Here is a 72,089-nt window from a genome sequence, read left to right as displayed (position 1 = left end):
CATGCAGAGAGGTGAGGTTCATTTCCCGCTCATCTTAATCTTCATCATGTAGGCGGTACTTAAGAGGATACCTGACTGGGCCCAGATGCATGCTGTGCAGCACATTTAGACAGTGCTGTCCCCTCCCCAATGCCTCAGAGAAAGGTAGAAACGATGTCCCAGAATGCACCTGTCTCTATGGAAATGCAGTCCAATGGGGTTGTTTTTCTGCTCAATGTACCTATAGAATTTTTTTTTAACCAGAATCAAATGTCACCAATATTTTTACATTGGTCTGATATATAACAACTCAGTGACAGTCAATTGCACAGATTTATCCTGAATTCCAAAATTGATATGCTGGTAAGTTTTTGTATTTGATTGCATCTTTTCAATCCTGCCTATTGACACATTGTATTGACTTTCCTCCCGTCTTGGCTTAGTATTTTCTGTTTGAAAATGTATTTGGAGCATAATTATGTTCTGCTTCTGACTGCAAACTGACAATGAGGAACTATAGGAAGGCTCTCTTTTTAAAAATATATATTTTTTAGGGAGCATTTACAGTCAAAGTAATCCTGTCTTTGCTGAATCAATATCATTTGGTTTTAAAGGCTCCATGTTGTTTTCCTTAATCTCTCAGCAGTAAGTAGTGTATCTGAAGTGTATCTCAGGACCAGGTTAGTAAATGCAGCAAGTTTATTTTTAAACAAAACATCTGATGATATTTTGGAATGTGTTTTAATATTGCATTGAATTTAAAAAGAATGTGCAACCTTATTAAAAGGTTTTCATATTAAAGAGAACAAAACATGCTGTACAGTATATCATATCTCTAATCAATATCAAACAAAAAAAGCAATACTTTATATATTAAAGACAAGATAAATAACTAACATAATTCAAGTCGTACCACGCTGTTTCTTGTAATTTTTGCTCAGCGTTCTTCATTGTACATTAACACTGAATGTATAGATAGATATAGAGAAACAACACTTGTGTGTCTTGTGTGTCATGTTTTGCTTTATGTCTTTTTGTTTATGTATGTCTGTAAATTGTTGCTATCGTCGGGACCCCCTTGAAAACGAGATGGTGCATCTCAAGGGGTTTATCCCAAAAAATACACAAATCAAACATATTTCATTAGACCAGGGGTTCCCAAACTTTTTCAGCATGAGACCCAAAATAGAAATTTTGTGGTCCTAAGGGACCCAAGCTCAAAAAATGTCATGATTTTCCATAATATCTACAGTTATAAACAAAGAATGCAACACACCATGAATTTAAAATGTAAATGAAAATATTTATTTAATTATAAAAGTGCATCGCATTAATTAGGTTTCTTACCATAACAACCTTCCCTTTGAGCTTATCCAGAAAAAAATAAGGATCAAAGCAGAAAGACGAAACATGGGACGAGCAGTCAAGTATATACAGTACACATTTCAATTATCAAAAGTGCAATATTAAGTTTGTCGCTCGCTCAAAAACTATGTACACACCATTTTAAACTATTTTAAATGAACAAAGAACAAACATGTTGTAAACAGAAAGGGACAAAACACTAACTGAAGTACAGTGAAGTGTATTCAGTTAATCACAGGTGAAACCAAATTTAAATTATCAGAAGTGCAACATTAAGTTTGTCACTAGATCAAAAACTATGTACACACATTTTTTAAACACTTTTAAATGAACAGAGCTGTTTTAAAACACTGAGAGGAAAAGAAACTCCAACACTTGGCAACTGATTAACTTTTTTTTTGTGGAGGCTGACTTGATAGGATGCCCTCAGTACCCCTCTGTTCCCTTTGAATGCCTGAAAATAACAGAGAGGATATTATCATTAACATTGCTGGGTTATTGGGTGATTTTTAATACCAGCCGGCGTACGCTATATACCCAATGTGGACCTTGCAACCGCATCTATAGCGCATTACATTACATGTTAGACGCTTTTATCCAAAACTACTACATACTCAATACTGTGGGGAATCCACACGGAGGGATTTTGACAGGGTTGTTGCACAAAAGACCCAAGCGCGCACAGAAGAAATCTGAGAGCAGACATTTCACGAGCGCACAGAAACAGCCTGAGTGCAAGGAGAAGGTTTTAAACTGGAACACAGGAAACCTGTAAGCGCAGCAATTAGGCATGGGCGGTATCATTTTTTTCATACCGTCATACCTTGCTGACATCATACCGTGGTATACGGTATATGACGGTATCAGTCCCAATTTAAGGGGTAATTTCTCCCCAAAAAAATGGTTTTACTCACTATATCAACAGCCCCACCAAAAATATTTTCCACCAGCCGCCACTGACGGTATGACTTGGGTCGACTTGAGTGAGGTGGCGTTCGGCGGCAAATAGATGTTTCGAACGGTATATTATATGTTCGGTGTAAAATGCAGCCCGAGCCGGTAGACGCTCGCAAAGTGCCGCGACGTGTGCGCAAGTGCAAAACAAGGACTGCATACATGACACATTGTGCAAATGGCACATTTTGAGATCGGATACAGGACGCGTTTGTAGATGTCCGACGTTGTTTCCATAGTGAGCTAAGTTAACAATATATCATCATACATAAACATTTTCCGGGAGTAAATACTTGACTTATTGAATAAAGTTTGCTATATTCACAAACTAGTTTGGCAATATTATTCCGTGCATGTGCTAAAAACCTTATTTCCATTTGATTCATTGGATTACTCGCGTGAATGTTTAGCACGTAAATGCTTTCGTTTTTAAAACCGTCCGACCTCGACTACAAAACCATCAACCAGTTACATAGGATTAAAAAATGTCAACACTCACTCACCCCGTCTTAAACATTCCCAAAGAAGTGCCTCTGTCTCTCGTTGTGCTGGATGAAGTCACTGGCGACGAGTAAACCCAAAATAGTCCCAAACAGGCGCAGAGGCATTTTTCTTTTTTACTAGTTGTCCGAGTTCGGGGCCGGCGAATGCTGCCGCCATCTTGCTCAGCTCAGCTCTGTGCTGAGCTCTGAGAGCGGGAAAGACGGACTGCCCTCCCCTGCCCTCTGCTGGCGCGTGCTGTGCATTACAACCAATGTTTGCCCTGTCAAAACTCTGTGTCAGTGTAATAGAATGAAACGCATCTGTGATTTGGCGCACAGTCTGTGACGTCACGGTATTGGAAATCATACCGACGGTATTTCGAAATACCCTGGTATACCGTAATACCGTCATACCGCCCAAGCCTAGCAGCAATATATCTGAGCGCAAGCGTACAGTTTGAGCAGAAGCAGAGCAAATCTAAGCGCAAGCAGACACTATTTGAGTGTGAGGACAGGGTTTGAGGGAAAGAAATACATATTCTGAACGTGAAATCAATAAAGTATGCTCTCAAATTTAAAGACCACGCTCTTGAATAAAGTTAGGGAATAACCCCCATATGTATTCCTATGTGCATCACACTGCAGCAGTCACGTCCGTGCGGCTGATACTTTCTCTCGCTTTCCTTCTCATACTGCCTGTCATTTTCCCTCTAATCTTCCTGTGATTATTGTTTTTGAAACACCGCTCTGTGCCGCTGCAGAATGTAGTGGACTCGCGGGAGCGAGTAGAGGACGCGCGAGAGCGCGCAGCTGGCGGTCCGCTCCGGGGCTCAGTCTGCATTTGATCCAACTTTGCATTAACGAAACCATTTCACAACAGACCCTGACAAACTCACTAAAAAACAAAACAAATGATTAAAATGAGTGACTTACTTTTCCGCCGTCAAAACACTGCTTCTTGAAAGACTCTTCTTTGCAGATGAAAAAATCCTTCGATTTGTCCCTGCAGAGGATGTTTTGTTTGGAGATGCCGGTCCAATTTATTCATTTTCAAGCTTTCGTTACTGAGCACCTCTCTACATAAAACACACTGAGGCCGCTCCTCTCCATTTCTAACAGCTTTTGTGAAGCCAACGTTTAAAAACTCCTCTTTGTATCATCTTTTTGCCATCATGTACGATCGGGATTAATCAACAGACAATAAACGGACAGCGCGAAAACTTTCGCGGGGGACGCGTCAGAGCTGATACAAATACAATCTTTTATTTTTAGTTTATTTGTATTTAGAAAATTAAATCATTCAATATACAATGCTATATTGCATAATTTCATTTTCAAAATAAAAAATAAAATACAAAAATTATTTTTAAAAAATCTTTGCAACGCAGCCATCAGCTCTGACGCTGCGTGTGTGTAGGAATGCATTTAACTGGCGACCTAATCAAAAGGGGTCCGCATTAGACTATGAAAGAAGTAAATTCAGAACATAATTTTTTTTCTTTTAATCAGTTTTGCTCTGGAGGTCAAATTAACTGTGAGACCTATTAATTACATCTTAAAAGTCTACAATTAAAGCTTTGTAAGGGTAGTTGTTATTGCACGACTATCATATCAAAGTATCATATGATTTGTATAGCTTACTGGTATGTGTTGTATATCCAGTTAAGGTTCAGTTGCTCTTTATAAAGCCATTTACTATACCTCAAGGATAATGCATAACACCCATAAAGGAAAGGTTTTTAATTATGAGACCAAAAGGATGCATTTCATTTAATTGACTATTCCCTAATTGTGTGAAAAACTGTTATATGACGTTCCCCCATTCAGAAAAAAATTGCCTCCCTAATCAGCAGTGACACTCAGGCACATGCTGGGGTTTTCTCTATGATCTAAGCATCTCATTCCGTTACCTGGCATGGCCCTCAGAGAAATAATCTTCTTTGGCGAGAGCGAACACCACAGATGACTCTTTTTTAAATTCATTTTTACAGCAAATGATACATTACAAGAGCAAATATGCAGATTATTGAAGTTGCTGTCCCTCAAAATGCAATTTCTCACTTATCATTTACACAATGGGAAGGATATCTCTGTTAATGCATCACAAGGTATAACTGCTTAACTGGTTAAGTTCAGCAGTGTGAGTGATGGTAGCGGAAAGCCAAGACAGAGAGAACACAGCAGATGTGCATGAAGCACAGGGACCCATTTTAGATTGGATTCTTCTTGTTCTTCTCCAGCCAGTCACATTTACTTTGTGCCCTTGTCACTTAAGTCTAATTGAAGCTCAAAAGTGAGCGGGAAGAGATTGAATTGCAGATTGAATTGCATCCCAAGGTCATTTGAGTATCGGAGAGATATACAACAGCAATAGAATGGCTGCCTATGGCACTGTAGGCTCTAACTCTGCTCTCAAAAGCAATTACAAAATCCACTAATGCAATTTCAACTATTTCTCTGTGTATTTGGCTGTTTTATTGTCCATGTGTTATTCAAATGCTATGATGATTATATTTGTCAAAGCTTTGTTACAATGGTGAATCATGATATGACATTCTATTTTTGGTCCTCAAAGACCTTCACAAAAACTTAATATATGGGTTATCACATAAAAAAAACAATAGTGGTTTTAAATCCACTATAACGGCCCGTCCACACGGCGGTGTGCGTTGAAGCTTCAACGCTTCTGCCTATTCACCTCGCTTCAAAAGTAGAGCAATGTTCTACTTTTGAAGCTTTCACAGAAGCGTCAGCCAATCGAATCATAAGCCAGTACAAGCTCTAGCCCAGGGCTTCTCAAACTCCAGACCAAGGTCAGGATCCGGAACGAACTGCAAATCAATCCGGACCGAACCCTGTGTCCCATTATTAAAAAAGAAAAAAAAAAAAGAATTTCTGATTCTGATGAAAATTAAAGTGGACCTATTATGCTATATTGGAAAAATATATTGAAGGCCATACCTATACAAAACATGTCTTTGAAGTTTTGTGCTTGAAATACCAAACAGTTCACCCATTGTAGCCATAGCTCATACTGCTCAAACCCCTCTTTTGCAGCCCTGTTAGAGAAACGCAGATTTTGGGTCTTTAGCTTGAAAAATATTATAAATAATGCCTGATCAGAATTCTTCCGGAGATAAAGTTAAATTCTGCTGTGATAAAACGCCATCCTGTTCTAAACCACATCAAAGATTATTTCTGAAACAGTATGGAGCTCAAATGCTTTTTCTCTTGCAGGTTTATCACAAGGTGAGGAAAAGAGAGAGGGTTTTATTTTCTGACGCTGCGAGAGTTCCCTGATGTACCGGGGACACATATTTATTTATAAAAGACATCACCAAGTGCATTTTGCATGATAGATCCCCTTTAATGTATATTTTCTTGTGCCTGAAGCATTGTGAGAATGAACGTGCATATATATATTTACTTGTGTGCGCGAGCGTGACACGCATTGCAGACCGCAAGTTACAGATGTAGCGTTTCATTTCAGACGCCTACTCGTGCGGGTCGTGATCTGCACGGGGTGGGCCCCTGCTGAAAAGGAAAACCCCCACGTAGGACTTGATACGCCCCCTTGATAAATAAAGGTAATTTTAATGAAACCAGCTGCAATGGATCATGGATCCACCAGGGGGAGCCGTGAAAAGCTGCCACACTGGAACTCATGTGAAATAAACAGCTGATAGATCTACAGGTATCTGATATAGCAGATATTTGTTAAGATCCATATGTCACGGATAGGATCATATTCTGTGCTAAATAAGAGACATGTATTCATCTACAAAACATCACCATGTTTTTATTTAACAAAATAATGTTGTTTAATTCACGTAGGTGTAAGTACAAAACCATCGCTATGTTTTTTCATCAGGAAATGCAGCCCGGCTCAAACAAACGATTTTCAATCATCATCCTCACGATCATTTAATGTATCATATGTTTGCGAATTGAAATGAATGCACTAATACATGTAGTTTAATCCACGTGAGTTTACAACAACAAAAATAATCGCTTTGTTTTTATATCACATAAAATGCAAAATGCAGCACGGCTCTCACTACCGATAATCCTAATCCCACGGGCAAACAATAATATGTACAGTGTTAATAGTTTAATGTATTATTAGTGTCTAATATTACTGCTATAACAATCACACATTGAGTTGTTAAAATCAGACCGTTGTTTTTTTTTTAAACAGTCTAAATGAAACGGCAGCTCTCAGGTGATCAGGTGTGTCTTTACCAGTGTTGGGACTAACGTGTTACAAACTAACGCACACAACTACCTTTTGCGCTAACTAATAACGTTACTAGTTAACTATTCCCATTCAGTAACGCCGTTAAGTTACTGTGATTTAAATGGGTTCGTTACTGCGTTACATTATGTGATCCAACTGAACCGAATCTCCCTGCGGATGTAATTTACAGGCGAATACAGCGATGTCCTCTCACAGTACCATTTCAGGGTAAGCCAATCAGAGACAGAGTTGGGCGGGTCTTGCCTTATGGGGAAAATACACAGACACACAAACACTTGCTAAGGCTAACACACACACATACACGGCAACGCCCGCCACCAGCACACACTCACTATGGCAGATGCAAGTATCAGCAAGAGCAGCAGCGCATTTACAACTTGGAGATATAACCACTATTTTCAATTTGTGGGGATAAATGACGCACAAAATATTGCGGTCAAATGTAAACTGTGTGCAGGACAGAAAGCATTGTCGAAATCGAATAACAGCAATGCCGATCTCCTGAAGTCGCCAAAGACCCCACCGTCTCAACCACCGGCAGTGACCCAGATGGAGCAACACCATCTAAACAGCCAAAAAACATTTTTTTTAAATCGCCACATGTCACCCAGAGTCAACTAAACAGATTGATTGCTGAAAATAGTTTGTCTGTCTTCAGTGTCAGTCTGACCGTTTATTATTTATCTAATTGTTACTGCCAAAAGAGTGTAGTTCTTGTTTAATTGTTACACTGCCAAAATAGTGCAGTTTTTGTTAATGTGTACACTGTGGTGATTGACATTATTCACCCACGGATCTATGGGTTGGGGTATTGTTCATTTTAGTGAACCGGACTTCCTGTTTCCGCCGGTCTTCGCTTCCCGGGCAAGAAGTTGTTTACAATGGTTTTCAGATGCTAAATAAAAGTCTAGCTTGTACCTTTGATACCCCGCCTCCGACTCCCATCTCTCGGCACCACAACACTGCCAAAAGAGTGTAGTTGTTTTTATTTCATATTGCACTACTTAGAACTAGATTGTTGAGGCCACAATAAAGATGCCTGCTTTATTGTTATTGCACAGATTACAGGTACTGAGACAACGAAATGCAGTTTAGCTTCCAACGGTTTCAACAAGCAATAAAGTGAAAAGTCATGTACACAATCTACAGAATAAAAATATATAATTAATTGAATGAAGAATAAACAGTGAGGGGTATGAATACACTAGATATACACAGCAGCCTGTGAGTAGTATTAACAGTGTGTTTGAATATGCTAATATATATAAAGTATGAAAACGTTAAGCAGTGCAAGTATAGCATACATGCCAACCTTTCCAAATCCAAAAGAGGTAGGTTTGCGCGTGGCAAATGTGCACGCCCAAATTAGGTAATCAGAAGAAATGGAATCACATGTATAAACCATGTATTTAAAATATATTGCATAATTTTATGCATTTTTCAGAAAAAGTGGTAGTTTGGTAAACAGTGACATCAACGACATGTCTGGTCTGTAAAATGCCCGAAAAGTAAAAGAATGGGAGATAAATATCCTAAAGTCTCCACATTTTATTATATTTTTTATGTGTTTCTGGTCCTCTTTCAGTTGAGACAGTGTAGATGAAGGATGTGTCAGGATATAGAACTCTTGTGTGAACATTGGATAAAGCCAGGGTTCATATTCTTGTTTCATGTTGTTGACATATTAGAGTCAAAGGTTTGCACAGAGCGAAATATCTTTGAGTTGCGCCATAAGTTCAGAAAATACTGCATTAAAAAAGTCATTTCCTGCATTTTTATACTGATAAAGTGTGATATAAATAATGTACAGGCTTTCAGATAGCTGTAGTTCACTAAACACATTAACGACATGTTGGGTGTTGAAAATGTCAGAAAAAGAGAAAGAATGGGAGATAAATATCCCCAAATCTCAAAATTGCATTATATTTTGTGTGTGTTTGTGTCCTCTTTCAGTTGAGACACTGTAGGATGCTTCCGGAAAAGACCAAACAATGGATGTCTTTCATTCGCCAACATGTGCTTTCGAGACACTGATATTAACGGGGAAATCCTGCAGGACTCAAATGCCTCGTCGGGGGTAACGCTGCCTTTCCCGCAGCGTTACCCCCGGTCTGCACGTTGTTTCTCTTTCAGAAACACAGAGGACTACTGTTTGTATGATGCGATCACGCTGCAAACGATGTCCACCAAAAGTCGAGTCCAGTGTCTATGGAGTGTCATTTTTATTTGTTATAGTTTGTGAAGATTGAAAATCGGTAGGGAAAGCCAGCTAAGTCGGTAGGTGGTAGAAACATGTCAAAAGCGGCAGACTACCGCCCAAATCGGTAGGGTTGGCATGTAGTATAGTATAAAATATATGGATATTAATTTCATGATAAACATTTTGGAACAATTATGAAAAATGTGAATGGAAGTGGCGACGTAAAACTGACACAAAACAACAACAAACTTTTGCCGAGCCAATGGAGAGTTTCATCAGCAGCTGGTACAAACCACCAATGAGCGCTCAGCTCGAGATACCAGCGAGACGAGAGAGTGAATTATATCTGCATTTTCTCTATTGAGAAGCCCCCATCCCCCATGTTGCAAACTCTTTGTTTAAAGCTAATTGGCCATCGGAATGTGTGGAGTAAGTCTCCCAAGGGGGATGCTCACATTCCACAGCTCCCCCCCCCCCTCCCTCCTGTGATCTCCCAACCCCCAGTCTGTAGGTTTGTGTTCGCTGCAGCATGTCTGTTAGGCCCCGCACACGGAGAGACACAGGGAGATCGCTCTTCTTGAGTGAAGAGAGCGGAAATAATGATATTGCAAGTTAGAAACGTAAGATGCATTTTGACAGACAAGATGGCCAGTCCGCCACTGCACCCAGCCCAGCCCACGTAAACTGTCAATGGGGGGAGCCTCGCTGCTGGGGGAACGGTGGACCTAGTGTCCAGACCGGAGTGTGAATAATAATAATAATAATAATCCATGCATTTTATCCATTAATTTCCCCAACATTGTGGTAAAAAAACCACACGTTTAATCCATGTTGGTGTACTACAACTACAAAAAGCATCGGTTTGTTTTCTGATCGGGAAATGCAGACCGACTCAAACAAACGATTTTTAAATCATCTTCCTCACGATCATTTAATGTATCATATGTTCGCCGAATTGACATGAAAGCACTAATAAATGTAGTTTCATCCACTTGAGTTTACAACTACAAAAATAATCGATTTGTTTTTATATCACATCCTACGGGAGGAAATTCAGCAGCTCTCACTACCGATTTTTAATCCTAATTTAATCATCATCTTCACCACGATCATTTGTTTATTTTCCCCGAATTGACATGAAAGCACTGACAAATATGAATATACTGTAGTCAACTTCATTAAAATGTTATTAACGTGCCTAAACTCAGTAATTCACCATTTCTACGCATGACAACCAACTTTGTCCGTGTTTGGTTCTCTCGCCGCACAGTGAAGCCTTCCCGCATTGACGTCACTTCCGGCTTCCCCCAAAACTTCAAAATGAGTCGAAGGAATTTCCCCGCAATGTTCGAAATTATTGATATTTATCGGAACGGTATCGCACCTTCTTTTTTAAACTGACGGTTCGAGATGACTAGTAGCCCAATATTTCATTGCACAACAGTTGTTGGGATGCTGTCACAGGCTCTTTAAGCTGTCGCACTTTCTGTTGTTTCTATCGCGCATTGCCGGTATGAAAGGGTCTGTCCCGGAAATATCAAACATTTAATAAAAGTAAAAAACAATGAACAAGACTTAACGTATTAATAATAATTAATTATATTTATTCCGTTTGGATGTAGGATTTTTGACTTTGTTTAGAGCAGCAGTGATCTTCAGCAGAGAGCTAAACGCTGTCAGACCGGACCTAACCCTGAGAAGTATTATCATCTGAAATTAATCATTATGTTATTCATATTAAATACATATTGTATTTTTACAACTTGTATTTAGAAATACTCTGTTGTAATTATTGATGCATAAATGTGTTCATCCGTTCAATGTGGCATCTGCTATAATGGGGTTAATGTATGATATTACTTAATAATACAATACATTATAATATATGATATGATAATTATATTTTAGTTTTATTCATTTCTTATTTTATAGTTTGTCATTATTTTTATTTTTATCGCTCATTTTATTTTTGATTTTATTAATCTGTGTGAATCTGTGCTATCCTGTTTTTCACTCTTACCCTGTTACTGTTTGAACTACTGAATTTCCCCACGGGGATAAATAAAGGTCCATCTTATCTTATCTTAATGTATAAATTGATTTACTTCAATCTACTGTACTGTTTAAAAATACACCAACAATATTACAAAAAATATACTGCATAAAGCAAACTATATACTTTATTTGATCTAAAATATTGATGTTTTTTCATTATAGTAGCCTGTGAAAACCATAACAAATAAGTGATTTAATGCTACAGTATTCAGCAAACACAACTGCAGAGCTGCAAACATTGCAAACAGACTAAGTTTGACAACACCCAGTTGTCTTTGTGTATTTGTGAATGAAGCGCCATCTCATGGTTAAATCCTGTAATTGAACAAATGGGGAAATTCGGCAACGCCCTCTAGCAATTTGGCAACACCCCCAGCCACTGGGATCCGCTGGGCTTTTGACTGGGACACACCCATGTGAGTCCTATCTGGAGTGCTACATCTGTAACCGCAAGTTTACCTCGACTTTCTAATGCTTCTAATGCCATTTTTGCCGAGGTTCAAGGCATTGGCTACAGACAAACAGTGCCATTGTTCCCACTAGTTCAAGCCATCATACTGTATGTATGTATTGAATGTGTGTGTGTATACAGGGGCGCCGTTTACCGACAGGCAAGTGCTTGGACCAGAAGGGGGCCCCCAAAAGACATTAATTCAACATTGGATTTTGGTTAAATTGGTTATTTTTGGTTGAGGTTGAAAAATCAATGTTGATTCGATGTGTTATTACAGATACCATTTCAACGTTTGAAAAAATGTTGTTGAATCAATTAAATATAGATGCCGGTTTTTCAACGTTGAAATTCCCTACATTGAATTTAGATTGTTTCAACGTTAGACCAACTCTCCCCTCCCCTATACAGCTGTATTTAAAGCATAGCATAACAAGGATTTTTGAGTTAACCGTTAATACGTTGCAGTCACATTTTCCTCCATGGAAACCCAGACGACTGCGCGCATGCGCATTGCTTTCGTCTATGGGGTTTCCGCAGGGTCTGAGCAGGGTCCCGTCACTGTCTATGAGCGGGCGAGCAAATTTGTCTGACATTTTGCGGACAGAAACATCGACATGTGGCCGAATTTGGATGTGAAGTTGAGGATTCTTGGGACATTTGTCTGCCTTGTTTGCATAATGAGGTAAGTGTGTGTTTTACCCAACAAGGAATGTTAACAGTAAAGTGCACTGTACTATTTAAACCAAAAGATAGATACAATGAGTTCAACTACCCACCACAGTCAGCTTTGCTAGCTTAACTACAGATGGCGTCAAATTTATCTTCAAGGCGTTTATAATGTATTTTGATGCTGAGACGACCGGTGTTATATTAAACCGAGCCAGAGGTATAACTTTACACACAGCATTGATTGGGATATGACAACGTTGCTGCTGTGTTGAAACTGAACCTTGACTTGTATTTTTACAGGCCAGCCTTGTCCGATATTGGGTTGAATACGGTTTCCCCGTTGAAACATGGCGGCGACGTAAAAGCGCATGTAGACCATGGCGGAAATGTATGTGTTATACATTTTCGCTGTGAGCCATGTTCGTACGTTTTATAAAGAACTTGTGTGTATGTGTGACGATACACGGAATGGGGGGAATTGTTGTTAAGCGGTAACGTCTGTTTATTAGGGTAGCCGGCCGCCGGTGACTCTGACATTGTTGTGTTACAGGTCTTGTTGTTTGGTTGAGGGTAAAAAACATCTTAAACTTGAGAGAAAAAATATATACTTTGCCGCCACACCCCGTTGCCAAGCAACACTTATTGTTTAGGTCACGCAGCTCCGTGATCACCTGAAGCTCAGCCGCTGTAACGGACCGGTGAGCGGAGCAAAACACACGTTTCAAGTTAGACCAAACACACTTAGCTATTTTATCTACCTCTGGAACTAGCTAAACTAGTTATACATATGTTTATTCTTTACTGTCGGGTCACTCATTACTGGAGTAGCGAGCTGCATGAGATACTGACGGGCTGTCAGGAGAGGGAGAGAGAGGAAAAGAGAGCGCTCTTTTTATTATACCGGCAGGGCCGTGGGAAGTAGGGGTGCTGAGGGTGCTGCAGCACCCCCCGGCGGAGGACAGGGAATCTGCACTTCCACAAGATTAAATAAAAAATTATAAAAATATAATAATAATACAAAAACAGTTTCATTCAATTGTGTTGGTTATGTTCATATACTGACAATATTTAAATTATAGGATGTGGTTTAAAAAACGAAGATCTTATTTTACACATTTTGAGTCTGGTCGGAAATGACGTCCAGCACATACAGACAAGTTAAGTACAGTACAAGTACAGTAACAGGACGGACATACTATAATGGCGGCACAAAAGCGAATATTAGATTTATTTTCAAATCCTTCAAAAAGATGTAAAATGGATTGCAACACAACCTTGGACAGCATGCCAAGCAATAGCTCAAGCCCAAGTACCTCGGGAAACTCTTTGCCAAGAGAGAACGTCCTTAACACTGTTGAAGTCGTTGACAGCTGCCAAAAAGAGGATGAAGCTAGCGCTAGCGCTAGCACTAGCGCTAGCAGCCAAGTGCGAAGAGGAGAGGGGGGAGCTAATGCCAACGGCTCCAAACCAAGTGAGGCTGCTGCAACTTTAACGCATCCGTGCCAGCCTCGTAACCACGTTTTCCCTGGTAGGCATTTCGGAAAGGAAAACTTTTCCCGTTCTTTTCAACCCAGCTGGTTTGATAAGTGGAGATGGCTTACCTACAGTATAGAGACTGATAGCGTTTTTTGTTTTGCATGCCTCCAGGCTGTGCAGAAAAAACTAATATCTTCAGAGTCAGACCATGGTGATAAGTTTTTTGTGGGGAGGGGATTTTCCAACTAGCAAAAAGCAACTGTTAAATTCAGTTTGCACAAGAAATCGCCTATACACACAGAGGCAATCAGGAAACTTTCTGGATTACAGCAAACTCCAATAACTGCACTCCTTTCAGATGGTGTAGTTAAAAGACAACAGACGGCAAGAAATGTCCTGGAGATTTTGTTCCGTTCGATTTCCTTTCTTGGAAGAAAGGGATTGCCATTTAGAGGAGACACAATGCGCGATGGCATTCTGTACGAGTTGATGTTGGAAAGGACATATAATTTACCCAAGGAAAGAGAATGCGTTATGAGGCAAGACAACTGGGTCAGCAACACCATACAAAATGAGATTATCTCCCAATTTGCGCATTCTGTTCAAAGGACAATAGTTTCCCGTGCGTCTGGCAGTGAATTTTACGGACTAACAGCTGATGGTACAACCGATATCAGCACTGACGAGCAGTTTTCCTGCTGCCGTATGTGGACAAGGATCTGGAGACGCACTGTGACTTTTTAGGATTTTACAACTGCCCAGACACTACAGCAGAGACACTTTTTACCTGTTTGAAAGACATTCTACTGAGACTGAACATTCCTATTGCTCATCTACAGGGGTATTGCTTTGATGGTGCCAATATGTCAGGCCGTTTGTCCGGTGTTCAGGCCCGGCTGAAAGAAGCGAGCCCACACTCACTGTATTTACACTGTTGCAATCACGCCCTGGATCTTGTACTCCAGGAAGTCGCACGTGAGGTAAACCTGATTGCAGAAGGACTCGATTTTGTGCAGAGTGTTGCTGTGATGATCAAAGAGTCGGCGAAACGCAAGCAATTGTTTGAATCACTATTTGGCTGTGAAGACGTCATTGTTAACATTCTGGGTTTATGCCCAACACGATGGTGTGTGCGCACCAAAGCAATTCAACGCTGTTGCGCATCATACTCTGTCTTACTGGAAACACTGGAGAGTTTGAAGGAGGACAGAAGTGTGAGAGGGGATACCAGGGCCAAAGTTGTCGGGCTTCACAAACAGGCCCTCAAAGGTAAAACTCTTTTCAGCCTCCGCGCATGTGAAGCGCTATTTGGCCCTTGTGAGGCTGTCGCGAAAAGCCTGCAGAGCAAAAAGGCAAGTGCACTCGGTGCCATTGAGTGTGTTAACCTTTTGATGGACCGCGTTAGTGCCCTGCGAGTTGATGGTGTGGCCGGTATGATCAACGAAGTGAAAGAGAGTGCTACCCGGTACAGCCTAAAGATACCTGATGAAAATGAATACAGGGTAAGCAAAACACCTGCCCGGTATCGTCAAACCAGAGAGGCTGAATCTCTGCAACAGGCAACGAATGATGTCAGATGGAGGACTGAATTTTACGAGGCTGTGGATCTGGTTCACTCTGAGCTCAGCAGGAGATTCAATCAGGATGGGATGAGAGTAGCGGCATTCAGGGAGAAGATCGCAATTGACGCAGCAAACGGAAAGCCGGTTGCGGTACGACGCAGAGGCTTTGAAATTACCCACGGGGTTTGACCTAGGCCGACTTCAACTGCAGCTCCAGATGTTGGGAGGTGTCTTTAAAGAGACTGTTCACAAGACAGTACAAGAGGTTGCATCAGGTCTGTCAGAACTTCATCCTCAGACAAGATCTCTTTTTGGAGAAGCAGAGAGGCTAATGAAACTCTGCATGTGCCTTCCTATATCAGTTGCATCTTCGGAGCGAAGTTTCTCCACACTCAGACGCCTTAAAACCTGGCTGAGGAGCAGCATGTCCCAGAAAAGACTTACACACCTTACTCTCATGCATGTGCACGGAGACATCGTTGAACAAATGGATATACAGGACATGATGAAAAGTTTCCTCAGTATGAATTCAGAGCGCAAGAACACCTTCGGAGTATTAGCATAAGGTAAGACATTTTTTTCATGCACGAACGCCATGTACAGTGCCTAGGCCTACTATTGCTATTTTTAGTTTTAAGAAAGATCCGATGCCGTTGTTTTTCCTGTGTCAGTGGTTGTTTTGCAATATGTCAGTTTTGCAATATGTCAGTTTGCAATATGTCAGTGGTCGATGCGTTTATTATTTTTGTGGCATTGTGCTTGCCTGTGCTTGGGAGGGAGTTACAGTTCGTGTATCCAATCATCCTGTGTCTGTGGTCGCTATTTTATCATTACATTTTGGCTTCGGAGGAAGTACCCAGTCGCTGTTGTTGCTCATAATCATTAAATATCTTTTTTTTAAACGAAAAAGAAAAGAAAAAAGAACATACAACCACATTTGCAGCATATACAATTTAGGTATTTTTTCTTACGTGTTAAGAGTGGGATTTATATTGTGTCATCCCCACAGCACCCCCCATTTGAAACATGTTCCCACGGCTATGTATACCGTTGTTATTATCTAAAGTGAATGTTAATTTTGAATAACGTAGTTAATATACTATTAGTGGTTTGTTTAAATGTATTCATTGTTTTGTTTTTTGTTTGTAGAAGAATACCATTTGTTGATATATTGTAAAATGAATCCGAACATTTTGATATGATGATAAACTGAAGCAATTTAAAAATTAACCCCATTAACTGAGTTTTTTTACATGCAGTGGAGATTTTGCAGATTTGCAAGCTCCAATCAAGAGACTCTTCTAAAACATTGTCGCCTTTGTCACGGAAAAGGTGCGAACTGGCCCTGTATTCACACTGACTATGTCAGTCAATTGCAAACTATACTATGCCCTACCACTCCACTATAGGCCCCTCCAACACAATACGCCCCACTCTCCAATCAGTCGCCAACATTTTAATACCAGTTTTTTTTTCAATTAAAAACATCCAAACTATCCCCTTAAGATGGTGCAGACTTTCAACAAGACAGCTACCCAGGAATTTGCTGCACAGAAAAAACATGACATTATGGTTACAATCAAATTACGTTGTTTTGTTATTGTGTTTTTCAGATATCTGAAGAATCTCATTGGATCACCAGCAAAGACCCCCTGGGGACCTTCGGTGCAGCCTTTGACAAACATGTGCCTTGCCTGCTGAAACTACCGGGCTAGGAAGGGAGCTTTTGGACAGAAGATGGAAGACCTCTTGGAAAAACTTGATGAAAAAGTGAGTGAAGTGCCTCAATCTAAGAGCATGCAAAAGTTGAGGGGAAAATGGCCGGAGCCGGGTCCACCAAAGCCCTTTCCCCCGTTTGAAAATATGAAATGCTCCTTCGCCTAACATTTGCAGGAGCAAAAACGCTTTGATGGAAAGGCTTCAGTAAAAATGGATGTTAAAAGTCATTGCTTGGTGTTCTTAGTTGGTGCAATTTGAGAACTATAACAGTATTTTTAATTTGTAAAAGTAGAATTGTCCGCAGGATTGCAGTTTTTCTTTTCTTTTCTTTTGCCAGTCTTTTACTGAAGCATGCTACTGGGATCTGACCTGTTCTTTATCCTCCTCATTACTATACAGAACGTCGGATTTTGTATACATTTACTACGGCACTAAAGTAATTGATATGTTTGTGTGTTTCCACTGGGTACTCCTTAGACATCCGACATTGTGTCTCACCGAAAGACAGCAGCACTGAGAGGCCTGCCGAGATGACACAAGCAAGTTTCTTCTGGAGTGTTTGGTAAGTAATACTAACTGTAGGAAATAAACTTACACAATACAAGTAATATTGCTTAATGTAGCTTAAACATTTTATGACCTCATAGCTTATGCTAATCATTTATGCATAATACAATTTGTGTAAGATTTATTTTGAGCCCAGAGATGTTTTCACCTCATGAACCCGAGCGCGATGAGTTCACCCAACATTTTTAAATAAATATCAGCGCTGTTTGAGCAACAGCCAACCCGATACAGCTGGCCATTGTTGTCTGGTGTTCTTTATCAGAAAATACTTCTTTATAGAACTCGGCACAACAAGGTTGGTGGGTGATAGCCACCGTGCTGTTGAGTTGCAATTATAACTTCCACAAGCTGAATGTTAAGACTCAGTAGCTTGGTGCTAAAGTTAGAATCAGTGGATATGTATTTTGTCGTTTAGTTTTCCATAGCATTCATTCATGCATATTTTACTTTTCCTCAGGACACTGACCATGAAGAACGATTGCTCAGAGGTCTGTCTGTGGCCATCCTCACCGTCATTGAAGATGATGATGCCGCCATATCACCAAATGTGCGAGACGTGGCTGTTGTGTGGGAAGGGACCATTGTACTGCATGACCTACCAGACCTCTCTACTGCCTTCGCATACCTCTTTGGCCTACTTTATGCAATGAACATGCAGTGATGCAAATTAGTCGCTTTTCGGCGCCTCCCGCTTTTTTAACGCTGCTTTGGGTGACTTGTGTAATTCGTGGAGAACCGAAGAGTTTTCGTTTTGGGGGGGGGGGGGGTCCGTCAGTCCGTCCGTCAGTCCGTCCGACTGACGGACAACTTTTCACTTCAAAAAAGAAGAAGAAATCTAGATCGCAAAATAATTAAACAATTGAGTGCCTGTTTTTCCTGGCCAAGGACAGGTTCCTTGAACACAACACGAGCGTAACGTGTCTTCACGTGGTTATGTCTCGTCTGAAAGGAGTGTAGACTAGACTAGAGTGCACCGAAACGCCGCTCCAGCTCTTCAAATATTACAGTACTCATAAGGAGCCGTACACATGCCGCAGTGTTTGCGTGGCTGTGTCTTTAAGCACAGTGGCGATCTATTGTTATTAGCATCTGGTTAGCTACTGTACCTATGCTAACGAATTTAAAGAGCTTTTCTACAACCAGGTGGAAGAGAGCTCTCCTGAGAGGCTCAAATAACCTCAGCTCAGTGAGGTTAAGGCACACCACTTTGAAATAAATAAAACGTATAGCTACACCCAGCGCCATATAGAGAGAAGAGTTACGACATCTCCGTTCACTCCAATGGACCAGTTTTTTTACAGCAATGGCGGATCATGGAGCTCTCAATAGTTCCCCGGAAGTTAGCTTGCCGCTGACTTGCGGGGCTATCTGCGGCTAGCAGCGCAGTAGAGTTGCAGCATAATAGACCGTTCGTGTTGGACTTTTAAAGGTAAGAAGACGTTTAAAGATTTATATTGCAGATATTATCAGCACATCTGAGTCAAATTAACGTATTAAAAAGGATGTTAGTGGATTCCGTGAAGATTATCCCTAAATCAGTAGATTTAGGGAACGTTTACAGATAACAGATTAGGCTAGGATTCTGGATAAAGTTAGCAACACACGTTAACCATGAACAGCCTATTAATCCGTTCTCCTAATGTTATTTCAACCCAACGTTGTGGAATTAGAGAAAAGGGGCTTCTTAACGTGCTTTTATCCGGGGTGGAGGGAGTTAAATATTAGTTAAATATAACATTGGGGCGTGTGATTGTAGTGGGTGGAGATGGTGAAAGGAGATATCCATTTTAGAGTTCAAGCTAGTATAATATAGTTCACGTTACACAATAATAAGGAAGAGAGCTATTTGTGTGATACATCGCTATTGATATGGATTTAGAGTGCATATTTGAGACTTCCAAACAGTAAACAAAAACGTAACTTATGGTTGAGTGTTTTTAGCAGAGCCATATAATGTCCTTGTGATTCTGTTGATTATTGCCCGTCTGTATTGTGTTGCAGCTCAGCTGATTTTGGATTGATGGCAAAGGGAGAGGGACTGAAAACACAAGGTAAGTTTCAAATAGGTCAGCAATTTCCCATCCTATAGTTTGCTAGATGTATCTAACCCTTTCTCCTGTCTCCCTCTCTCAGCACAAGAACCCCAAGGGGATTCAATGGAGCCTGAAGACCTGCAATGAGACCCTCACCCTGAGCCTGAGTCTCACCTCCCAGAGTTTTGCAAGCCTCTCCCTGTTCCTTATTTTTGATTAAACAGACGTTAAGCTTCCCAATGGTATGGTCTTCGTTTTGTGAAAAATATGATTACCTCACATATGTTGTTGCTGTTGTTGTCTTTTGTGATAGTTAAATTGCTCCTGCTGACTTGAGCCAGCCATTCTTTCCTCCTCTCTTTTTCAGTGGGGAAACTTTACATGTGGACTCCTTTTCTGAGCGCTTGGAGCATCCGGAGGCAGCACAACAAACCATGGGGGAGACGATATGCCAGGACAACACAGAGGAAAAGGCACAGACAAACTGCATGATATGCTATTCAATGTTTATTGAATTCCATTTATTTACAATGGATGTTCCTAAAACAACACATTTAACATCAACATCATGCTACTGCTAGTGCTTTGACTCAGTTGACAATCATTGATAGGCACCTGTGGGTCTCCTGTCCTTTCTGAAAGTCATAAAGATTACATTAGTACTTTAGATTACTTGTGTCCTCCATTACCAGGGGATTACTGAAACCACCATGAATTAAAGAAATGGTAAAAATGTATCTAATCTGAATTTTGAAGGATTCCTTCCCATCCCCTTCCTCTAAATATATCAATAAACATTAGGATGTGATAATCCTGACTACTATACAGGTTTAAGAAGATAATATTTGTTTTAAAGAATTCAAAGCAATAAACAACAGGCTCTTTAACCAAGGCAACGTTAGCCTAACAAGAATACGTTAACAGGTAAGATAGCTGTTCACACTATGTATATTTTTCTACTTTTTGTAATGCTATTTTATTTATATTTAAGATGTTTATATTTCCAATTGTTTAATTATAGTCTTTTAACTGTCTAATGTACAATGCCTTGTCTTTTGCTGCTGCAGCGTAAACATTTTCCCTATTGGTATCAATAAAGTACTTCTTTTTTTATCTTAATCTTCAAATATTAGCAAATGTTACTTTAAAAAAAAAAAACATTGATGTAACTGCATACATATATCGATATGTTGTATAAATATTGCAAATCAAAACCTTTATTTATCACTAATTACCAAAAATTGCATTTCTATCCTGGTATTAATGCATTCAAATCGTGATTCAAATGGCCCGCCACGAACTTCCGGGGAACTATTGAGTCTCCTTGAACCACGTGACGATCAAGCATTTTGAACCTCCGTTGTCGCAACTCTTCTCTCTATATGCTGGCTACCCCCCAAAAAGAGTTAAAGGTAGGGTCGGTAAGAATGGAGAAACCAGCTTGAGTGCGCTAGAATTTGAAAATACACAACCGGAAAAAATCTGCCTCTTCCTTCAGACTTCCTCAAAGAGCCCCTCTTCCAAAACACACAAACGCGCACATGCCCAATGAGGGCACGAGATAAGTTTGTGCACAGATGGAAGGCTGACAGGCTGGTAGGCCATCCAGTTATTTTAGCTGGGCCGGCTCAGATGATTGGTCGTGCTTTTTACAGTACTACGGCTTCCACAGATGAAATGTTTTTATGTATTTATTGTCAAAGCATTTGATATATTCATTGCTACGGTGGCCCTGAAGTGCAAGACACCAAAGCATTTCACAAAACACTACAGCATTTCACAAAACACCACAGCATTTTACAAAACACCAACGCATTTCCGAAAACACTACAGCGTTTCACAAAACACAACAGCATTTCACAAAACGCCGCCGCATTTCAGGAAACACCACATTATTTCACATTGGACGGAAAGGGTATTCCTTTAAGGAGAACACTTCTTGTTTGTGATTGGACAGAGCCAGCCAGAGAAGCACTGCTGTGATTGGTTGTTTTTGCTGCCAGTCAAGAAATGACGCTTCGTGATTGGTCAACGCCCGAGCGCAATATGTCCCAACCATGGTCCCAACATATTAGCCGTTAGCACAAACTCAGAGCTCACAGCTCCTCATATCTGTTCAGAAACTGGACAACAGTTAAACATGTACAAACCACAGACTGTCTTTGTCATGGCGAATACAGTCGCTGCTTTATTTATGTCTGTATGACGTTGTTGTGAGTGTGTACGGAGCAGCTACAGGTTAGTTTAGCCTAATGGATCCGATTCCATTCAGAAAACACGCATTTTAAAAGCTTATCGCCTGCCATCTTTTCTGCAGACTTGTCAAAGCGTTAATTCATGGTTTTTACTAACCGTTATCAGTATGTAGTAACTTCGGCATCACTTTGAAACATGTTCTAAAATTACATCACGGTCAAATATGTTCATTTGGTTGTAGTTGGTATCTCCCATAGGATTTACATGGAGATACGCCCCACCCCCTCTCCAGCGCGTCTTGTTTGAATGACAGGAGCAAACACAGCTGACAGCCGCGGTGAAACTCGAGCGATTAGAGCGATGCGAATATTGGGTAGTCTACCATAGTATTTACATGGAGATAAGCCCCTTAAAAACCATGAATTAATAAAGCATTAATTCTGTGTTTACTGCTGTCATTCAAACAAGACGCTGGAGAGGGGTCGGGGCCTATCTCCATGTAAATCCTATCGGGATCGGACCCATCCGGCTAAACTAACCTGTAGCTCAGGGATCACCAACTACATTTGTCCAAGGGCCAAATGTATCCAATAGACACTATTGTGGGCCAGCGATTTTTATATAGTCCACAATGCTAGTGGAGCATGCTCAGGTACTGCGCTTAGCAGACTCTTCACGCTAACGAAGGATCACTTCTAGGCAGGGTTGGGAGGGTTACTTTGTAAATGTAATCAGTTACTGAATACTTAATACATGCTCTGAAAGTAATCAGAATACAGTTAGTTACGTATTCAGATTACTTTTAGAATACTTTTGAAATACTTTATTTTTCCATAACAGATGGGTATATTTTGGTGCACAGGAGACACTTATTTTACTGTTTTAATGGCTTATCAAGAGCACAAACACAACATATTGGTGTCATTCTGGACAGCTCCCTCTCATCTGCACCCCACATAAAAAAAACATCACCGGGACTGCATTCTTTGTACTGTCTTAAAACATTTCCTTGGAATATGTTATGAATTGTAAGGTGTCCTTGGGTGCTTTGAAAGGCACCCCTAAATAGAATGAATTATCATTATTATTATCTGAAACGATGTAATAACTTTTAAAACTTTTTCCAGTCACTTGCCCCATGCATTCAGCAGCAGTAGGCCATTCACTTTGATTTGATCCCGTTATGAAATGTCATCATTTCGACAATAAATAAATGCTACATAAACGTTATCTTGCACATTTTATCTAACCATCTCCGTTTCTAACTTTAAATATATTTTAAGAGATGTCTCTCTCATCTGCGTGCGGGGGCGGGGCCTCACATACACGCTGCATCTCTCTCGCTCAGACATGCTGCAGCGCTGTGCAGTGTGCACACAGTTCTGCCTGTAATGAATATTACATTTTGTGAGGAAAATTTTCCACCAATAATTCCAATAACTATTCCAAAATGTATTCACTTCAGGTTTATGAAAGTAACTGTAATCAGATTACTCGTTTTTGAAATGTAACGCCAGCTGAATACAGTTAGCCTACTTGATTTTTGTATTCTGATTACGTAACTCCTGTACATATATTCCGTTACAACCCAACCCTGCTTCTAGGCTACTGTCCCGCAGCTCCTGCCTCTCTGTTGGACTCTGTCGCAGCGGGGCTGATGCTGTGGAGCGCACAAAGAAGACTGTTGTTCACAACGAAGGATCACTTCTTCTTCAAGGAAGGGAAGGTTTCGCAGTAGGCCGTCTACTGTCCCGCAGCTGCTGCCTCTCTGTTGGACTCTGGTACTGCAACTTACTCACGAGACGTTGTAAAAAAAAAAATGGGCGGGGGGCGAACGCATTAACCACTCCGCCAACGCCACAGTCACCCAAGTCGCGCGGGCCGGATGAGAATGTCTGGCGGGCCGGATGTGGCCCGCGGGCTGCCAGTTGGTGGTCACTGCTGTAGCTGCTCCGTCCACACTCACAACAACGTCATACAGACATAAATAAAGCTGCGACTGTATTCGCCATGACACAGACAGTCTGAGTTTTGTATATGTTTAAGTTTTGTCCAGTTTCTGAACAGATATGAGGAGCTGTGAGCTCTGAGTGTTTGCTAACAGCTAACAGCTGATGTTGCCAAGCGTCATTTCTTGACTGGCAGCAAAAACAACCAATCACAGCAGTGCTTCTCTGGCTGGCTCTGTCCAATCACAAACAATAAGTGTTCTCCCTAAGGCAGAGGTGCCCAGTACGTCGACCGCGGTCGACCGGTCGATCGCGGGGGCAATGCTGGTAGATCGCGAGTCATTCATAAATTTAAAAAAATCCAGCTCCGTTAAAATAGACAAAACAGGTTTTAATCCCTCCTCCCTTGGCCTCCCTGCCACTTAATTCAGGAGTTGACTTGATTGACAGAAAAAGCGACCTATTGCTTTCCAGTCTGTTAACCCAGAATGCAAAGCGATACAAAATCAGTCAAGTGCCGGGAGAGACAAACAACAAAATGAGTGCGGGAACGAGCAAAAAGCTAAAGACATACCACTTCCACCAAGAATGGGAGGGAGAATCTTTTTTTGTGATGTCACATTCAAAGGTTATTTGCCTTATTTGTAAAGCAAGCGTCGCTCTGCCAAAGAAAGGTAACGTGGAGAGGCATTATCGGAGTGTTCACAAGGCATATGACAGCGACTTCCCTCCGAGTAGCGAGTTGAGAAAGAGAAAGGTCATGTATTATTGCTACACAAACATTATCTCTTAGTCTTAGTGTCGCCAACTCGTTTCTAACATGCAAAAAGACAAACAAATGCGTCTATGGTCGGTGTATTTTCTATCTTTCCAATCCAGAAGAGATCTCTCTCTCCCCCGTCTGTTTGCAAGGGGGCGGGGCAGTTTACACACACGCATCTGCTACATGCAGCAACACACGGAGGAGATGGTGGAGAGAAGCGCTCCAAGGTGTGGTTACATGTTACCCGTCTTGAGGTGGACAATGCTCGTCACCAAAAGTGTTTAGCATGTGAGGGCGGTAACACGAGCAATTTGTCTAAACATTTAGCAAAAGTGCACCACATTCAGACGGAGGAATGCACCGGGTTCGACTGTCTTTCGAGTAGCTCTGTAGCCCCATCCACGAGTAACGTTTCCACGTCAGGTGTTATGTATGCTAGCAGCAACACACGGAGTTAACTACATTATACAAACATGGGTTAATGATTAGAGGTAACTGAGTTATTTATTTTGTTAAAGTTTAAGCTATTCTGTTTCCAGTTCTGTCATCAGATTATTTAATAAGATTTGTTAAAACATTGTTGTTTCTTTTGATGTGAAATATTATTTATTTAATTCAAATAAAAAGCAATGTTAATTTTGTTCACAATTTGTTAAGTTAATTTAATAATATATGTATTTTTGAATCAAGTATTCATCTTTATTGTCTTCATTGTTAGTTTCCACATGCCTAAAACAACCTCAAACTAAATCTAAAAGTTGATGGCTAAATAAGAGTGTTTGAGAAATTGTGCAAGCACACAGTAGTAGTCTGAATAGTCGATTAATCGTTTCATTAATCTATAGATTAATCGATAATCAAATTAGTCGTTTGTTGCAGCCCTATTGTAGTTATCCCATGTAAAAATAAAACGTGTTATTCAGCAACCCTTGCAATTTGGGATTTTATTTTTGTTTGGTAGACCTCGGTTAGCTGGTCATTTCAAAAGTAGCTCACCAGCCAAAAAAGTGTGGGCACCCCTGCCCTAAGGAATACCCTTTCCGTCCAATGTGAAATGCTGTGGTGTTTTGTGAAATGCTGTGGCGTTTTCTGAAATGCTGTTGTGTTTTGTGAAATGCTGTGGCGTTTTGTGAAAGGCTTTGGCGTTTTGTGAAATGCTGTGGCGTTTTCTGAAATGCTGTTGTGTTTTGTGAAAGGCTGTGGCGTTTTGTGAAAGGCTGTGGCGTTTTGTGAAAGGCTGTGGCGTTTTCTGAAATGCTGTTGTGTTTTGTGAAATGCTGTGGCGTTTTGTGAAAGGCTGTGGCGTTTTGTGAAAGGCTGTGGTGTTTTGTGAAATGCTGTGGCGTTTTCTGAAATGCTGTGGCATTTTGTGAAATGCTGTGGTGTCTTGAACCGTACATTGCTATCGGGACGTTAAGAGCATTCCATGGAATATAACAAAAAGTATTTTCTGAAATAAATTACATACCCCATTGAATTATGACTGAAGATCGTCAGCTGTCTTCCTCTTTCCTTTCTTCTCCTCGATACGTAAAGGCTGCAGCACCTTTGACGACTTCTCTCTACATATCAAACATACCGGTAAACCAGCATCGTTTGCTGTGAAAGCATATAACTCTTTCCAAGCAGAATTAAATCCTGTGCTCCTCCAGTACTTTTCTTTTCTTTGATTTATCCATAGTTCGCTCATCGAGCCAGGGGTCAGGTTATTCACCTGCAAGAAAGGACCGCAGCAGGATGTGAGGCATATTTTAGTTGACCTAATTAAAACCGTTTTGTTTTTTGTTTATGTGCCACAGTATCACCTCAAAATACAAGATACGAAACATTTTCAACCTTGCAACAAAATATAAATAGTCCTACAAATACTTTTATTTTATTTCCTTCTTATTTTTGTCTAAACTCTAGGGAGCCAGAGCAGAGGGCTTAAATAGCCGCATGCGGCTCGAGAGCCGCGGGTTGCCAACCCCTGGCTTACCCCTAGATTCCACCGGGTCCGTCTGCGGCGGCTCGCAGTTTTTGTTGATTTGGGCATATTTCCTGGACAGGCTACTTTGTACAGACAGAGTAAATAATAATTGTATATCCCAGTTATAAACGACATGAATCAAAGATGTGTTTCTGTATTTTAGTTGTAAAAAAAATGCATTCATCATCATAATTATTCTATATAATTTACACAGTGCCTGTAAACCGGAGGAGAACGCTGGCATTTCTCCTCCTACTTAAAAGACTACGGAGGGATAGGATCTGCAAAATTAGTTTTTGTGTGTGTGTAGGATATATGCTATATATGCTCTGAACGATTCACTTTCTGCCTGCCCGACATTACCTTACGGCTGCGTCGCGTCGAAAAATAAACTTCAATCCTATTTCAAGCGGAGCCCAGCGGTGAGACGCTTCTGAGCCGTAAAACACGGCGCGTCTGGTGGAATAGCACCGATTGACTAGAGTGGCCGCAATCCTTGCAGACGCCGCGGCGTTACCCCTAGTTTCCACCGGGTCCGTCTGCGTCGCGTTACGGCTGGCCGCAGCGTGTATCATTACCTTTCTCTCGTCCGGGCGGTAGAAAGGAGCCCTCAGCCAGAGCAGCAGCAGCCAACCCTGTCAGCGCCCTGGCCTGTATGCATGGGCGCGGGAAGGGGGGTGCTGAGGGCGCTGCAGCACCCCCTAGCGGCAGGCAGGGGGTGCGGAGCTCCCCTGTCTGAATTATTATTTGACGGTTATTGCTGCTCCCGCTGTGCATAATCTGTGTAATATGTAGCCAATAAATTCCACATTGTTGGTAAAATAATATTTTGGCCTGCCCCAAATGTTTTTTCTGTAGCCCCGGACAATTCTACCTCAATAATATAATACATTAACCGTGCTTTACGTGAACCTCATCAAGACACTAGAAAGGACGGCAGGACTGTAATTTCCCGTGTTCAGTGAATGCAACAGAGGCAAGACACCAGACCAATCAGAGAGTTGCATGGAAATAAAAGTGTGCTTGTGTCATTCAAGCTCGCGGCTCTGTGTATTTGCGGAAATAGCGCATTTAGTGTGTGTGAGAGAGGGGGAGAGAGAGAGGGACCGGTGACAGCAGCAGGGACCGTGTTGTTAGCATCTGGTTAGCTAGCTGCACTAACGGACATACGGAGCTGTTTGTTCCACAACAAGCTGGAGGAGAGCTCTCCTCTCAGACTGAGAGGCTCAGGTGAGCTAAAGGACTCTCTGAGTGTTTAGATAGTTAAGTTTAGTCTAAGTTATCTCAGTGGGTCTCAAAAGGTTTGGTCAAAAATTATTCAAAAGATTATTTCCGCGGCACACCTTCATATGATCATTATAGTTATACAAAAAATAAGAGAATAAAGGAAAAACAGTTATGAAATACTATATGGCAGTAAAACAAGAATACAGTTTGAAAGGGGAGTGATTTGTAAAATATCCATAAAGAAAAAGAACATCTGCTTACAGTTGTGTTTCATCTGGGTGTTGAGAGATGTATCCATAGATCTCTTAATGTTGCTCTCAAAGTGCACCAGATTGATGCTTTTAACTTCAATATTTAAAAAAAATCTTCCCGGGGGAGCATCCCCCCCGAACCCCTAGAGGAGGTGAGGTCCACTCCCCACTCATAAAAAATAGCACTTTACCCCTGCCTATATGCCGTGAGCTAATTATCGAGCCTTCATTGTAACAGTCGCGGGGTTTACTGTGTGTTTGCGTGTGGGGAGTTTTTTTGTGCGTGCTCTATAGTGCCCGTAATAGTGTTCACTGGAGTCCAGCACCTCAGCACCCCCACTCGAAATACCTTCCCGCGCCTCTGCCTGTATGTCTGTGAGTTTGGACCTTTTGTCAGAAATTGGGAGAAAATCGGGAGGGTTGGCAAGTATGACACACACACACGCACACGCACACGCACACACACACACACACACACACACACACACACACACACAATGTTCGTATTTAGTCTCCTGATTTTAAATGGGAATTAAATCATTTGAGTCTTCCCAAAGCACCAGTGTTCTGCAGTTTGTGTGGGCCTACTGTGATTCATAGCCAACCACACTGAAGATTATGGATTATCTCATATTTTTAAGCCTCAATTTATTACAATTATTATTAACTTTGCCTGTACAAAGTAGTCTGTCCAGGAAATATGCCCAAATGAACTAAAACTGCGAGCCGGCAGGCAAGACGCTCCGCTTCTGAAATGCGCCCGGTAGGGTATGACGCCGAAGGAGGCCGGACCAAAACCGCGGCGCAGCAGTTACGCGACGCAGACGGACCCGGTGGAAACTAGGGGTTAGTGGAACCAAATCTATGGCATGGCATGGGGTCTTAAAGGGACCCTAATCTGTTCATGTTAATCTTTCATTATTGTATTTTATGCCTCTACTGTTCAAAAGGTGGATAAGTATTCTGGATATAAATTATAGATATGTGCATTGCTCATCTACATAATGAAAACAAAGACACATTTAAGAATGAGTTTTCCTGGTTATTGGAATAATAGAGCACTATCTTGGCAAGTTTGTAATTATTTTAGTTAAAAACAAACAAAAAGGTTGGTCCTATAACATACAAAATTCAGGTAATACCCAAATTGCCCGCTTTTATTTTAAATGTCCTTTCTCCTTGAAATTAACTTTATATAATTGTGATTTGCGAGTTAATACGTTTTGAAAAAAGACAAATGTTGTAACAAATGCATCCCCAAAGTTGCACATTTGGACTCTAAAGATCTCTGCAAAAAGTTCACTGACCACGTATCCTGTATCCTCTAGTTGGGAAATCTTCAATTCAGCGTGCGTTGAAGCTTGCCGGTGGGCGTGTCTGGAGCGCAACCAACAACCAATCACATTAATCTCCCGCCCCGGACACACAAGCACTCGGTTTGATTGGCTATAGCTTGTACTGGCATATGATTTGATTGGCTGGCGCTTCCTTCGAAGCTTGACAAGTTGAACTTTTCTCAACTTTCGAAGCGAGCAACGGAGGCAAAGCGACACGACAGAACAACAATGCAGTTCGTCAAAGCATGACGTCACCCCATTCAAAGTGAATGGGAAGCTGCGTTGTAGCTTCAACGCACGGGCCGATACTCTGCCAAAGTTAGAATTTTTACTTTTTTGTTACTTCACATATATTGTGTCTCTTGTGTGAAATAACTATTAATGTGTTCTTGTTCTGTGCTTTTCTTATTTGTTCATTTATTTATGAAACCCACAATTCAGAAAAATTATAACGTCAACTTGTTGTGCAAACACTGGCAGAATTAGGTTTATCATACACACACAGACACGCAGACACACACACACACACACACACACACACACACAATAATGAACACTGTAAGTTCCAATATGAAAAACTGTACTACGGACTGTCCTTACTGTGACATTTGGAAAAATAAAAGGTTTCCGTGTATCGTCAAACAATCTCACCTTTAAATCGCTTCCTCATAATTAGCTTTAAGTCAATTCTTAGGCTTATTTCAATTTATTTCAAACACATAAGCCCTCATTTATGGAAGTCATTTCACTTTATGAATATTCAGTTTAGGATATAGCCCAGAACAACCTCAGATCTCCAACAAAGCAAAAAACTACACTGCACTGACACATATTTATATTCCTAACACCATTAAATGTAGAGTTTGCTAATCTACCTCAGCTGCCAGCAAGGTGTGCAAATAATTTGCATCATGCTGCCTTTTACATGATGTCAAAACATGGTCTGTGTTCTTGGTGTCATTTGGATCTTAATGATTTGGAAGACCCTAAGTACATACTGAGCTGAAAAGCCTGTAGGTGTGTGCAATAACAAAAACAAGGATACATTCTCACATGAAGAAAAATCCAACCCAACCTAGAAACTGATTCCAGCAAGGTTGAGGTTTGACTTAGCGATATACCGCATGGCACAATTCCCCACCATCACTAATGAGCAATAACAGTGGCTCCTCTCATCGCCTTTAAAAGCAGCAGGCAGCTGCTAATGAGCCGGGGGAGAGAGGACGCGGCTGAGGAGGAAACAGCTTCTGGGAGGCACAAATATACAGTACCCTGATTGCTTTCAAGGGCAGATGATGCTCATTTTTATGCTTTGTTTACAGTCAAAAGGGACACTGGAATTCCTGTCTGGGACTAATGATGTGCAAGTTTATTCGAGAACACAATAATAAAAACTATGTGGTTGAAAGGTCCCAAACAAATAACTTAATCCTGTCCTTGCCAGTTTCAACGAGTACAGAAGGATCAGCCACTCTGGACAGCGCTTTGCGTACAACTAGTGCACCAGGTAATTAGCTTGTACCAGGAGCTTTAATATGATGCTTCCATTTAGATGTGTTTATTAATAAAATAATTAAATTATAAGTCATGACTGTGACTCAGTTAATGCCAAACTCTTGTGTTACCACAGGATGATTGAAAATGTGTTTGGTTTGCAACGGAAACACCCTATTTATTTCCCTTATAAGGTTGTGTTGTAGTAAATGTATCATTAAGTCTCATTTAAGTATATAAACTTCTTTCTTGGGTCTTTCCCATAGTTTCAGATTTATTTAAGCTACGGCTATCACTCCCAAGCTTCTTCCCACCTTCAATACACAGACTGGCTTCCTTTTATTCTCTAGCATTCAACAGACAGAAGGATGCCACTGTGACCATTTTCAGGCGGATTATCATCACTTAACTCCTGTCTAGCCACCAATCTTCAATACCCTGTAATGTAGAATTTCATTGGCTGTTCCCTTTCCCATCTTTTGCTCTCTTCCTTGTATAAAGTAATTGCTTTTCTGTTTAACTTTGTCAGATTTCCTTACCACATCAGTGGAACGTGTTATCTGGCCTTTCCAGCAGGAAATAAGATTGATTCTGTTAAATGCTATAACTCTTTATTAAATAACACAACTTTGGTTAAAGCGTGTATAGTTGTTATTTTTCTTACAGCCCCTGTCACACTGTCCTGAAATTGACACCAGATGGACACACGATAAAGGAAATGTTCAAATTCGGCTCTGATCGTAACAACATCGGGCCATTCGTGAGGGCATCTTAAGCCATCGTAGGACCGCCGGTGGAGTTTCTCAGGCTCCGGCAGCAACTTTGTGAGTGGTGGCAAAATCTTTGACATGCCAACAAATTGTTGAAGGACCTTGCGAAGGTTCATTTTCGTGTTGAATTTGTGTGTTCATTTTGCCCTTCGTAAGGCACTCGTGAGGGCATCTTGTAAAATCGTGTCATCTTCGCCTTTACTTCGTGTGATCATCGGTGCCATCGGGCATTTTTCGCCTCAAAAAGACAATACGAAGGAAACAAAAAGCTGCCTGATTGTTTTAGGAAGGCAACAATGCCGTCGTATAGCCATCGTATTATAGTAAGATGACATCGAGATGGGACCACGGTGTGCCATGTTTCCTCGCAGATCGTTTCTCTGATTGTTTTATTGCACAACAAAATCATGTAAACATATTATGTAAATAACCCAATTTGTGTTCTGTGAAACTGAAAAGGATATTACATTGTTTGTGTTACTTTCGTTGCAGTTGTATGTAGTGCTGCGTACCGGTACGCCGAACCGGTACTGGACTTGTAAAAAGTTTCGGTTCAAGTCCGGTTAAAACCGGAACGTCGGGAACCGGTACTTACGTATATTCTCCTTTTTGTTCTAAACCATCTAAAACCTTCCATAGATCGAGAAATTTGCGCTGAGAAAAGACGAAAAACATTGTTTTGGCTTCTGATATGGCGGCCATTACTGAGCTCACGAAGTCTCGCAAAATATCGCAACTGCTCGCAAGATCTGTGTGACGTCAAGGGAAGCTGGCTTAGACATAGTGGACACTGACAGCGTGGGATGCTGGTTGCCATATTTGGTAGTGTAGCTAAGCTAACTCCTTTGTATGTATGGTGATATAGTGTCTGCCGAAAGAGCAACACTTCACCCAGACAATGTCAATATGCTGTTGTTCTTGAACAAGAACACATAGACTTGTACTCTTGCATATTGAGTCTTGTATGTACATCACTATGTATGTAGTTGTGTTGTGTAGTTAGTAACACATGTAGAGTTCTAGAAAAGACATGGTGTAGACACAAGTTGGAAGGGGGCACAATAAACCTGACGAGTTTGAATTTGAGTTGATTATGAGTTTATTTTCAATTGATAATTAGCTCACAGTAAGTTCACTTTAGTTACTCACACCACTTGACACTAGTCCGGACTTATAAGTCCGGACTTGAACCTGAACCTCTGGACTTGAGTCCGGACCTGAACCTGAATGTGAGTCCAGGTACACAGCACTAGTTGTATGTCTTAAATGTAATTTAGGTTAACTTCCTGTTTTATTTAGATGCTCTTATTTTGAAGGCGAGTTTACGCTGTTGACATGAAGTTGTTGTTGCTGTGGAAACAACATGACCCGAGATGTCTTCTACATATAAAGACGGAGAAAGCAAAGAACAAAGTCTGACAATATCAGTGACAATTTTTATTATATACAATCTCAAGTTTCCAAAATGTAAAGTCCCATAGTACTTTAACATCATTGTTTGTGTTACTTTCGTTGCAGTTGTATGTCTTAAATGCAATGTAAATGTTGCCTTTGGTTTGGGCGTCAGCGTGTGGCCTTCTGTAGGCATCGTACATGCTTCGCCTGTTGCTTCGGCTGTTGCTTGGCCGTTGACCAAGTTCGGGGCCATCTTTGTGCGAAATTCACAATTCCATATGTCCATCTGATGTCAATTTCGGGATAGTGTGACAGGGGCTTACCAGAAGGTGATTAAGTGTGGAATTTCCAACACAGGTTGCACTATAATGTTGCGCTATGATGTTGCACTATGATGTTGCACTATGTTGTTTTCATGCTGTATTCATCAACAATGAATGCTGAAAGAAGTGTAATTATAAAGTATCATTATGTGATTAGATGATGTCTTGAAAAAAAACCATTTATTGTTGAGAAACTTCAATAAAAAGTGTGCTCAAAGCAACATAAAATAACTTTCTAAATACAGAAGTACATGTGACCCTTTTAGCCTTATAACACAAAATATTACATAATGTATTTTACAGTACCACGGTATTATATTTGTATTTCAGAAGTATTGCTGTTAACTAATACATTTATAGCATTGATAGATTATGTAAGCTGCAATTGCTGAGTGATTTTTTAACACATAATAAAGAGTTCATGGCAATAATGTAAGAATTGCCTGAACACTTAAATTATTTGCCAGTTGTGCTTTTAAAATACCATTGAGCTCATGGCTGGAACTGATTTGATATCATTGTCCTGTATACGCTGTGTGTGTGTCACTGTGAAGAGAAGCAGAAGGTCGTGTTCCCATTATGTTACATCCTGTTCCGTTTTTTAAAGATTAAACTCAGTGGCGGCTGGTGGAAAATATTTTAGGAGGGCCTGTGGAAATGGTGACCAAACAATGCTCCCCTGGTAAAAAAATTGGAGAAAAGACCCCTTAAATTAGGACTTCTGGTGATGTTAGAGGGGGGAAAGGATAAATTGAGGCTTAAAAATATGACTGATCAATACCTCCATAATCTTCGGTGTGGTTAGTTATGAATCTTCCAAAAGTCAAAACTTCCAAACACCTTGTCCTGGACATAGTTTCTACAGCAGAGGTGCCCAGTACGTCGACCGCGGGGGCAATGCTGATAGATCGCGAGTCATTCATAAAAATAAAATATCCAGCTCCGTTAAAATAGACAAAACAGGTTTTGATCCCTCCTCTCTTGGCCTCCCTGCCACTTAATTCAGGATTTTACTTGATTGACAGAAAAAGCGACCTATCACTTTCCAGTCTGTTAACCCAGAATGCAAAGCGATAAAAAATCACTCAAGTGCAGAAGGGAGCAATTTCCATAGACCCCAATGTTAAAATGCCCAACTTCACAGCAGAAATAAACATGTTTACATCGTGGTTTCAAAACATTTTATTCTCAGTATAGTTAGATTCCCCCTTCCTGTCTATGGATCCTGGACTGAATCTTTTCTCAACTCATCTGTTTAATTAATAATCAGTCTTAAAGTTATGCATAAATTAGGGCGTGGTCACATTGAGTGACAGCTCCGTTCAATGACTGCTGCTGCTAGCTTCTTGTCTCTCTGCTAGCTGCTCCGTGAAGCTACAGGCACTCTGCCTGTTCAGCTCATCCAGTGAACACAACTTGCCCCCGGCCGTGTTTGTTTGTTCTTCATGCTTATATATCGGACTATTGTGACTCGCTCTGTGGTTGAAACAGACGGTGCATGAATGCGGTTTTGAAGTGAAATTTGAGTACTTTATTTATGTGTTAATGATTTTAATCAGCTACGTAATGAATGTTAAGGCTTGGGTTCGCGTATAAGCGAGTGGTAGCTACATCGGTAATAACGATGCTAATAGTAGCCTCCAAGTTAAAATCATAGACTATATATAAAGGTTAAAACGAAATAGACAAGTGTTAAGTGGGATAATACTGTACAACAAAAGGCTTCTGTTTGAGGTTGATCAAATAAGGTCATCCTTGTAACTTAGAGATATTTTATTATGTAGGTAGGAACTGTATGCATCACTAAGGTTAATTCAAATTGGCTGTGTTCAAGTATGTAGACAAGCTAATGTCGAAGTAGTGTATGTGAAATCAACCTCACAATAAGATGTGTGTATATTACAATTATTAATGTCATATTTCAAGATGATTACTTAGATATTACAATTGAGGTTGAGCTGGAGTTCATTATTGAGCTTACACGTTAACATCACAGTCATCTGAAGAACGAACCCAAACCTTGTTGTTTTTATTAATTGCATTACCAAATGGGTATCAAATAAACAGTAAGCATTGGTAACACAACTTCCAAAGTTATAGTAAAATAAAAAGGACCCTGACTCTGACAATACGCAATCCAACATGTTCAACAGAAGAGAATCAGTTATATTGTTTGTACACATGGTACTTTACATATATCTGTTTGTTTAAGGTGTCCAGGTGATGCAGACAGGCAGGACCAGAGAGTGAGAGACAGAACTGGACTCGTCACAGCAGTGAACTTCAGCACAGGTACAAAGACTCTATTTTTCATACTGTACAAAGAATCAAGAAAGATATTGGTTCAAATGAATGAAGTATTGACTTTAATACACTGATATACATTCCATTAAACAATACTAGATCACCTCCACACCAGTGAAGTTGAGGGTTTTTTCCATGCAAAAAGTTACATTTAGATATTTAGCAATATGACTTTGTCAGCTTTCTAATTGAATGTATTGAAGTCAAAGATATTAAACACATAGTGAGAACTGCTACTATTTATCTCTCAATATTGTCTGTAAAAAACGTGGTAAAAGTTATTCTTTCAGTGAGACAACAGAGCAAGCTTCTACAGTTGCACTACGTTTTGATAACAGTTAAATATTATTTTGATAATAACATACATTTCAATGTTGATGAACTTCATACTGTTCATTCATAATCTGATTGTCTTTGTAGCTCAGTTGAAATAAAATTACAATTACAAAATAATTATATCTACAGCCCCTAAACACACAAACACACCGCTTTCATAAATAACACACTTGTTCTGCAATAATGTGTTTTATGTTTCCTGTAATGTTTGTTAGGAAAGGACATGCCTGAAAGACACAACATTTTCTCCTTCTCTGAGGGTCAAGAAGAACATCCAAGAGGAACATTAAAAGCTGATGTTGAGATTTTAAGACCAGTACACTAAGAAACTACTTTTATTGTAAAAACAGTCAGCTGATCGAATGCACCTATTTCCACATCTACACTCCATCAGCTGATTATTTCTATTTTCCTCACTTTATGAGCTTCACATCACTTGTGCCTTGTACCGCAGAGTTTGCAACGTCACAAATAAATGGGGCCAATCTTCAGTCAGATGTGAATGTGTAATCTACCATTTTCAGTAAGAATAATGGACAAAAGGAGTGCAAATATAAATACAATTTATTGAAATGTGAACCAAAACTTAATCAAATTTTTTAAATAAAAAGCACATGGACAGAAGGTATAAACCTATTAAATGTATAAGTAAACACATTTAGTCAAATAAAGTGACAGACTAGGCCTGTTCAGTTGGTATCAGCTTTGCCCAGCATGGGCTCCTCCATCAGACCAGGTCCTCCTTGCAGAGGAAAGACCCTCAGTTCTCTCCAAACCAACAGACAGGACGTCCATCACGCGGAGGTTTCTCCCTGAAGTCTCTGCAGCTTTCTGGACACCACGCTGTCTCAATCCGTCCACACTGAATATGAGAGGGGGAAAATGAAAATAATAAATGCTTTAGACAATAAGAAACATAAAGTTGACTGTTGAGTTTCTCAGTTTTTTTAGATTGTCAATACTATTACTGTATAACTAATATATCAGGTTAAGAGGCACATTCAAATAAAGATTGGTCTTTAAATACATGTTGTCTTTTGAATTGTTTGTCTAAAGTCAAGGATCTAACTGGTACTTAGTTTTAATGATACAGTCTGGTTATTATGCTGTTTGGAGGAGGCCTCACAGGTAAGAGCACTAACTAGCTACCATCACATGTACCTTAGCTTGACTTAAATGTAATAAACATATAATTAAGTGATTTTAAAATATAAATAACTAACTTCATGCATATATATTAATATTTGCTTGATTCCAGTGTTGAATTTAGCACAATTGCATACAAACGTTAAGGGATTTTAAGATTCTGAAGTATTATGCTAACAACTCAATAACTTAGATTATTATTTATAGTTTTGCTGAATAGTTTCATGTCCGCTTACCTTAGAAACGTAAAATGCCACGGCAGTGTGCAGATGGGGAGCATGTTAGCTTAGCTTGGTAGCTTCAGCTAGCTCTGGAACTTTCAGCTCGGTGGCAGCAGGTCCCGCCTCGGCTCCGCCTCTTTGCCCTTATTTGGAGCAGGCTGGAGAAGGCGGGAGTTGAACTCTGACCTCATTGTCGAGCCGTTAGTGGCCGACTCCGCCTACTAAGGGCTTCTCGGCAACTCTGCAGAATCCTATGGGTGATGTCACAGACCCTACGTCCTTTTATATATACAGTCTATGGGCGGCGCCCCTCTGGGCCGGCCGACACTGATTAAACTAATAAATGGAGGTACCATATTTGTTTGACCTGAGCATGATTACAAAGCACATTCCTCACAACATAGCTAGAACACCCATCCTTCCTGCTGATGTGATGTATGAAGGCAAAAGACATTAATAGAGTGAGAGGATATTACCTTCTACATACTAGTTAAGTTTTGGATGACTGATAATATGTAAGAATCTATTATTGATGTTACTCAATACAGAGCATTAATCAGTTTCAAAAAATATGTTTTAGCAAGTCAAAGACATAAATAAAGGGTGTTTTGTGATTTTGCCGAGGTAGGATTATGAACCTTTAAGTACTGCTTTTTAAACTTATGACGAGTGCTCGTATAAGCAGGTAGAAATGCAAACGCAAAACCAAGTGCTAAAATTGCATTTGTAATGTAGAAATGATAATAACACTAAAACAAATGAGGCCCATTATGCCTAGTGTGCTGATCAGCATGCAATAGAATGATTTTCGCCTGAGTAACTTTAAATGAAAGGGGACCTATCATGCAAAATGCACTCTTGTATGCCTTTTATACATGAATATGTGTCCCCGGTGTGTCAGGGAACTCACCAAGTGTCAGAAAATACAACCCTCTCTCTTTTCCTCTATACCCAAATCTCTAAAAACAGGGCTGCAAACGGATCCGATACAGACTGATTCAGATTTGAATTATTTTCTACATCACAAAAGTGGTGCTCCGCTTAGTGGTCAATTCTCCACCTATCAGGGGAAGAAGAGGTTGGGCCACGGCCGGCCATTGCCGCTCGAAAGCGCTGGAGACGCTGTAGTACATATGCCAGGCCTGTAAGGGGCGCTGTAGTCTGCCACAAAAGCAGCAAAGAAGACTTCCCTTGCATGGTTGCCATGGTTGCCCTTCTGTTTATTCTCCGCTGTGGCTCTTTTTCTCCCTCCCCGAGGCAAGCGTTTGCGCCTCCTGCTTTGAAACAAATGAATAATGACTCTATATAATCATATCTAAGGGATAATGCGCAGCGACGCGGTCATTATGGGAAAAAGAACACTGACAGGCTGATCAGGAGCCCGACTCGAAGCGGAGGGATCGAGATCGGCATGAAGCCGTTATTTTCCCCATAATGACCCAGTCGCTGCACATTATCCCGCTTATTACATCACCACATTCTCAACAAAGTAACAATATGACTCCCAATATTAATTGAAATGCTTTTATGGTTTTAGAAAATCATTTTATTGATTTAAAAAAATAGTTGTATTGATTTAAATTGACATGCATCCGCTAAGAAAAATAGTCTGTTGTTACGGTTTGAACTAACGTAGCAACGGCAGGAACTGCTTCAATAGCGTTTTTGAGGAGCTTTTTTATTACAGATTTGAAAACATCGTTGCTAGCTTTAAAAGTAGCACAATTCATTATGTCAAACCTTGGAAAGTATCTAGATATCCCTGCCCTAATTCCAAAGTAACTGGCAACTGAATATGGGTCGCCGTTTGATGTCTATGTCTCGACCGCTGCGTAAAAAGGAGGGTTACTGCCCCGTTACTTCTCTTCTTACTTCTATAAGAATAAAACACGGAGGACAGAGATCTCTTTTTCTCTCCCTCTTCTGACAGCCCAGCAGCTGATCTCAAAGCACGCTCCCCTCTCGTGCAGGGGGGCATGATCAGCTGCAGCTCACAGAATCAACCGCCTGCAAAAACAGGGCTGGAAAGAGCAAATAGAGCGAAATGAGGCATGGCTAAAATGCAGGATCTGTTTGGTATTTTGAAAAAAAAACTATATTTATATACTTTATATAGGTATGGCCCTATAATATATTGTTAAAATATAGCATGATATGTCCCCTTTAAGAGAGAAGCAGACATCATGTTATCATCCATTCATTTTATGAAAAATAGGACTTTCAAAATAAACATTTAGATCCAGTGGAAATTATATTTGGTATTTCATCAATGGGGCGAATCAGTAGAAGAGCATCACATTTTATCTTATAGGGCTCTGGCCAGCATGTGTAGTTCTGGGGGGGCGTTCGAGTCCAGTTTTGAATAGACTGCCGTGGTATCGTTCCATTTCAAAGAGCTTTGACGCTCGGCGTAACCTTGGAGCACTGCCACTCCAACATCCAATCCCAGAGCTTGAAGATTAATCACGGGGTTTGTCAACGGGACTGTAGTCCCAAACGATAGCCGGGGAATATGGGTAGTGTAGTGTCTTCGGCAATCCTAAACTCTGATTTTTTTTTCGGATATCATATCGCATTAACACAACATCTGGCGTCACAGAGATTTTACGTTTTACGTAAAGTTTACGTAATTTTGCCAGCTGTTACTCTCATGAGGCGGAAAATAAGGGTTTTAACATGCCAAAAAGCTGCTGTATTGTTTATTGCACATCAAACATTAAAACAAATCCAGAATTACGTGTTTCTGTACTTCCTCTAAGAAGAAAGGACAGTAACAGAAAATCTCTGTGTCTCTGCCTGCTGAAGTGCTGCTCGTCTACCGGAGTTTAGTCTCCCGTTAACTCGTGGCAGCGGCCGCTGCAAAGTTTTCATTGTCTGACTGTCACACAAGCAGCTGATAAATATCCCCAATTCCCCATACGTGAATGTGTTTTAGTCTGAAAGCTGTTTGGCATCACAACGCTGTTATGAAAGTGTCTCTGGCATTCTACAGATGATGTTAGCTAATCAGACTATCTTGACTACTTGTTGCTATCATATTGTGGCATAAGCCGTTTTCTACACGCATATTTTAACGGCGTAGTTTTCGTTTTGATTTTACTTTTGATTTCCACATGTAGCCCATGTATTGATTCCATCCGATAGCAAAAGGAAAACGTCTGCCTCTTCACAATAATCAATAACAGTGAACGGATGGTTATTAAAGTAAGATAAAATAAACAGAATCACACTAAGCCTGGTTAGTGTTGCCTGACTTTATATAAGTGTTTTTTATAAGTGTGTGGTCGCGTTCTAGTCAACTCAGCGCTACTTCTTGTTACAACTTTTATTCGCCGTACTCGCCATGAACTGTTATTGCTGCCGAGTGGGGCCAGAGAATAGACCAGACTCCAGCAAAGGTCAATTGTGTCTATAGTGCGCCATCTGGTGGGATCAACTGAAATGCCAGGTATTGGAGGAAAAAGACAAAATAAATGCGGTCTTTACTATTATTTGGACAATTTTGTACCAATATTCGGCGGGCCGGATTCAAAAGCCCAACGTGCCGTATATGGCCCGCGGGTCTTAGTTTGCCAGTGCCTGGCCTATACCGTTATAGAATATCACCAGTTGTTCGGCCCACATCTTATTCGGTAACACCGCCACCCTCTTGTCTCCAACGCGGGACGATTGCACATAAACGTGCAGGGTTTCACCGTGTTTTCGCCAATCTTATTGTAAAGTTTCACAGCTTTTTTACTGCAAAATCCAGTTTGTTAATGTTCAGTAGCCAACAGCTATCATAGCATAAACTGCTAACCAGTAGCTAACTAGTTAGCTCTGCTCTATATATTACAAACTAACATGACTAGCTAATGTAACAGTGTGTGAACTAAAATAGTTGCTGTATTACTACATCATACATGCTTGGTCCAAATCTCCCCTAAAATTATTATTTTTAACAAAATTATCATTAAAGTATCTTTATTTTTTTGCATTTGTATCACACTTGGCATAAACTATTTTAGTTCATCAATTAGAACGGGAGAATTAAAATAATGATTTGTGGTAATCAAAAACAATGTATTTAAAGAAACACTCAGCCATGCATGAAATAACATAGGAAAATAATACGGATCATTTTTTACCCATGTTGTGCCTTAGAAGTGTAGTGATACAAACATGATTTTTATTTAAAAAAGCAAGAAAGGAAACAAAAAAATTAGAATTTGTGTTGATCAAAAACCTGGAAGTAATTTATTGCAAAGATATTTACAATTTAAACTAATTTGGGTCACTTTTGACGCATGTTGGTTGTATGATGTGTAACAAAGGGTTACCATGACAGCTGTTATGTTCACTCTTTTGACAGAGCACCAGTGGACAGTGAAGACTATGGAAGAGAAGATGTGACGGCTTTGTGTGGAAAGCTGCTGACGCCAGTCTGTGTCCCTCTCATCAGTCTCTCCAGGCAGCACCCAGCTATTCTTCCATCTTGCAGATGAAAATACTTTGATATGTGAGTAATAACTAACTTGTGTCTAACATAATATTGAATGTCAGTGTTTCCCCTAGGTTTACTGCTGATATATTTTTTAAATCCTCTGGAGCAGATAGAGGAGCTGTGGATTTTTGTTATTGATTAATGCATCAACGTTTCTTAGGGTCAAAAATACTAAACTCAACTTAAAATGAAAGTGTTTAGTTTATTTAATAAAAGAGCTCATGCTCAATGTGAAAAGAGACTGTAGATATAGATTAGTTGCAATTTGGTGCTCTATATATTTAAAAAAATAATAATAATTAAAAAAAATATCATTTTTTTTTTAAACACCTTGAATTTCAGGGGGGGGGGCGCGGGGCTCCGTTGGCGGGGCGCAGCTCGCCTCCAAGACAATGGTAGGGGAAGCACTGAATGTGGTTTAGTAAAGTATTTAAAAATACCCCACATTGTACATGTACAGGACAATCAGACCTTGTTCAACAAAGATCAGACAATTGTTTTGTCTTTTGAGGTACAGCCACAGCAGAGAGTCTGAGTCTGAAGAAAACCCTAAAATTGTATTTAGTGTTGTTTAATCAATCAATATTTATTTGTATTACCTCACTGGATTACAAAATGCTCGAATCTTATTATACAGGGACATTATGCAGATTTAATCACCTGAAGATGAAAATATAGATTCAGCTATCGCCATTTGAAGGAGATAGACTGTTAATGGTATTGACCGAAGCTCCGCAGTTGTAGCTTGGCGCTGCTAATGAAAACTCAAGTGCTCAATTGGTTGGTTTTTCTTTTTTATTAAGAATTGACCAAGCATATCTTCCTCTTCGAAATCCCAGTTGCAGTTCGCTAACACGCAGTGCCTTGGAGGGTGCGTTTATTGGTTCCCACCCTTAACACATTTATGGACTAGGCCATGTTAGACAAGCAATCCAGTGGTTAGTTTTAGGGTAAGCTCCACTGTTTTTTTATTTTATGTATTCAATTTAAGAGAAAGGGATTTCAGAAACAAGTCGCAGAAGTTTGGCTCGAGGTAAAATTAACAAAAGGTAACTGTTGTTACCCCTTCTAAACTTATGAAATAATGAGGAAAAATATGAACGACTCTTCATAGAGCCACGTCCACACAGCTTTAAAGTTGTAGGAAGCTGAAGCTTTACATGATACGAGAAGTGAAGCAGGTAGGACCCAAATGCAGATAACACTGATAATACCTTTATTTCAAGGGCTCTTATCTAACATATCACATGGACAAACAAAACACTCCACGGTGAACTCTGTCACAAACAAAAGACGAACCAACACTGAACACAGGAAGAGACAAGACGAAATACAGGGAGGGGTAATCACAAGACGAGAAACAGCCGGGCAGGGGAGGAGAAACACAAGGGCCACAGGTGAACACAATCAGACTAGACAGACCAGACAGACCAGGGAAACTAACGACAGGAGGAAAAACACAGGGAAAAGGACCAGACAATAAACCAGGAGGAAAACTTGACAGGGAGAACAGCAAAACACCCAAACCTGGACATAAAAACGTGACATAACATGAATATCGTGACAGAACCCCCTCCCCTCAAGGGACGGATACTAGACGTCCCTAAACACCAGCTGGGCGGGTGGAGGGGGTCCGAAGGACGGGCCTTGACTGACAGCCCAGGGCACGGCAGAGGACGAGGAAGGGGTCTCGGGCGGACGGCCCGGGGGCAAGGCAGAGTTTGAGGAGGGGGTCTCGGCAGAGTCCAAAAAGGGGCGAAGACCACAGCGGGCGAACCCAGGGGACCGGGCACTAGGGCTAAGGCAGCGGCAGCAAGGGTCTGGGGGCCGGGTCCGAGGGCGAGGACCGTGGCCGGGAAAGTCAGGGGGCCGGGCTCGAGGGCGAAGACCACGGCACTCAAGGTGCCGGGCTCGAGTACGAAGATCGCGGCTCTCAGGGGGCCGGGCCCGAGGGTGAAGACCGGACAGCTCCGGAGGCCGGGCAGGAGCTGGTGTTGACCGGACAGGATCCGGAGCCGATGGGACAGGTGTCGGCAAGATCCCCCACGGAAGAGGACACAGGGCCGGCAGGACCCCCTCCAGGAAAGCAGTCGGCGGAACCTCCAACGGCACAGGACATGGAGTTGACAGAACCCCCGGCAGGAGAGCAGTCGGCGGGATCCCCAACGGGACAGGACATGGAGTTGGCAGGACCCCCGGCAGTAGAGTAGTCGGCGGGGCCTCCAACGGCACAGGACATAGAGTTGATAGAACCCCCGGCAGGAGATCAGTCGGCGGGATCCCATACGGGACAGGACATGGAGTTGGCAGGACCCCCGGCAGAAGAGTAGCCGGCGGGGCCTCCAACGGCACAGGCCATAGGATTGGCAGGACCCCCGGCAGAAGAGTAGTCGAGAAGGAACTTGAACGGAGACTCGAGAGGAGACTTGCGAGGGAACTCGAGCAGTGACTTGAGAGGGAACTCGAGAGGTGACTTGAGAGGTAACTCGAGAGGGGACTTAAGAGAGAACTCGAGAGGTGACTGGAGAGGGGACTCGAGAGGGAACTCGAGAGGAGACTCGAGAGAGGGCTCGAGAGGGAACTCGAGAGGTGACTCGAGAGGTAACTCGAGAGGGGACTCGAGAGGGAACTCGAGAGGGAACTCGTGAGGGGACTCGAGAGGAGACTTGAGAGGGGACTCGAGAAGAGACTTGTGAAGAGACTCGAGAGGAGACTTGAGAGGGAACTCGAGAGGGGGCTTGAGAGGAGACTTGAGAAGGGACTCGAGAAAAGACTTGAGAAGGGACTTGAGAGGGAACTTGAGAGGGAACTTCAGAGGGGACTCGAGAAGAGACTCGAGTTGGGACCTGAGAGGGAATTAGTTTTGTTCGGTACGCCGACAGGACACAGGGAGCTAGCGTCGGCTGGAGAGCCAAAAGGAGACGAGGTGCTGGAGTCGGCCGGTACGCCGACAGGCCTCGGGGAGCTGGCGTTGGCCGGTAAGCCGACAGGACTCTGGGAGCTGGCTTCGGCTTGAGAGCCAACAGGAGACGAGGTGCTGGAGTCGGCCGGTACGCCGACAGGACTCGGGGAGCTGGCCTCGGCTGGAGAGCCAACAGGAGACGAGGTGCTGGAGTCGGCCGGTACGCCGACAGGACTCGGGGAGCTGGCGTCGGCTGGAGAGCCAACATGAGACGAGATACTGGAGTCGGCCGGTATGCCGACAGGACTCGGGGAGCTGGCGTCGGCCGGTAAGCCAGTCCTGGAGCCGAAACTGGAGTCGGGACCATGGCTACTGGGGCCGGTACTGAAGCCGGAACCATGGCTGCTGGGGCCGGAACGGGGGCCCAAACCATGGTAGCTGGGGCCAGGACATAAAAACGTGACATAACATGAATATTGTGACATTACATTTGTGACAACGGCTAGTTGTAGTTTCTAAGGTATTAGAAAGTTGGTGTTCTGGAAGGTTTAGCTTAGGATCAATGCCCTTGGTATGCTCTCAATAACTGTTTTACAATTTTGTGTGTGTGTGTTTTGTGTAACCCTGCTTCAAAGGTCCATCATACAAGATGTAGGGGATCTATTGGCAGCTGCTGATAATAACATCCAGCATTTTGGTTTACTAATAGTTATCACTTCACTTCCTCCTCCAGCACCTGGACACAGCAGGAACCTACGCCAGGATCTTGTTTGTGGACTTCAGCTCTGCCTTCAACACCATCATCCTGGCTCTGCTGCAGGACAAGTTCTCCCAGCTGCACGTGCCCGACTCCACCTGCAGGTGGATCAAGGACTTCCTGTCTGACAGGGGGGGAAACACCTCTCTGACCCCCGGACCATCAGCATCGGTTCCCCTCAAGGCTGCTTTTATTTCCCCTCTGCTCTTCTCCCTGTATACCAACAGCTGGACCTCCAGTCACCAGTCTGTCAAGCTACTGAAGTTAAGACGACACCACGCTCATCGGACTCATCTCTGGTGGGGACGAGTCTGGAAACAGGTGGGAGATGGACCATCTGGTGACCTGGTGTAGGGACAGCCACCTGGTGCTTGACGCTCTCAAGGCAGTGGAGATGGTTGTGGACTTTAGGAAGAACGCAGCCCCACCCACCCCCATCACTCAGTGTGACTCCCCAGTAACTGCTGTGGAGTCTTTCCGCTTCCTGGGCACCATCATCGCCAAGGACCTCAAACGGGAGCAGAACATCGTTTCCCTCATCAAAAAAGCACAGCCGAAGATACTCCATCAACATCTGGTACGCTGCAGCCACAGCCAAGGATAAGGGAAGTCTGCACCGTGTCATCCGCTCTGCAAAGAGGGTGATCGGCTGTAATCTGCCATCCCTCCACGAACTGCACGCCTCCAGAACCCTGAGGCGGGGAGATAGTAGAGATAGGAACGATTAATCAAATATTCAAAATTATTCAGGTATTCGAATATGAGTTATAACATTTTTGAATAATTCAATGTATACGACAGTGCCATAGCTAAATGTGTTAGGTGACGTCTAAAGGTGTGTTTTGATCCGCTCACCGGTCCCTCACAGCGGGCAAAGCTGCAGGTGCTGATCTCTCTCTCTCTCACGTCCAGTTATACTTCACTTGCGTTTATGTCCAAATCCATCAGATCTAGCTAGTTCTAGCTAATGATATGGCTACTGCTCCTCCCTACACGCAGATCACGCAGACTATAGCCTCATCTTATGCCCAAATGTGGCGCAAATGCGCTCCGCAGCCATTGCGAAGTTCCGGCGCTAACAGTTCATGAGCGTGCTCCTCCGCCCCATGTCAACACTCGCGACACATGAGTGGCCAGCCTAAACAACAATAAGAGCTGCTTGGCAACCGTGTGAGGCGGCAAAGTACATAGACATTTTGACAGGAGAGATTTAGTTTTGCCGGTATCCAACATATTTTACCAGTCATAGTCCGGTAATTATTTACACTCTAAGAAGAGTCCTACACAACAGACATGGCGTCAAAAATGAGTAATGTGTGGACATATTTCGACCAGGTTAGTGAGTGCGGTGTAGAGTGCAAACTATGCCAAATTAAACTTATATATACACGCTATACCTTGCTATACCCGCAACCTCCGTTCCAGCTGAGAGAGTCTTCTCTACAGCTGGCCTGATAGTGAATCGCCCCCGCACATGAAAGCTGTAGGCCTATAGCTGTCAAACTGTGATCACCATTTCAATACATTTGACAAATTCGACTTGGTTTCTATACTTATTTGAACATGTTTATTTATTACCCAATAATGTTTTTATAGGATATGTACATTTCGGTTAACCAACACTTTAACTCAGCCACAACGCAGACTCTATGCATTACATAATGGAGATCACAGGATGGTAAATAATGCAATGTTTAAATATTGCTTACTGCACATATGTTATATTCTATAATCTATTGCATTCTATTTCAATGTAAATTACTGCTTTATTTTATTGCTATCTTACTATATTTCCATTTTTTGTTCGCTATCTGTATACTTTTTTTATTTTTGTTTTTTATTTGTATGCACTACGACACCTAGTCAGATTCCTCATACGTGTGAACGTACCTGGCAATAAACCCGTTTCTGATTCTGATCTTTTTGTCCTCTAGATTGCACTGCCACGTCTACAGTAGCGCAGAATGGACAGAGGAAACATGATTGGGCCTCAAGTTCTTTGCAGCCAATATACATTATCCTACAAACTTGGGATAGGAGGGTGAGTGAACAAGTTATCCATTGGTTGGAACCTACCATGTTAGATTTACCAAATCCTGCACACTGCTCCTTCAAATTGACAATGTGAACATATGTCGCCATTTTGTAATTTCTGTTATTTTCAGTTGAGAAGTTTCAAAGTACTCTTTGTTTCTACTGTTTATAACAGGGGTGGGGAACCTTTTTCCTCTCAAGGGCCATTTCAATTTTTACAATATCCTCCGAGGGCCGTACAAGTTATTGACTTCTGCTTAAAAATACTAAAATCACAGCCCATTCATTTCGCCTTTCTTTCATGCTGTGTAAAGAAAAAGCAACCTCTTAATCCAGATATCTTACCATGACTCGCGTTAGCATTCATATGCATGGTTGTGGCATGACCACCAAAACAGAAAGATATGGACACAAGATGTGTGCAAATGTGTTTAGTTTCCTATCCATGTGGACATGATTTGAGTGGTGGGGGACCTAACCTCCTCCCCCGGGAATTTTTTTTAAAATGTTGAAGTCAAAAGCATCAATCTGGTGCACTTTGAGAGCAACATTAAGAGATCTATGGATACATCTCTCAACATCCATATGAAACAGAACTGTAAGCATATTTATTTTTTCTTTATGGATATTTTAAAAATCACTCCTTTCAAACTGTATTCTTGTTTATTAATAACAACTATTTTTACTGTCATATAGTATTTTTTACCGGTTTACTTTATTCTCTTATTTTTTTTATAACTATAATGATCATATGAAGATGTGCCTTTATCTCACTGGTTGTAAAAAAAAGCTTCTTATATTTGTTAGCTTAGCTATCTAACCAGATGCTAATAACAACAAAGTTATTGACTGTATGATCAGTGTGACAGATGAACAGATCGCGACTGGGCTTACAACTAAAGACACAGCCACGTAAAAACTGCGGCATATGTATGGCTCCTTATGGGTACTGCAATTTCTGGAAACGCGGAGTGGCGTTCTGGTGCTCTCCCTCAGAACTGCACCACTATCAGACGAGACGGACGAGACATATACCACGTGATGACACGTTAGGCTCGTGATGTGTTCAAGGACCCTAACCTTGGCTAGGAAAAACAGGCACTCACTTGTTTCATTCTTTTGCTGTCTAGATTTTTCAATTTTTTTTATTTTTTGCGTATTTTTATAAATTACCTCGAGGGCTGTACCAAATTGTCTCGCGGGCCGTATACGTTCCGGGGGCCGGAGGTTCCCCACCCCTGGTTTATAAGTATGATGTTTAAATATGAAATGCTGTATTCATTAGTTGAACTATAATTCTACAAATATTTTTATATTTTATGTTTTCAGAGTAATTGTTTCCTACAGAACATTTTGTGATGTCATTTTATTGAACCTGTTTGATTGGAAAATGTTAGAAAAAAGCTGTAAAATAACAGTATTCTCCCTGAAGAACTTTAGGGTCTGTATTTATTTTAGTGTTCGATCCATTTGATCATACAAATCTAAAAAAAAAAAAAAAAACTGTTTTTTTCATCAGAACTTTATTTAGGGTATTTGAATGTAACATTTTAAGACAATGGATTTTGAAAAGAGAAGAAAGTGTTTTCCTGTAAAATCCTTAAGGACAATTCCTGTATATTAATTGCTTTTGCAATTGATTTCAGTTAAAGTATTTTTACTTTAATTTTATTGTTTTTGTTTGGCAGCCTGCTGCCAGTCATTTGACCGTTTGCTTACGGGTTTTTTGCCCGTAGAAGTATTAGTGCTGTACTTTTATTAAAGGTTATTGACTGTAAAAAGAGCAGATAAACCTGTAAAACAGTGTTTCACTGCTGAACTTTTAGTTCTGTCACTTTATTGAAGGTGCTTGACCGTAATAATTTAGGATAAAACTGTAAAATAACAGTATTTCACTGCTGAACTTTAAGTTCTGTCACTTTATTGAAGGTGCTTGACTGTAATAATTTAGGATAAAACTGTAAAATAATAGTTTTTCACTGCTGAACTTTAAGTTATGTCACTTTATTGAAGATGTTTGACCGTAATAATGTAGGATAAAACTGTAAAAAAACAGTGTTTCACTGCATTTTATTTTACAGTGTACAGTACATTGATGGTTACTGTGATTATCTACCGTATATTGATGGTTACTGTGATTATCTACAGTAGGCTACATTGTTGGTTACTGTGAATTTCACAGCCATTTTTTACAGTGTATCTGATATCGCCACATTGATAATGTTACTGTGATGTCACAACACAGTGGATTTAAGAAGGGAGAGGAAAAGTATTAGCTCATATCCAGCAGCTGGAGAGTCTTTGGTCACAGTTTTATTGATAAATATTGCAATATAAATAAGTAAAATATAAATAATGTGATATTATTGGTTATTTTGGTTAGCTCTGTTACCTTGTTAACTGTTGATAACAAGCCTAATGTGACATACATACACAAATGTGAAAAGTCTGATGATCTCACTACAATTGTCTTTTTTTTCTTTATTCATAAGTGTTGTTTCTGTCAATGGTTAGAATAATTGAGCATTGGTAAGATTATTCATAAAACAGAATGTGAAAAATGTCCTGCTTAGAAATTCACACATAAAAAGATGCTAACTTTAAGCTAACATTGCAACTACGATGTTAATGACTACTTTTAAATTAATTAACAATGTTGTGCAATATTGTATTAAAAATGTAATAATCTTTCAACAAATTTGAAGGATTATGGGTGTAAGCATTTCAATTTATAGATTTTAGAAAAACGTCTTTGTCCAATATTTTATTTTGAAGGTCCAATTAAACAGTCTAGCGTCAGCAGCTTTGATCATTACGTAAGCATGAGAATGCCTGTTGCTGGCTCACATGCAGTTTATCACTTCTTCTTGCACGCTAAATAATCTGTTATGCTCCAATGCTGTTCTCAAACTCACAGTTCTAACTATCTCTAATCTTTTATAAACCCGTGCCTGTGCACTCTCAAAGATTGTCTCGAATTTGTGTCATCTCTCAAATATTTGGCTTCAATAGTCTTCCTATGCCTCAGAATGAGATCCAGAAATAAGAGCGCAGTGTGAGCAAATGTAGCGTAGCTCACCTTTGGTTTGCTTTCCAATAATATTTCACAGTCAATTTAGAGGAGGTGAAGGAGCTCCTGACAGCGTTGCAGTGCACTTGAGGTTTCGAAGCTATTTCATCCACCCAGACTTCCTGTTTGGTGAAGAGCTGATTGGAGTGAAAGTGAAGCAGCTCTGGCCTGGACTCCAATAAGATTCCCATCACTGTGGCCTGGCAGCGACTTCACGCTTGTTCAGCGGGAGAACAGATAAGGAAGATAACCTCTGTTATCAGGGTGCAATTCAAACTATCAGCAGGACATTTCATAGAGGTTGGTACACATTTAATTTCTGGGTTTGTGTGGTTTTCCTCACAATATGTGATTTTAGATATGTTGTCAATAGAATGGTGTCATTACTGTAATAGAAACATATTATACTCACTTGCTTACTTTAATAATATCATTGTGTGATTATTATTGGCTAATGTACTTCTCACACTTCTTAGCTGAGCTTGGGAAAACATTTTTTTCGATCTTTCAGATGTTGTTGTACGGAGCCTCTGGACCAGAAATGGAAGTTTTCCAATTGTTTACGTTTTGGTACGTTTTTAGGGAAATGTTGTAATATTGCAACGTTGGGCTTAGGTGGGAGCAGAATTTCTGTATTTCTACTCACATTGCCTGAATAAATATATTGGAACGACTATGGATCAATCAATCAATCAATGTTTATTTATATAGCCCAATATCACAAATGTTACATTTGTCTCAGTGGACTTCACAGTTTGTACAGAATATCAGTATGACAATACGACACCCTCTGTCCTTAGACCCTCAAATCGTACAAGGAAAAACTTCCGGAGAAAACTCCACAGTTTAAGGGGGAAAATGGGAGAAACCTCAGGGAGAGCAACAGAGGAAGGATCCCTCTCCCAGGACGGACAGACGTGCAATAGATGCCGTGTGTAAATTGAAAAGATAATACATTTGCAACATAGGTAGTCCAAATGTTTGGAAATGCATGTGTGTATAATAGGAAGATGAATCCACGAGGATATCCATCCAGGACTTATGATCCAGGACCACAGCCACGACTCAAGATCCAGGACTCGCGATCCATGACACAGGACCGCAGTATCATCCATGACTCCGGACCCCGGCGTATATAGACACCAAAAAGAAAGAAGTTTGGGGAAGCTGGGTTAATCGGAACATGAGAGTACACAGGTATAGACAGAGAGAAGGAAGAAGTAAGATGTTCCCTGACAAACTAAGCCTATATCAGCAAAACTAGGGGCTGAATCTAATCAGCCCTAACTATAAGCTTTATCAAAAAGGAAGGTCTTAAGCGCACTCTTAAAAACGGATAGGGTGTCTGCCGTCCGAACACAAACTGGAAGCTGATTCCACAAAAGTGGAGCTTGATAAGAAAAGGCTCTGGCTCCCATTGTACTTTTAGAGACTCTAGGAACAACCAACAACCCTGCATTCTTGGAACGCAATGCCCTAGTAGGACAGTAGGGTATAATGAGTTCTTTAAGGTAAGATGGCGCCTGCCCATTAAGGGCTTTGTAGGCGAGAAGAAGAATTTTAAATTCTATACTGTGTTCTATAGGGAGCCAGTGTAAGGCAGCCAGAACAGGAGTAATGTGGTCCCTTTTCCTAACTCTGGTTAGTACACGAGCTGCAGCATTTTGAATCAGCTGAAGCGACTTGACTGACTTCTTGGTACACCCTGATAATAAGGAGTTACGATAATCCAGCCTTGAAGTAACAAATGCATGGACTAGTTTCTCTGCATCGTTTTGAGGCGAGATATGCCTGATTTTTGCAATGTTACGTAGATGGAAGTAGGCGGTCCTTGAAATTGATTTTATGTGGGCGTTAAAGGATAAATCCTGATCAAATATAACACCAAGATTCCTTACAGTCTCACTGGAGGCCAAATGAATGCCATCCATAGTTAGTATATCTTTAGATAATTTGTTTCGTAGATTCTTTGGGCCAAGTACAATAACTTCAGTTTTGGTCGTGTTTAACATCAAAACATTTAAGGTCATCCACGTTTTTAAGTCCTTGAGGCAGCCTTGAATTTTATTTAGATGATTAATTTCATCAGGCTTGATTGATAAATATAGTTGAGTATCATCCGCATAACAATGAAAGTTTACAGAATGATTCCTTATAATATTGCCTAACGGAAGCATATATAATGTGAACAAAATAGGTCCGAGCACTGAGCCCTGTGGCACTCCATGGCTAACTTTGGTTTGCGTGGAAGATTCATCGTTGACACGTACAAACTGAGAGCGTTCAGATAGATAGGACCTAAACCAGCCTAAAGCAGTTCCTTGTATGCCAACTAAGTGCTCTAGTCTTTGCAATAGGATATCATGGTCGATAGTATCAAATGCAGCACTGAGATCGAGCAAAACAAGAATAGAGACAAGTCCCTTGTCTGAGGCTATTAGAATGTCATTTGTTACTTTAACCAGAGCTGTCTCTGTGCTATGATGTGTTCTAAAGCCAGACTGAAAATCTTCAAATAAATCATAGTTTTTTAAGTAATCACACAGCTGTTTTTGCGACGGCTTTCTCAATAATTTTTGAGAGGAACGGAAGATTAGAAATAGGTCTATAGTTGGATAGAACCTCTGGATCGAGGTTGTGCTTTTTAAGAAGCGGTTTTATCACTGCTACTTTGAATGATTGTGGAACATAGCCGGATAATAAAGACATATTCATAATATTTAATAAAGAAGTGCTAATTAATGGAAAAACTTATTTGAACAGCTTAGTTGGAATCGGGTCTAAGATACACGTTGATGGTTTAGAAGAGAGAATCATTGAATTGAATTGTTCAAGGTTTATGGCTGAAAAGCATTCTAGTTTACTATCTAGTGTAATATTAGAACTTACGTTTCCGGGAGCTGTTGATAACACTATACTGGTCAAAGGCAAGAGGTCATTAATTTTGTTTCTAAGAGTAACAATTTTATCGTTAAAAAAAGCACATAAAATCATTACTACTGAGTGCTATGGGAATAGAAGGCTCAATCGAGCTGTGACTCTCTGTCAGCCTGGCTACAGTGCCGAAAAGAAATCTTGCATTATTCTTATTCTCATCTATTAATGAAGAGTAGTAGGCTGCTCTCGCTTTACGCAGTGCTTTCTTATATTCATTGAGAGTAATATGCCTAATTAAACAAGATTCTTCAAGTTTAGTGGAACGCCATATCCTTTCAAGTTGTCTCGACTTTTGCTTTATTTTGCGGGTTTCGGCATTATGCCATGGAGCGAATCTATGTTGTTTTATTTTCTTATTTTTCAAAGGAGCAACAGAGTCTAATTGTATTCGCAGCGCATCTGTAGCACTATCAACAACATGATCAATTTGGGGTGGTATACATTTTGTATAAGTTTCCTCCCTTACATGCAGACATGCTATTGAGTTAAGTATTGGTGGCATCTCTTTCTTAAATTTGGCTATAGCACTAACAGATAGGTTTCTGCTGCAGGAGCTTTTGACTAATGTTTTGTAGTCTAGTAACAGTACTTCAAAAGTTACTAAGAAATGGTCGGATAAAGCAGGATTATGCGGTTCGACTAATAGTTGCTCAATTTCAATACTATAAGTCAGAACAAGGTCGAGAGTGTGATTATAGCAGTGGGTTGGTTTATTTACACTCTGACAGAAACCAACATAATCTAATATAGAGTTAAATGCAACAGTAAGGCTATTTTTATCATCGTCAACATGAATATTAAAGTCACCTACGATAATTACTTTATCTTTTTTAAGTACCAAAGCTGATAAAAACTCAGAGAATTTTGATAAGAATTCTGAATAAGGACCTGGTGTACGGTACACTGTAACAAATAAGATTGGTCGGATGCGTAAGACTGAAAATGAGGCTTTCAAAGGAGGTATAATTTTATTTTTGTTTAGTATTGAGAAGTAAACTTGAGTCAAAGATTGCTGCAACTCCACCTCCTCGGCCCGTGGCTCGGGCAATATGAGGGCTGGAGGGCTGGAGTATTGATATGGCTGGGTGGAGTGGACTCATTTATGCTGACATATTCTTCATGTCTCAACCAAATTTCAGTGAGACAGCATATATCAATAATATAATCTGATATTAAATCATTTACCAATATTGCTTTAGATGCTAGAGATCTTATGTTTAAGAGAGCACATTTAATCTTCCTGTTTTGTTGCACTGTAGTAGTTGTTACATTTACTTTTAGTAGGTTATTATGTATGACACCCCTATTAGGTTTTACCTTAAATGACTCATTTGCAGGATTGATTGCTTACTTAGCCCTATATCAGTATATAGCATGAATAATAATCACACATCAGTCATATTTGTTATGAATAGTCATTTATGAAATAGTAATGCAATGGTAGTCCAAAAAACAGTTCCTGTCATCGGAAAAGTTCACACGGACGTCACACTTTGCGCTACATTGCGTGTTTGTTTACCTGTAAATGACATCCTCTGTGATATCTGGACCAGAAAAATCAGTATTGGGACTGATAAAATATTTTTTTAGCCAGCGATACCTGTCACGTTGCTTGGTGTGTTTATTTGGTTAGGGCTCGATGTCCACATAATCACTGACTGGGCGGTCATTGGGTTGATGGTTTTCTTTGTCCACTCGTCCACAGGCATCTTCATCTGCCTCTTATTCACTCATAGCAGTGTCACTGTCCTCTGATTCCATCTCAAAATCACTTTCTCCTTTTTGGATGGCATCACATCCTGCACACTGAATCGAGGACCTCTCTTTGCTGGTGGCATTCTGAAATGGAAAATGAATGAATAAATATGTATCAATAATACATGCTTATTATATTGTAATAGACTACCTGAAGGAATAGATAGGGTGGTGGAACAAGTGTTCATTATGTATGGCTTAGCCTATTTTCACATTAAAAGGAATGCATGCACCACCACCTTCCAGGTGTCCCGATGCAACAAGCATCTGAATCCTATTTACATTGTACACTTGAGTCACACAATACTACCTGGCTTAGCCTATTATCATAATACAGGGTATATGCAGAAATCCTGGGTTCAAATTTAATACCTTTTAAGACCTTTTTTAAGACCCTTTTCATACATTTTAAGACCTCATCGCAACTTTGAGTTCTAACCAGTTACATTGGCGACACACTTTACCTCACATTTACTATATTGATTGTAAGATAGCAAAACTAAACAGAGTGCAGACAGACTACTGAAGCCTCCTTTCCACATGAACTTCAACCTCTCTGTGAAGGTAAGGTTTAATGCAGTATGCTGCTTTGTTGCTTCTGTACTCTGTGCTCTTTCATTGCAAACGCAAAAAAGTCTTCCGTTCACAGGCATTTGATTCATTAATGTGCACTCCGTTCACACTAGACCGCTTGAAATGCTGGAAACGCTGTAATACATATGCCAGGCCTGTAAGTGGCGCTGCTGCCGCCACAAAATACACCAAAAGCAGCGAAGAAGACCCCGGAGCATGGTTGCCATGGTTGCCCTTCTGTTTATTCTCTGCGGTGGACGACGTGTTCTCCTGCTGTATATCTCTCAGGTAGTCCACCAGCAGATGAAAAACACCCACCTCTCCGCCTCTTCCAAGGGACGAGGGAACCGTGCGGCAGAGTTTCCGTTAAAAAAATTGTTCCGCCGGTCAACATGTCCGTTAAAGTTTAAATCTTCCGTACAAAATTAGAAAAGTGCTGATCAGAGGTCTTCTTTGTTATTTATTGAGCTTTAAAAAAAATTGATGACGACTCTGTTCTCTGTATAATAATGTTTAATAAACGGTGCCTGCCTCTCTTTTCCTCCCCCTCTTCTGACAGCCCAGCAGCAGCAGGAGACGTTGGGAGAGGGAGGCGGGCTATTTCATCGTAATCAGAAAATGATCATATATAGGGCTTACACACGGAGCCGTTGGACCCCCAGAGCGTTGCGTATGCCAGTCTACCCACCTTTGGACCCCCCCCCACAGAGCGGAGCAAGGCAACGAAACTTAAAATAAGAAGCAGCATTTTACGGCGCGCTATGGGGGCCGCCTTGAGGGGGTTTCCCGACATTTCGTTTCAGTAAATTAAAGGGTGTTTCATGTTGTCGTTGCTGTGGGACTTCTTAATACCTTGGAAAATGCCGTTTAATACTTTTTAATACTTTTTAAAAGCCTTAATTTTCGCTAAATTGATTTATCAACTTTTAATACTTTTTAAGACCCCGCGGACACCCTGTAATAAAAGCAATACCTACAACCACACATGCAGGTAAACCAATGCAACAAGTCAGAGGACACATTTAGAACTTAGTTAAAGTGAATTATCAAAGACATTATAATTATATTTGTGTTTAATTTCCATATGTGAACATAGAAGAAGGGCAATCTCCATGACAGTTTCACGTGCCATTCTGACTACCACACTAACCCAGGTATGTAATATTTCAAAAAAGACTACTGCTACAAAATCAAATTTGATGAATATATTCCGCAATAACTGAATATGTACATGTTCTAAACATTGTAATACTCACAAAAAAAAATATTTGAGGCATTTTATTTACTTGAATCTGAAAAATCAAGTCCAATAAAACAACGAAATGTTGCTCGTTTGAAGATTCGGAAGTTGTGTGAGTGTATGGCCAGAGGGCAGGACCTATAAACACATTGAATAGCCAATAGTATTGTGAGGCTGAACAAAAGGACCTTTTGACTATGTAAATGTAGTCTTTTAAAAAAAAAAAACATTTACTGACTTTTTTAGGATAGCTTAAAGTAATGTCGTAAAATTACAACCGGGGGCCTTACAGGGTTAAGAAGATGTGTTGCAATGTTGTTAGTTACACCAACAGTATGACCTTCAACTCAGGTGAACTGAAAACACCCTGATACTGTATGGCCTCCCTAACTCCCGCACTTCCAGAATGCTCCATTCATTATCACCAAGCTTTGCCCCTCCCTTTCTTCTCTCTCTGTGTTTAAATATGCAACCCAAACTCTATTCTTCGTCTTTCACCCTGCAGACTGTGTGCTCTCTGTATGACTGACTGATCTTTCTTGCAAGAAATAAAATACGACAAAGACAGCTGAATGGTTTGAGTCGCTATCTACTTTTGATAAATAAATTCCCACCACAATTACAAATTGTATTTTTTGCATTTGTATTTTCTAATGCTAATGAAGGGCACAAATCAAGGATTAGGAATGAATAGGATTTAACAGCCAAATTTGTACTTGCATAATTGCATTTTTAACATACTGATTTAAAATGAATGACTGCACTTGTGGTGAATCTGCATTGAGCAACACACTCAACGTTCTTTAATTAAGATAAAGGCATATACAAAGTAATAAATTATTGATGTAATGTTGTAACACCTTTATATACTATGATTTGTACAGTGAAAGAGAGGTGCAAACGTGCTACAACGGCCCAGAACATTTCCATAAAATGAAACGCGCTGCACCTTCAAAAACGGTGCAAATATACTCAAATGTGCCAAAACACATGCAAATGAAGAAACATCTTGTTTCGTCAAGTTGGTGAGTGTGCTCTTAATGCTGTGAAGTTGGTGAATGTTTCTTCATTTGCATGTGTTTTGGCACATTTGTTTTTTTAATTTTGAATGTCTTTTGAAACTGCACAACCCTGTCTCCTAAAAATTACGTTCCCACAGAACTAAACTGCATTCTCAATTACGTTTAGCCAGAAACATATTTTCTCCCACGTGACGTTCGTTATGAACGTATCTCAAATACGTTTATTTTCTACATAGCCTATCTTCTAGAAACATATTTCTCCCACGTTACGTTTCTTATGAACGTATCTTAAATACGTTTATTTTCTACATATCTTTGCCATTTATTGTCTTGCTTATAATAATGATAATAGTCATTTATAAATATAATTTTAGAGCACACATTTGAAATCAGTAGGCGAGGCTGTAATTTCGCCAGCTGTTCTCTCATGAGCAAGGCAGAACATAATAGTTTTAACATGCCAAAAAGCTGCTGTGTCATTTATTGCACCTCAAACATTAAAAAAAATCCAGAGTTACGTGTTTCTGTACTTCCTCTAAGAAGAAAGGACAGTAACAGAAGATCTGTGGCTTGAGGCTTGATCGCCGTGCAAATGACAGCGTTTGTTTCCCCAAAAGTGGGCGGGGCTGTAAAGTGACGTCGATTTTACTCTCATCTATTATTCAAAAAACATTCTATTTATTCTAACGTAAATTACATGCCAGTGTTTTATCTTTTTATTTTAAATCGTATAATGTCTGCCTTTTTTTCCCGTCTGTGAGGAAAAGAAATGAGGCTTAGAGCCTCAAAATACTGAAATCTGTATTTTTGAAAATCTTCTTTTCCTTCTAATTTGTTATTTTTTTCTAAATAACACACTGTTATTTACTCAACAATAACACAGAATTATCCTTGCTTTTATTTATTAGTTTAATTCTATAATCTTGGGCTTTTTAGCCGTAAATAAAGTCACCGGAAACAGACGTAGGCCTATAAGGGACATTTTGAATGATACACACCACAAACCCACTGAACAGATTACCCAAGATCCTCAGCTTGAAGCTCGTTGATTGGATGTTTTAGCTGCACTGCATGTTGGAATATGATGTTAATGTGATTAAAAAATTAAAAAATACTTAATTCCGAGTGTTCTTGCTTTTCTCTTTGAAAGTCATCACATAACGTTCGGTCATTGCTGACTGGAAACGGTCTGCCTTTGCCGGCAGCGTGGGGTTCCTGCTCGGTGCCGAAGCCAGCCGCGGTTGGAGGTGGGCTGCCACCAGCGGCTCCATGGGCGGCATGCGGAGCAGGCCGAGCTTCTCCATGCCGTCACAGTCCAAAGAGGAGGCACCCTGGATTGGGGCCTTGTTGCTGAAAGGGCGGTCTCTCCACGAGACCGACACCTCATCCAGCATCTCTGGAAAGACTGGGAGAAGCTACCTCTTCATCCTCGCTGCTTGGGGCAGGGCGAAGCTGGTGTGCTTTCGCTCGGGGGAGCGGACATCGCCTCCGGCTTGGTAGCCTGGGCAGATGAAACGAAGATGTTATCTTCATGCTAGGCTCAGTCGAATAAGAGGAACTCAGAGGCATCCTCTTCATCCTCCTCCGTATAATCCAGCTCTAGGACATCCCCCGCGGTTGGAACCACGGTGAGGTCCAGTCGGGAGCCCCAGCTTGACACAGCGCGGGGCTCCGCTCTCGCGGCTCTCGCCGCCGCCGGGCCCCAGCCTGACACGGCACGGGGCTCCGACACAGCGTGGGGCTCAACCTCCGCTGCGGTCGTCACCATGTCTCGTTTGCCGGCCGGAGAATCAACAGACATGAAGAGGTCCTGTCCCGACAGGCTAGCTTGGTGAGCTAGCCGTCGGCAGAGGCTCTTGGTGGTGAAGCGGGCACAATATCCGCACGAACAGGGGGCATCGATAGCCTCCTGGGCGTGTTCCAGCCCAAGGCAGGACGAGCAGACCTGGTGTGAGTCCGTGCTCGAAATCTTAAACCCGCAGCCGCAGAGCCGAGTCTCCGAGCCTCCGTCTCCTCCGGTGTGAGGGAGAGAAGGGTCCATCCTCGTTAGCCGGGGTGTCGGCGTGGAGGGACAAACTAGTAACAGGTATGTTACCGTTTGAAAGAAAAAATCAAAACCTTATCGTTATTCCGAAAGGAAAAAACGTCGGGCAGATTTTTTAATATTAACTGGTGTGTTAATATCTTTTATCTCCATCTCCTCTAGTGTGAGGGAGAGAATAATCCGTCCTCGCTCGCCGGGGTGTCGGCTTGGAGGGATAAACTAGTAACAGGTACGTTACCGTTAGAAGAAAAATCAAAACCTTACCGTTATTCCGAAAGAAAAAACGGCATGGCAGATTTCAATATTAACTGGTGTGTTAATATTCAATTCAATCTTCTTGCAAAGCAAGAGTAGCCGGCAAGCGCCCGTCGACCGAAAGTTAGCTTGTGGTTCAGTCTGTGGACAGTTAAGCTAGCGCGGCTACTGATATTTTGAGATGTGCTCCGAAGCGAGAAGAGGTGTTTGAATGACGCTGCGACGTAGCGCAAGCTACATAAAGGGTGGGTGGATTCCCTGACGTAGACGTCAAGATCACCAGCCAATCAGGATTGGCGTAATGAGATTGATGCTTCTGTTTGCATACGCGTTGAGGCGCATCCCATAGTGAGACATCGAACGGAGTGTTATGAATGAGAAATTGAAATCTTGAAAGGGATGTGCAAAATAGCAATTATATACAGTTTTTAATGAAGAATTAGTAGAGAATAACGAGTAATTAATATACTTTATAGAGATCTGCAGATACATGTTTAGTCTTCTCGAGCACCAACTATCAAATATCTCTCCTGATTGTTGGCACTTGACAATCACCTTTCCCTGAATTGTAATCAGGTGTAATTAAAGTCTGCTTTAAGGGTTGTTTATATTTCACATCATTAATCAGAATCGGCAAAGTAACTAAAATAAATGTAGTGGAGTAAAAATACTAGGTTAACCTCTGAATTGTAGTGGAGTAGAATTACAAAGTAACAATGAGCTGTCATGTGGGTATATATTAATGCTGCCCATTATGGATACAAGCGATTTTCACCCATTTAGTAATTACATGTTTTAAATGTGTACACACCAATTTGTTTCCTATCGCCTAAACCTCCAGGGCTGTACACAGTTTAATACTGTCAACTTCTAATTTGGGGAAAAACAAAAACGTCTTTTAAAACTACAATTCCCAGTAGAGACGTGCCATAGAGAACATGTTACGAAATACAATAGCCAGCATGTGTAGTTCTCGGGGGGCATTCGAGTCCAGTTTTGAATAGTCTGCCGTGGTTTCGTTCCATTTCAAAGAGCTTGACCATAGACTGTATATATAAATGGACGTAGGGTCCGTGACGTCACCCATAGGATTCTGCAGAGTTGCCGAGAAGCCCTTAGTAAGCGGAGTCGGCACTAAAGGCTCGACAGTGACGTCAGAGTTCAACTCCCGCCTACTCCAGCCTGCTCCGAATAAGGGCAAAGAGGCGGAGCCGAGGCGGGACCTCCGGCCACCGAGCTGAAAGTTCCAGAGCTAGCTGAAGCTACCAAGCTAAGCTAACATGCTCCCCATCTGCACACTGCCGTGGCATTTTACGTTTCTAAGGTAAGCGGATATGAAACTATTCAGCAAAACTATAAATAGTAATCTAAGTTATTGAGTTTTTAGCATAATACTTCAGAATCTTAAAATCCCTTAACGTTTGTATGCAATTGTGCTAAATTCAACACTGGAATCAAGCAAATATTAATATGTTTGCATGACATTAGTTATTTATATTTTGATATCACTTAATTATACGTTTAATACATTTAAGTCAAGCTAAGGTACATGTGATGGTAGCTAGTTAGTGCTCTTACCTGTGGGGCCTCCTCCAAACAGCATAATAACCAGACTGTATCATTAAAACTAAGTACCAGTTCTAGATCCTTGACTTTAGACCAGGGGTCTGGGCCGCTTCAAGTATTCCGCAAAACATTTATTAAAAAATACAACATTAACAGTTCTTCAACATCTTCTTAACATGAACTGTTCTTCACAACATAACTATGTCTTTCTTGCCTACTCCTTGCTGGTAGAGACCTGGCAGCGCTTCCTCTCACACAGCTGAGCCACATTTGGTTTGAGGGAGGAAGCAGTTGAAACCCTCAGTATGGCTTGAAGATGTGCATCAGTAAGTCTGGACCTGCACTTTGACTTATTGAAGTTCATGGTGGAGAAGAGCTGTTCACACATATATGTGCTCCCAAAAAGGCACATGGTCCACTTGAACATCCTGGAAATCTCAGGGAAGGAGGGGGGCAATTCTCTCATGAACTGTCCAAGCTTGTCTGCTTTCCCATTCACTTCCCTGAACTTGGCTTTGAGCTCAGAATTGCACTGCAGGCCGATGAGCTCCATTTGAAGCACACCAGGGGCATTTTCCACATCAAAGGAGAAGGGGTCTGCAAACATTTGGAAAGTGGCTCTGTGTGTCTTGAAGTCTGCAAACCGCTGATTGAATTCCTCCTGTAGCTTCACAATGGCATCAATATACTTCTCACCACTGAATGCTGTGCCCCTGTCCATGAGAGCCTTGCATGCTGGGAAATGGCAGAGGTTTTTCTGAGGGAGCTGGGCTTTCCATAACATCAGTTTTGTAGAGAATGCTCTGACATTGTCATATGCTGCACTAACAAGCTGGCCCTGGCCCTGCAACTTCTTATTCAGAGCATTCAGCTCCTGCGTGATGTCAACAAGAAAAGCTAAGTCCATGAGCCATTTGGGATCACTCAGCTCGGGAACAGCCATCCCACCCTTCTCCAGCATGAATACTTTCAGTTCTGTTCTCAACTCAAAAAACCTCTTCAGGACGTTTCCCCTGCTGAGCCAACGTACCTCTGTGAAGTAGAGCACATCCTCATATTCTGACTCAATTTCCTCCAAAAAAGCACGGAACCGGCGGTGCTTTAAGCCCCTGGATCTGATATGGTTGATGCATTTCACAACAACAGACATCACATTGTCAAACTTCAAGCATTTGCTGCAAAGGGCCTGCTGATGGATAATGCAGTGCAGAGCAATAGCCTCCTCCACACCCTCCTCCTCCAGTTTTCTTTGAACAAGTGCCACCAGCCCGTTTTTTCTCCCTGTCATTGATGGCGCTCCGTCCGTCGTAATTCCAACAAACCTCTTCCATGGCAGACCGATATCCGCAATGGCATCACACAGTTGCTGAAATATCTCCTGAGCGGTGGTCTGGCCATGCATTGGTTTCACTGTAAGCAACTCCTCTGTCACTTCAAAATTGTCATCAACACCACGGACATACATTGCAAGCTGAGCGGTGTCAGTGATGTCTGTGCTCTCATCAAGAGCCACAGAGTATGCACGGAAAAGTTTGGCTTTGTCGCACAGCTGATCATATATGTCACTTGATAAGTCAGAAATGCGCTCTGCCACTGTGTTAGCTGACAGGCTGATGTTGTTGAACTGACCCTTCTTTTCCGGACAGACTATACTTGCAGCCTGCATCATGCATATTTTTACAAACTCGCCTTCCGTAAACGGCTTTCCCGCCCTAGCAATCATCTCACTCACCACATAGCTAGCTTCGACTGCTAAATCAGCCTCATTGCTTCCTTTCTTGAAGAGATTTTGTTGCTTCCATAGAATTTGTTTTGCCTACTCTGCATGTTTAGTTGAGTAGTGACGTTTGACGTTATACTCCTTGTATACAGCGATTTTCTCTGTGCATATAAGGCACGTTGCGTTTCCCCTGTCCTCAACAAAAAAATATTCAGTCTCCCACTTCTCCTGAAATGTTCTGTGGTCATCATCGATTTTTCTTTTCCCTGAAAGTTTTGATGAAGACATGGCGATATATTTTGCTTCCACTCTGTGTCACTTTTGGATCACTCTGGATTGATTCCGCTGCGCGCATTTGATTGACGTGTGGCGGAGTTCCCTCGGAGGGGGGAGGGGCGAGGGAACTCCGCGCAGCAGTTCCCTGCCAGCAGCAGCAGCAGCAGCGGGAAAAATACAATTGAAATATAAAGCGCAAACGTAAACGCGCGGGCCAGATTAACACTATTACATGATATCAACAAAGGGGCCATGAGAAACTGTCTCAGATGTGGCCCGCGGGCCGGGAGTCTGAGACACCTGCTTTAGACAAACAATTCAAAAGACAACATGTATTTAAAGACCAATCTTTATTTGAATGTGCCTCTTAACCTGATATATTAGTTATACAGTAATAGTATTGACAATCTAAAAAAACTGAGCAACTCAACAGTCAACTTTATGTTTCTTATTGTCTAAAGCATTTGTTATTTTCATTTTCCCCCTCTCATATTCAGTGTGGACGGATTGAGACAGCGTGGTGTCCAGAAAGCTTCAGGGAGAAACCTCCGTGTGATGGACTTCCTGTCTGTTGGTTTGGAGAGGACTGAGGGTCTTTCCTCTGCGAGGGGGACCAGGCCTGATGGAGGAGCCCATGCTGGGCAAAGCTGATACCAACCACACAGGCCTAGTCTGTCACTTTATTTGACTAAATGTGTTTACTTATACATTTAATAGGTTTACACCTTCTGTCCATATGTGCGTTTAATTTAAAACACTTGATTAACTTTTGGTTCACATTTCAATAAATTGTATTTGTATTTGCACTCCTTTTGTCCATTATTCTTGCTGAAAATGTTAGATTACACATTCACATCTGACTGAAGATTGGCCCGATTTATTTGTGACGTTGCAAACTCTGCGGTACAAGGCACAAGTGATGTGAAGCTCATAAAGTGAGGCAAATAGAAATAATCAACTGATGGAGTGTAGATGTGGAAATAGATGCATTCGATCAGCTGACTGTTTTTACAATAAAAGTAGTTTCTTAGTGTACTGGTCTTAAAATCTCATAACATCAGCTTTTAATGTTCCTCTTGGATGTTCTTCTTGACCCTCAGAGAAGGAGAAAATGTCGTGTCTTTCAGGCATGTCCTTTCCTAACAAAAATTACAGGAAACATAAAACATATTATTGCAGAACAAGTGTGTTATTTATGAAAGCGGTGTGTTTGTGTGTTTAGGGGCTGTAGATATAATTATTTTGTAATTGTAATGTTTTTTTTTATTTCAACAGTGAGCTACAAAGACAATCAGATTATGAATGAAAAATATGAAGTTCATCAACATTGAAATATATGTTATTATCAAAATAATATTTAACTGTTATCAAAACGTAGTGCAACTGTAGAAGCTTGCTCTGTTGTCTCACTGAAAGAATAACCTTTACCACGTTTTTTACAGACAATATTGAGAGATAAATAGTAGCAGTTCTCACTATGTGTTAAATATCTTTGCCTTCAATACATTAAATTAGAAGCTGACAAAATCACATTGCTTGTTAACATCTAAATGTAACTTTTTGCACAGAAAAAACCCTCAACTTCACTGATGTGTAGGTGATCTAGTATTGTTTAATGAAATGTATATCAGTGTATTAAAGTCAATACTTTATTTATTTAAACCAATATCTTTCTTGATTCTTTGTACAGTATGAAAAAAAAAGTCTTTGTACCTGCGCTGAAGTTCACTTCTTTGCCTGTGAGGAGTCCAGTTATGTCTCTCACTCTCTGGTCCAGCCTGTCTGCATCACCTGGACACCTTAAACAAACATATATATATATATGTAAAGTACCATGTGTACAAACAATATAACTGATTCTCTTCTGTTGAACATGTTGGATTGTGTATTGTTCGAGTCAGGTTCCTTTGTATTCTACTATAACTTTGGAAGTTGTGTTACCAATGCTTACTGTTTATTTGATACCAATTTGGTAATGCAATTCATAAAAACAACAAGGTTTGGGTTCGTTCTTCAGATGACTGTGATATTAACGTGTAAGCTCAATAATGAACTCCAGCTCAACCAACCCTATTGTAATATCTGAGTAATCATCTTGAAATATGACATTAATATTTGTAATAAACACACATCTTATTGTGAGGTTGATTTCACATACACTACTTCGACATTAGCTTGTCTACATACTTGAGCATAGCCAATTTAAATTAACCTTAGGGATGCATACAGTTCCTACCTACATAATAATCATCTCTCTAAGTTACAAGGATGACCTTATTTTTATCAAACTCAAACAGAAGCCGTTTGTTGTACAGTATTATCCCACTTAACGCTTAACACTTGTCTATTTCGTTTTAACCTTTATAAATATGGTCTATGATTTTAACTTGGAGGCTACTATTAGCATCGTTAGCGCCAATGTAGCTACCACTCGCTTACACGCTAACCCAAGCCTTAACATTAATTACGTAGCTGATTAAAATCATTAACACATAAATAAGTACTCAAATTTCGCTGACCGCATTCATGCCTCGTCTGTTCCAACCGCAGAGCGAGTCACAATAGTCCGATATATAAGCATGAAGAACAAACAAACACGGTCGGGGGCAAGTTGTGTTCCCTGGATGAGCTGAACAGGCAGAGTGCCTGCCTGTAGCTTCACGGGGCAGCTAGCAGAGAGACAAGAAGCTAGCAGCAGCAGTCACTTCACAGAGCCGTCAATCAATGTGAACACGCCCTAATTTATGCAAAAACTTTAAGACCTAATATAAATAAAAGGGTCGTGTTAGAAAACAATTCACTCACAGATCCATAATCATGAAGGTGGAATCTAACTATATTCATAATAATATTTATTGCATCCATGGGTAGAAACATGTTTTTTTCTGCTGTAAAGTTGGGCATTTTAACATGGGGGTCTATGGAAATTGCTCCTTTCTGCAGTCAGTCCCTATCGGCCAATATATGAACTGCAGTGTGTGACTGTTACGTTCCCTATTGGGCTAGGGGAACCAAAGGGAAATAACACGACCAGAGTGGTATTGGTAATAATTATAAGTGGTTTTATTATAACAGGAGAGAACTTCAAAAGGAAGTTTATAAAGAAACAAAACCCTCCCGTTACACAGGGTACAAAATATGAATAAAGAAAGCTGCACACACACAGCTGTAGCTGGTCTACAGGTGCTAATCACTTGGGTCTAAGCTAATACGTTTTGCACAGATAACAGCTGGTCAACAGTTGCTAATCACCTGGGTCTAAGCTAACGCGTTTTAAACAGATAACAACAGCTGGTCAACAGGTGCTAATCACCTGGGTCTAAGCTAATACTCCTACACAACGTTACACAATAAAAAGGTACAACACACTACTTGCACTCGGCTAAGTATCTGCGGATTACAGGGGGAGCTAACAGTATTAACACACACAGTAAGTATCACAAGGCTAGAGGCGTCTGTCTCCCTACACAGAGCCTCCAGAATGATCTCCGTTCCCAGCCTTTGTACTCCTCCCCCCGGGAGATGTGCCGGAAAGGGCGGGGATTGGATGACGTCTCATCCAATCACCTCTTCGGATGCAGCGAGGGCGGGACGTCGGAGGAACTGCGCCGCTCAGGTGTACACACACACACACACACAAACAGGTTTACCAGCCTTGACAGCCCCAGGAAGGCAGCGGCTGTAACACCCCCTCCCTTAAGACAAAACCCCACAGGGTTTTTGATGAACCATACCCCACAACATAACGAACACAGAACACATCACTACAGTCTGGACAGAGCATCTGCAAACACGTTCTCTGAACCCTTTTTGTGTCGGATCTGCAGGTTGTAGTCTTGGACGGTCAGAGCCCACCGCATGAGACGCTGGTTGTGATTGTACATGCGGGACAAAAAGACAATGGGATTATGGTCGGTAAATACTGCAACTGGCAAAGAACTGGATCCGACATAAACTTCAAAGTGCTGGAGAGCTAACAAACAAGCAAGGGTCTCCTTTTCAATGGTAGAGTACCGGACCTGATGTTTGTTGAACTTACGGGAGAAGCAGCAGACAGGATGATCCACTCCATCTGCATCCTCCTGCAGTAAAACAGCACCGGCCCCCACTGCACTGGCATCCACCTCTAGTGTAAAGGGCTTAGCAAGATCGGGAGCAGCGAGCACAGGAGCGTGACTTAAGAGTGTTTTTACGCACTCAAATGCATATTGGCACTCAGGGGTCCAAACGTAGTCCGCCTTGGGACTTATCAAATTAGTTAACGGTTGGGCTACAGTGGAAAAGTTGCGGCAGAAACTGCGGTAGTAGCCTGCCATGCCGAGAAAACGGCGGAGGTCACTCCTGGTGCCGGGCACCGCACATTCAGTCACCGCAGCAACCTTAGCTTCCACTGGTCGGACTTGGCCTTGCCCAACCTGCTTCCCTAAGTAGGTGACAGTAGCTTTCCCAAACTCACATTTGGCCAGATTCAATGTAAGAGATGCTTGTGCGAGGCGGGTGAATACCTGACCCAATATCTGCATGCATCTCTCAGGTGGGAGTGTACACAATGAGATCATCTAAATACGCATTACAGTTACTTATTCCTGATAATACAGTATTCACCAGTCTCTGAAAGGTGGCAGGAGCGTTACACATACTGAAAGCCATGACGGTGTACTGTAGGAAACAGTCAGGCGTAGCGAAGGCGGAGATTTTTGAAGCACGGTCTGTTAAAGGTACCTGCCAATAACCTTTAAGCAAATCCAATTTACTGACGTATTTGGCGGAACCTAAATTTTCGATGCAGTCCTCCATTCTCGGCAATGGATAGCCATCGGACACCGTAACAGCGTCCACTTTACGGTAGTCCATGATAAAGCGCGGAGAACCGTCAGATTTAGCCTCTACTAGGCACGGGGAGCACCATGGACTAGAGCTCTGTGTAGCTAAGCCATTAGATACCAGATATTCCGCCTCCTGTTTAATAAGGGCGCGCTTGGTCGGATTTGCACGGTACGGGTGCTGCTTAATCGGCCTCGCGCCTTTTACATCGATGTCATGCGTTATCACATTAGTTTGTGTCGGGACATCCTGAAAAAGGCACGGAAATTGAGCCACTAACTGGGTAATGTCATGCTGCTGCTCCGCCTGCAGATGACTTAACGTAGTGGGCAGCGTCTCTATCATCTCCGAGTTACATAACCGTGCACCCGGCTGGTGATGGGAACGCATCACCAAACCGTCATCAGATGGGCCGGAACTATCTGTAACAATTAATGCGGAAGCAGCTACTCTTTGATTAACCAACCCCCCAGACTGGCTGTCAGCAGCGATGCGCGAATGATAACGCTTCAACATGTTAACATGGCAAACGCGCGTTTTACGTCGTCTCTCCGGAGTGCAAATAACATAATCGGTGTCACTAAGACAGTCACGGATTTCGTACGGCCCGAGGAATTTAGCGGAGAGCGCAGCGCCAGAGATAGGCAATAATGCAAGAACCTTTTCCCCTATCTCAAAAAGCCTAGGAACAGCGGCACGGTCATAATTACACTTCATGACAGCCTGTGAAGCGGAGAGCGAGGCGGGCTTTAAGTTTATTCCCTTCCCAGGAATCTGTACTACCAACCGGAGAGGGTGGACATTTACGAGGCGGCCTGAGCAGTGCTTCACACGGCTCGCCCCCCTCGCTGCCATCACTCTTTTCTTGGGTAAATGTAAACTCCGCCGCCTGCCTCTGACTTAACGGGTCTTCAGTTAAGGCGTTAGACCCTGGGAGCTCAGCGGGCACAGCCAGTACTAGTAATTCCCTTCTCACCATCTCATCCCCCACCAATGCCTTCAACTCTTCCTTTAACATCTGCCGACTCACCACAAGACTGAAGTGCCGCGCTATTTCTATCAAATCGTCCTTTTTACACCGGTCCAGCTCCTCATAGGACAGCCAAACTAAGAACGACTCTAAGGCGAAGGCTGCCATTCTCGGGTGTACTGCCCACACGTATTACAAAATGTTTTTGTTGCTATAACAAAACCACCTATAACCCCAGGAATTCTATTAAAAGTATCCCGGACACGAGCCCCCACGTGTTACGTTCCCTATTGGGCTAGGGGAACGAAAGGGAAATAACACGACCAGAGTGGTATTGGTAATAATTATAAGTGGTTTTATTATAACAGGAGAGAACTTCAAAAGGAAGTTTATAAAGAAACAAAACCCTCCCGTTACACGGGGTACAAAATATGAATAAAGAAAGCTGCACACACACAGCTGTAGCTGGTCTACAGGTGCTAATCACCTGGGTCTAAGCTAATACGTTTTGCACAGAGAACAGCTGGTCAACAGGTGCTAATCACCTGGGTCTAAGCTAACGCGTTTTAAACAGATAACAACAGCTGGTCAACAGGTGCTAATCACCTGGGTCTAAGCTAATACTCCTACACAACGTTACACAATAAGAAGGTACAACACACTAGGGGTTTCACAACTACCAATATTTACTAGTCGACACATTTTTGAAAATAGTAGTCGACTAGTCGTTACGTCATAATAAAGACACACAAAGGGAGGTGTACAACTGTATTTTATATTGGAACTCATACAGTAACATTAAACACTGCATTTTAATTTGTGTTACATGGCTGAGTAAATAACAAACAGTAACTGGACTCACCAAAATCGACAGCAAAAGACTCTTTTTTACATAAATGCCACGTAAATCCAGTGCGCAACACTTTATTCGCTGTCCTCCACGATAACGTCCACCTTTCCATATTTTTGGTTTGGTTTGAACGCCAACGCATCGACATGTGAGGGAAGGAGGCTTGACCGCTTTCGGGTGACAGTGTTGCCTGCCAGGGAAAAAACCCTCTCACTCGGGGTGCTTGTGGCTGGAATAGCCAGGTAGCTCCTCGAAAGCGGGGGAAGCGGTGCACGTTTTCTGCTCACCACTCCAGTGGATTATCCATTGTGGGGATATGTGGTGTCCGCTGGCAGTAATCCCGTAGCTCATCATCCGCATCACTGTTGACCCGTGTTTTCTTGCTCTTCGTTTGCCTCTGTTCAGTGCTGAAGCCGGTCCGTTCCTCACTGGTGCTAGCATTACTGCTAGTGCTAGCTGTTGGCAGCGGGTGTCTCATCTTCAGATGGTTGCGCATAGCAGATGCATTTGTATTGTACTTCAGTACAGCTGTACACAACTGACACTTCACTGTGGAGTTGGTTACATCTTCGTTGAAGTTCTGCCATACATAAGAATGTCGGACATGTTTTGGAGCATTTTGCAGCACCTCGTTTACCTCAATTTTTTTCACGACTAGTTGACTAGGGCCTACAGCGCCGACTAGTGGTAAAGGTAGTCGACTAGTCGACTAGTCGATTAGTTGGTGAAACCCCTACAACACACTAGTGATGGCAGTTTGACACTGAAGCTTCGAACGGAGCTTCAACCCTGGACTTCCTATTCCATAGAAGCAGTGCTTCGAAGCTTGCTTCAAATCACGTGGCATGTGACGTCCGAAGCAGCAACTGCTTCAAATCACGTGACATGTGACGTCCCAACCAGCAACTGCTTCATTTCCTGAATGAATCAGCTCACTGGTTCGCTGTCCAATCAGGTGATTCAATGCACTGCCTCGTCTCGATTCTGACAGGTGACAGGTTGAAACAGTTTCAAATTTGAGCGCTTCAACACTTTATAACCACTCTAAACAATGCGCAATGTGTGGGTTGTTGTCGTAGTTTGCATTGTTGCTGTTGAGTTGTTGTTGGCATTGCATTTGAATTGGATCATTATAGAGCAAGCCAGGAAGAAAAATAGGTCGTTCTGGCTCGTGAAACACTTCGAAATGTGGAGAAGTTGTGAACAAAAAGACAATGAGTAATATAAAAACACTTCAATGGTCTAAGGAATTGATAGCCCAGTGGATAGAGCCGGCGGCTAGGATGCGGCGATATCCTCCGCGCAGCTGGTTCAAATCTCGGAATAATTAAACTTGTAATCATTGCTTTTCAACTTT

The 72,089-nt window shown here is 41.4% G+C and overlaps 3 protein-coding genes and 1 long non-coding RNA gene across 7 annotated transcripts; 1 reads left to right on the top strand and 3 right to left on the bottom strand.

The window, feature by feature from the left end:
* Positions 1–27,686: 27,686 nt before the first annotated feature.
* Positions 27,687–36,435, top strand: LOC307023085. Its single transcript, XR_013803586.1, has 3 exons — positions 27,687–27,880; positions 35,660–35,739; positions 36,303–36,435. It is a non-coding gene; the product is annotated as an uncharacterized lncRNA (long non-coding RNA).
* An 8,313-nt stretch (positions 36,436–44,748) lies between these two features.
* On the bottom strand, positions 44,749–45,725 carry LOC307024477 (uncharacterized protein; the record flags this gene model as incomplete). The annotated part of the gene is made up of 2 exons (XM_079658622.1): positions 45,597–45,725; positions 44,749–45,277 (listed from the first exon to the last, which is right to left on the bottom strand). The coding sequence occupies exons 1-2, from the start codon at positions 45,641–45,643 to the stop codon at positions 44,749–44,751; spliced, it is 576 nt and encodes a 191-aa protein (XP_079514748.1). The 5' UTR covers positions 45,644–45,725.
* Positions 45,726–51,380: 5,655 nt separating this feature from the next.
* Positions 51,381–60,749, bottom strand: LOC307024483 (uncharacterized protein). The gene is made up of 2 exons (XM_079658633.1): positions 59,226–60,749; positions 51,381–55,476 (listed from the first exon to the last, which is right to left on the bottom strand). Exon 1 carries the CDS (start codon positions 60,266–60,268, stop codon positions 59,768–59,770), a length of 501 nt encoding a protein of 166 aa, XP_079514759.1. The 5' UTR covers positions 60,269–60,749; the 3' UTR covers positions 51,381–55,476; positions 59,226–59,767.
* Positions 60,750–61,863: 1,114 nt separating this feature from the next.
* Positions 61,864–71,556, bottom strand: LOC307032192 (general transcription factor II-I repeat domain-containing protein 2A-like). Of its 4 annotated transcripts, none has more exons than XM_079670020.1 (3): positions 70,745–71,556; positions 65,802–65,887; positions 61,864–65,227 (listed from the first exon to the last, which is right to left on the bottom strand). In XM_079670020.1, exon 3 carries the CDS (start codon positions 63,813–63,815, stop codon positions 62,307–62,309), a length of 1,509 nt encoding a protein of 502 aa, XP_079526146.1. In that variant the 5' UTR covers positions 63,816–65,227; positions 65,802–65,887; positions 70,745–71,556; the 3' UTR covers positions 61,864–62,306. The 4 variants fall into 4 exon arrangements, with proteins under 4 accessions (XP_079526146.1, XP_079526148.1, XP_079526147.1 ...); XM_079670022.1 differs by having other exon boundaries at positions 71,020–71,556; XM_079670021.1 differs by lacking the exon at positions 70,745–71,556 and adding an exon at positions 66,608–67,205.
* Positions 71,557–72,089: the final 533 nt, after the last annotated feature.

Source organism: Notothenia rossii (assembly GCF_949606895.1).
Source record: "Notothenia rossii genome assembly, chromosome: 1".
Lineage (NCBI taxonomy): Eukaryota > Metazoa > Chordata > Actinopteri > Perciformes > Nototheniidae > Notothenia > Notothenia rossii.
Note: the sequence above shows the minus strand (reverse complement) of the source record. Positions and strands in the feature narration are given on the sequence as shown.

Excerpts from the sequence above, each read along its gene's own strand:
- LOC307024483 (XM_079658633.1), bottom strand. The coding sequence starts at position 60,268 with ATGGACCCTTCTCTCCCTCACACCGGAGGAGACGGAGGCTCGGAGACT.
- LOC307032192 (XM_079670020.1), bottom strand. The coding sequence starts at position 63,815 with ATGATTGCTAGGGCGGGAAAGCCGTTTACGGAAGGCGAGTTTGTAAAA.